General features: G+C 65.8%; 6 protein-coding genes across 6 annotated transcripts in view; 5 read left to right on the forward strand and 1 right to left on the reverse strand.

Moving 5' to 3' along the window:
• The first annotated feature begins 10,174 nt into the window (after window positions 1-10,174).
• Window positions 10,175-11,517, forward strand: NDUFA13 (NADH:ubiquinone oxidoreductase subunit A13). The gene is made up of 5 exons (XM_086477515.1): window positions 10,175-10,268; window positions 10,400-10,478; window positions 10,785-10,856; window positions 10,975-11,044; window positions 11,380-11,517. Exons 1-5 carry the CDS (start codon window positions 10,175-10,177, stop codon window positions 11,497-11,499), a joined length of 435 nt encoding a protein of 144 aa, XP_086333641.1. The 3' UTR covers window positions 11,500-11,517.
• Window positions 11,518-12,373: 856 nt separating this feature from the next.
• YJEFN3 (YjeF N-terminal domain containing 3) lies at window positions 12,374-18,782 on the forward strand. Its single transcript, XM_086477616.1, has 6 exons — window positions 12,374-12,420; window positions 15,099-15,207; window positions 16,885-16,995; window positions 17,092-17,205; window positions 17,709-17,859; window positions 18,568-18,782. The coding sequence occupies exons 1-6, from the start codon at window positions 12,374-12,376 to the stop codon at window positions 18,780-18,782; spliced, it is 747 nt and encodes a 248-aa protein (XP_086333742.1).
• Window positions 18,783-20,024: 1,242 nt separating this feature from the next.
• Window positions 20,025-26,396, forward strand: CILP2 (cartilage intermediate layer protein 2). Its single transcript, XM_086477445.1, has 9 exons — window positions 20,025-20,085; window positions 21,236-21,334; window positions 21,689-21,961; window positions 22,244-22,426; window positions 22,836-22,994; window positions 23,117-23,377; window positions 23,530-23,638; window positions 23,735-23,892; window positions 24,004-26,396. Exons 1-9 carry the CDS (start codon window positions 20,025-20,027, stop codon window positions 26,394-26,396), a joined length of 3,696 nt encoding a protein of 1,231 aa, XP_086333571.1.
• A 9,750-nt stretch (window positions 26,397-36,146) lies between these two features.
• CCDC194 (coiled-coil domain containing 194) lies at window positions 36,147-44,493 on the forward strand. The gene is made up of 5 exons (XM_086477710.1): window positions 36,147-36,476; window positions 37,513-37,609; window positions 37,834-37,966; window positions 38,163-38,237; window positions 44,391-44,493. Exons 1-5 carry the CDS (start codon window positions 36,147-36,149, stop codon window positions 44,491-44,493), a joined length of 738 nt encoding a protein of 245 aa, XP_086333836.1.
• A 102-nt stretch (window positions 44,494-44,595) lies between these two features.
• PLVAP (plasmalemma vesicle associated protein) lies at window positions 44,596-47,032 on the forward strand. Its single transcript, XM_086477446.1, has 5 exons — window positions 44,596-44,973; window positions 45,480-45,570; window positions 45,803-46,392; window positions 46,709-46,832; window positions 46,950-47,032. The coding sequence occupies exons 1-5, from the start codon at window positions 44,596-44,598 to the stop codon at window positions 47,030-47,032; spliced, it is 1,266 nt and encodes a 421-aa protein (XP_086333572.1).
• A 1,713-nt stretch (window positions 47,033-48,745) lies between these two features.
• GTPBP3 (GTP binding protein 3, mitochondrial) overlaps window positions 48,746-53,983 on the reverse strand; it is a 6,684-nt gene continuing 1,446 nt past the window's right edge. The window contains exons 2-10 of the mRNA XM_086477449.1: window positions 51,974-52,137; window positions 50,988-51,223; window positions 50,559-50,645; window positions 50,243-50,445; window positions 50,051-50,123; window positions 49,800-49,943; window positions 49,470-49,641; window positions 49,086-49,358; window positions 48,746-48,977 (exon numbers count right to left, since the gene is read on the reverse strand). Of these exons, the coding sequence (XP_086333575.1) occupies window positions 48,746-48,977; window positions 49,086-49,358; window positions 49,470-49,641; window positions 49,800-49,943; window positions 50,051-50,123; window positions 50,243-50,445; window positions 50,559-50,645; window positions 50,988-51,223; window positions 51,974-52,137 (1,584 nt within the window). The remainder of the gene's footprint in view (window positions 48,978-49,085; window positions 49,359-49,469; window positions 49,642-49,799; window positions 49,944-50,050; window positions 50,124-50,242; window positions 50,446-50,558; window positions 50,646-50,987; window positions 51,224-51,973; window positions 52,138-53,983) is intronic.

The raw sequence follows: 53,983 nt of genomic DNA on the forward strand, positions 1-53,983 counted from the left end.
TCCAGTTTTGGTTTGGTTTGGTTTTTTTTTTTTTTTTTTTCCTTCTCATCATCTTCCCTCCTTCTTCCCTGCGCTTCTCCCAAATTGAAGTTGAATTCAAGTGGCAGAAATACTTGCCTTACTACTTACGTTGCATATCAGTACTGGAAGTAGTGCTGATAAGAATTATTTGCAAAATTATATATATATATCTATATATCTATATATAAAAGAAAAGGGGGGAGGGGTTACTATTCAGTCTATGCTGAATCTATTTTCTTAGCAGTTGCTGTTAGATCTAACTTCAAACCAATAACTGTCTGGGGTTGTCCCCCTTCAGATCTAACCATTGCATAGTGAGAAAGAAAACTCGTTCATTTTAGCCCCTCTTCTGTTGTGTGAATATCAGTATTTAGATACTTTGAAAACTGTTCAGTAGTATAGAAAACCTAGTTTTGCAAAATGGTATTTGTTGCTGTATAAAGCCCTAGAATTTCAATTTGACTTTGTTTTTTGTTTGTTTTACAAATGTATATTAAGAGCTAAATGGGGATGAGAGGAATTGGTTTGAGTTTTTGATTTTTCTTTTCATTCCAAGATATTTTGGATTGGGAGATGTGGAGAGAGAAATTGAGTGCATTTTATTTTTGCACTTGGAAATATTATGAAAAAGTTTCAGTTCCTTACCTGTGTGGAGTTTTTTTGGGATTTTTTTTTTTTTTTTCCTCTGACAAATTGCCTGCGTTATCTCATCACTGATGCAAATGTCTAGCACTGTTGAATCACCTGGGAAGAGTGCATTTGTTTAGAAAGAACGAGCAAAACTTCTCGTACTAAAATCCAAATGCCTTTTTGGGGAAGCCTGGACAACTTCACAGTTTCTTTCCAGTGTGGGGCTGGCTTCAGCTTCGGCTGCTGCTGGAGGAAAGGGTAATGGAAAGAGGGGCAGAAGTGTGAAACTTGCCTGTTTTAAAAGCTATGTCAAAACCTTGTTGGGTACCGCCAGTTCGGCACAGCAGCTTGTAAATTTGAATTTCGAGGGAGACTTAAAATAAGCCTTAAAATAATTGAGAAGACTTATTTTAAGATTTGGAACTGAGGATAGAAACGAGTCTGCACATACTTGTCTTGCAAGCGTCGCTCCCTCAGCGATGCTAGACTGCAACCTGTTCTCGTTCGGTGTGGAACAAAACCCCACAGCTACTGTCGTACCCGTTGGGGTAGAATTGTGTCGAAGGTTTTGTAAGTGAACAGAAAATGCTACGTGGGTGTTAGGCTGTCGGGATTCCAACCAGTTTTGACATCGTTTTTAATCTGTGGTTCTTGGAGTGTTGCAGGTAACTTAGAGGATATATTTATTGCGTTATGTGTTTCTGCAAAGTTATAGGTAAAGGCACCAGGAAAAGCCTGAAGCGGTTCACACGTGTTAAATGCCGGAATTGCTTCTTCCTTTGTAGTCAAAACTGCGTTTTCAGTGGGGTAACACTGAACTGGGCCAGTTAAGGTACCGCGCTGGGTTTAGATGGTCCTTAAAACACTCGCTACGGTCTTTCCAAATCGCCTCCTCCCCATCTGTATGTTCCTGTTCCCCTTCTTGCAGAAAAAAAGAAACCTAAAAAACCAACAGAGAGAGAGAGAGAGAGAAAAGCTCAATTAGACGGAATATTCACATAACGATGTGACGCCCTAAAGGTTGACTTGTTTGGGCGTGGTGGAGGAGGGGGTTAGACACGCGTTTGAGGACAAAGCTTTGGTTTATTTCTCCCGCTGTCGTGTTTGGGGTTCCTGCCTCCGCAAGGGCTATTAGTTCTGCCGCAGAGCTGCCCGAAAGTCGCCTCATCGGCCCTCTCCTGGAAACAAACCCATTTCACGTAGAGCTCCCCTCGGCACAAGAGACTGGACGTGCTGCTCGGCGGCCTGGCCTGTCCATCGCCGTCGTTCAGCTGGAGCACCCGGCGCCGTGTCCCGTTTCCCCGACCCTCCACTGCTTCGCTGCAAACTGCTGCATGAGCTGGTTTGACATTGCTCAGATGCTGCTTGCTTCCCCCCTCTCCTGGGGAGAGGGTTAGAGCAGCGTTGGTTCTCGCAAGCCATATAACCTTTCTTTGAGACGTTGCGACTACAAGATTTTATAATACAGTAATAATGAAAATGACTATTGTACTTAGATTTTAGCAACTTGTGAAATAAACCCCGGATTTTCATTTGAAACCCGTGTTGCAATTTGGGAGCTGTGTGGTTTTTTGGTTTGTTGGGTTTTTTTTTTTAATTTTCCAGCTTTTTATAACCTAATTTATTACCCGTTTGATTTCCCAGCGTCGCCGAGGTCGCGGTGCTGCGCTCAGAAACGCGACAGTCGGCCTGGTTGAACCTTTCGGTTGTGTGGCGCAGTCGGCTTGGGCAGCGTTTCCAGTTCCTGTAAAGGGTGATTTTGCCCGGTTTTGTGCTCTGGGGGTTCCTGTACGTGGCATTCCAGCTGTAACAGTGAGGAAGACTCTTGGTTAATCTTAAATCTGAGATAGTTTGGGGTTGATTATTTCCCGTAGATGTTTTTCTTGTTGTTTTAGGGAACCGTTCATTTACCTCTGAATCCTCAGATGTAGTTGTCGCATTTTTTTGCTTACTAAGGGGGAAAAAAAAAAACAACCAAAATTAAAAAGAAAGAAAGTTTTACCAAAGTACAGTTCAGAATGGAAAAGGGGGGCCTGGGCTGCAGAAGTGAGCAGAGCAGAGCAGGCTTGGGCGGGCCTCGTCAGAAACCCTATTTGGCTCATTTCTCAATTTCTCCTTTTGGAAGGGGAGGGGGGCACAGAAGGCGCTTTTTTTTTTTTTTTTTTAAAAATATATAAAAATATATATATAGTGCAGAAAGACCTCAAGGAACCGCAGCAGTGTTTGGCTGCTTAAGGCAGAGTTACGCTGTTTATTGCATTTAATGAAATAACTTGCGTTGTGCTTTTTTTTTTTAAAAAAAAAAAAAGAAAAAAATTTATAATCCTCTAACAAAGGAGTGTAACAGAGGAACGTTACGCCAGCGCAGGGTCTGTTTTTGTCACTGGTATTTATTGTGACTCTAAATCTTTGATAATAAAACAAAAATTAAAAAAAAAAAAAAAATTCCCACTAAAACCTGATCGTCTCAAGGGCGGAAGAATCTGAAATCGGTAACTGTATCTTGTTTTGTGAGGGATTTTAAGTATTTGAATGACAATAAACCAATGGACAAACCCTTGGGTCTGCCTCTTCTTTCGAGTCTGGCGCTTTGGCGATCCACCTCGCTCAGCACCGCGCGCCTATCGGTGAGGTCGCTCGAGACGAGGTCGTGGTCCGCTCCTTTCCTCTGGCAAGGGCACCGTTTCTTCCCCGAAAAGCCACTGTGGTGAGCTCCCGGGAAAGGAAGGAGAAGACAAAACCGATGTGGAATTTCATGGATTGAAATGAAAAGCCACAAAGGGATTAAACGTCCCCACTGATGCCGGCTCTGGATGGGGATGGGGCACGTTCTCCCGGCAGAAACGAGACACAAACGCCTCTTCAGCCCTTCTCCTCGCCCTGGAATTGCTGCTCTGCCCCTCGTTACCCTTCGGCTTTATCCCTTGCTGCCGCAAGAACTTGACCTCCCAAATAACCTGGAGAAGACAAAACCAGCTGCTGCGTTCTGCCTGCGTCGCCCTGGGAGCTGGAGAGCTGCGGATGCGGTCGCTCTGCAGTTCCATCGCTAGAAATTCAAACCTCCTGAAATTCTTGAATACATTTGTAAGTTTATTTAAATACTCCAGGATGACCCAGGAAGCTGGTGGGTCGCTACCCTCTGGGAGGCGAAAGGGGAGATTTGGATCGCAAACTCGGAACAAGAACGTTGCCAGAGTATTTTTGGCCAAAATTCTGGATAAAAGCAGCCGTGGAGCATCGCTCGGCAGCCTGGGCAGTGCTGCAGACACGGCACGTAGCGAGTCCCTCCTCGAGCTGGTGGTTCCCCGAAGCTGTGCCCGGTCTTTTGGCTCACGGTGAGCTGCCACAAGGCGAAGAAACGCGGCTTTGCCAACAGCCACTGGTTTGGGAGGAGAGAGGGAAGAAGGGACGTGGTTCCTGCTCTCGAGTGAAGCTCAGCTTGAAGGGAGGGAAAAAAAAAATGTGTATTTTCAGCCCGGGTTTCCACGTGCGTGTGCGCGTTGTATCGCCAAGGGCGAGACCACAGCGGTAACTGGGGGTTCGTGCATGTGCCGGATCAAGCCCTGGGCGTTTGTCTGTCTGTGACGCTTACCTGCTCGTCCCTGGGCAAAGCTGGAAACCCCCCGACCCTCATCGAGCATCCCGGCCTCATCCTGCCTGGAACGCTCTGCTCGCCCTTGCCAGCCGGGGTCCCCTGCCGCGGGCTGAGCCGCTGCCTGATATCGCTGAGGAGGAGGAGCGGTTTGCTCTGGGTGAAGGCAGCAACAACTCCTTTTGGCGTCCTAAGACCCGGTTTCGGAGAGCTGAGGCGATGGGAGGAGCGTCCTACAGGTTGGAGCAGCGAGGAGGAGGTTGCAGCGAGGGGCAGAGCCCCTTCCCTGCGAGGGAAGCTTTGTTTTACGGGCAGAGCTCTGCTGGGTGCGACTGGGTCAGCTTTGCCCTGAACTCGGTGTTCACCGGTGGTTGAAACATTTGACCCTCCTCAGGAGCCAGGGGGATGGGGGTTTTTTTGGTTCCTTTACAAGCTGCTTTTGACCTTCTAGAATTGGAAAAATACCTAGATTTCTGAATATGCAAGTTCAGGAGCCGGTTTTATTCAAGCTGTTTCGTTCTCCTCAAAGCTGGTTAATTGCTGTGCTGCTGAAGGCTCTTATCGAGTCTTTTTATGCAGAACTGCTGAAGTGCAAGCTATTCGTGCTGGGCTATTTTGGTACCAAAACCGTCGAGCTACTGTGGATTAAAGTGGTAGAAGAGGGCGAGATCTGAGCCTGGTAGGTTCCGGGGGGCAGCTGGAACATTGAACGTTGCAGAGAGGTCCTGTGCCCCAGCCCGGCATCCCGAAAGGCCTGGAGAGACTTCTGTGGTGCTGATTTAGGTATCGCTGGCATCTGAAGGGTTAAACCCGCTACGCTCCACCCGGAAAAACTTCCACTTTAGGGGCTGCCAGTTAGGAAATGCAGCCCCTGGAAATCATATCTCTGCTGCTCCCAGCAGCCCGGGCAGGGGCTGAGCCCCTTGGGAGGAGGAGGAGGACGCCCTTCATCACCTCCAGAGCCGTAGCAGAGCCGGGAGGATTCGAGTTGCCCCCGATAACCGCCGCAGTCCTGCCCACAACCGATTTTATCCCCGTTTCCCATCAGCTACAGAAGAGCCAGCCCTCCTCGGGGCTGCCCCACGGCCTGACCCGCTCTGAACCCCCAGCTCTGCTCCCCGCCGAGGGGATCCCCTCGGGAGCAAAGAGCCTTCAAGGTTCCTTTTGATCTTACAAATACTTGGCCCGGCCCCAAAAGCGGTGGCGTGCTGCGGCGGCGGTGTAAGAGCGGGGCGGGATTGCATCAGCTCCTCCATGTGCCCCTCTTCGGAGCCGCTGCGGGGTCTCCCCTCGCCTGGGAATGTGGGAGCTGCTGCGTCGTGTCCTGCGCCTCCGTGTGCTCTCCTCAGCCAGGGAGAAGAGCAGAGCTTAGCCTGTCATCGAGCCAAAGGAGGGAAAGTTTGGCTCTTTAAATACCTTCTTTGCTGTTAAATTATAAATGATGAAGGAGGGAGCCCCTCTTCATCACCGCAGCCGCGGGAGGTTTAAGGTGTACCAGGGAGAGATGCGTAAAAACCCTTTTAAACACAGATAAAATATTAAAAAGCTGGTTTTCCTGTCGGTTCCCCGCTCCCCTCTCTGGATTTTGGCAGCGATGGGGAAATGAGGCGGCGGACGGGTGTTAGGCCGTCTGTCGCGGTCTGCCCCGCGGCCTCGTGGCGGTTCCTTCGCTGTGATCTCGAAGCGCGAAATGAAGGCGAACGGCGCCAAAGGGGTTCGCTTCAGTCAGGCGGTGAAGCTTCGTTGTTGGCCCGTAAAGCGGCGTGTGACGGGTAAAGAGGGTGAAAGGAAAGGGGAGATCAAGTGACAAGAGGACAGAGATCGATCGCTGCCACCGCGGGTCCAAGGTGTCCCTGTGGTCCCAGGTCCAGGCAGCGTCCCGCCGGTCCTAACGATCGTCGTGACCCTTGATGAGGAAAGCTTCCCAAGTTTGGGTGCTGAGGAGCCCCTTTTTATGCCCAGCAGCAGCCCTTGCTCCTCCTCTGTATCTCCACTTCTTCTTGGCTCCATCGGTGCCGATCGATCCTTCTGGATAACGTTTCCCAGGCTCATCCCTGGCACCGGAGAGCGACACGGCACTCCTTAGCCAGAACAGAGCCCTCTTGCCCCCGCAAGGCTCCCTCCTTCGGCTGTTCTCTCCCCTCTCAAGGTTTTCCAGAAGGGAGGAGCAGATACCAGCGCTCTCATCCTTCTGCTGTTCCCTGCCAGATGAACGAGTTGCTCAGCTCCGTCCTTGCTCCATCCGGGGCACAAGGACCTCGCAAGCCCGGCATTCCGTTCCCCGGATCAGCAACTGCTTCCAGGCAGGCCCCTGCAGACTCAACGCCAAGATGTTCCCCTCACTTTGGGGGCACCTCGCTGCCCTCATCCCTGGTGTCAAGGCTGAGACGATGCCGTTGTCGGACCGACTCTTACACCAGCCCAGACGGGACCGAACGGGCCCGTGCGGTTCAGGGCAGGGGGCGGGTGGGCGAGTGGATGCTGGAACCAGCCCAGCCGTCTCCCTCCAGGCGAATCGGACGGGAATATCGAGCTATTGCTTAGCAAAAGCATTATTAATTGCCTTAATAACAAGTATTCGAATAAGGATAAAGGTTATTTATCACAAAGGCAATTTGTCAGACAACCCAAGCTGTGAAGCAGCGACTTCTGAAACCCCAAACTTCTGTTTGTTTCCTTTCTGCAGCAATTCTGGCTTTTAGGAGCAGGAGAGCGCTCGGCACGTCAGCCCTCGGGTGCTCTTCCCCGTGTCCCTCGTCCTGCAGAGAAAGGACCGACTCCTCTCAGGGTCCGGCAAAGCCACCCGAGCCGCTCGGAGTGAAATGCAGAAGCGTGTTTTCGGAGGTGGAAGGGAGCTGGGGGCTTGGGGCTGCTCAGGGATGGGGGGGGGGGGTCTCTTTATAAATGAGCTGACCGATGATCTCTCCTGCTTTTCTTCTCCCTCCCCTCCCCGCACAGCCAGGCTGGATGGGGGACCGCGCGTAGGTGTCCTGCCAAAGTCACGCCGGCTTCGTTGGGATAATTTGCCAGCAGAAAAATCCCCAGGTAAGCACTGAGCGCTGCGAACCCAGAGACAAACCCCTGTCTGCTGGGAAACGAGGCTGAATTTCTTCCTCTTCCCTTTCCCCTCGTCTGGTGTCTTTAATTCACCTCCTGAATCATAAGCCCCGGCCTTTGGGGGTTTTCTCCAGCCTTTCCCTGGTGCGTGTGGTGGGGCTGGAGGATCCACAAGAGTCCAGAGCCGGTCCAAGCCGTGCCCTTGGTGATTTCCCACTCGCATGGCATCTTCCCCCGCCAAAAAAAAACAACCCTGTGCTGCCTCCCCACCCCCTCCACACCTTCATTTTCCTGGCTCATTAGCTCCGTGGGCTTAATCATGAGCCACCGGTGCCTTTCCAGCTTCTCAGAGCCGGTAAAACAAAGGGAGCGGGAGGTTTCCATCGGCCCAGGCATGGTGGGGAGCAGCCGCCGCAGGGGTGGCCCCCCCTGGGGGTGCAGCCTCTGCGTTGGAGCATCCTCAAAGGGAAAAACCTCAGAGTTCTGGGGGAGCCAGAGCTCGGTGCCCAACCACGGGGCCCATGGAGGCGAGGAAGGGACCCCACGGAAAGTGGAGAAACGGCTCCCGGCGTGGGAACGTGGTTGGGGAGCGGGAATCTCCCCCGCCCCGGGGAAGCTGCAGCTCGAACCGTGGCAGCAGAGGGGGGCTGAGGTTTGGCTGTGCCCTGGCTGGGCTCCGTGCTCCAAGAACCAACAGCAAGGGAACGAGCGGGTGGGTTTGGTTCCTCGATGGGCCAAGAAGCTGCTGGAGACCTGGGTTTGCTGCTGTGTCCGAAGGTTATTCCAGGGACATCCACCGGGAAAGCGCTTGGATGGGGAGAGAACACCCGTGTTCCCCCCCTCTGGATGCGCTTCCCTGGGGGATGCCGGTGAGAACCGGGGGGCACCGTCGGGTTTAACTCCTGGCTCTGCCAAAAGTGGGGGCGGGAGGATGAGGCCCAGAGCCAGCGAGTGGCTTGTGGGGTGGCAGCTCATCCCTCCCCCCCCAGCTTGGTTCTCCTGCAAATTTGGTGGCGATGGAATGATTTGGTACCGGGAAAGCTGAGTCTCCTGTAAAGGCTGGAGGAGCCACAGTGGCCGCGGAGGAAGCCCCCGGCTCGGCGCTAATGGACCCACGAGGTCGCTCAGGATGGGGCGAGGAGCAGGAACCTTTCCCTCTCCACCAGCGCATCCCAGGAGGACCACGGGCATCCCTGGGCTCGCCCTTCCCCGTGTCCTCCCCGTCCCCCTCGCCCTGCCAGACCCAGCACCGCAGCCCCCGGCCGCAGCATCCACGGGCAGGATTTGGGCCGGGAAGCAGCGATCCTGCCCCATCCCGTGGCTCCCACGGGTGTCCGGGGGCACAAAGGCGCTGGAGGAAGCAGGGAGGTGCTGCCCACAGGGCTTGGCCCAAGTGTGTCCCCCCTCCCCGGGGTGCCCTGTCCCCCCACCCAGCACCCCGGCGGGCGCCTGCCCGGCGGCCTTGGCCGCGCCATCTGCAAAGTTATTAAGTCCCCGCGACAGCCGAGGGATTACGGCCCCGATTAGAGCTTAAGACAAGAGTGACCTTGATCTGAGGCGTCCCCAGGGGCTTACGGGGCTGGTGGGCGCAGGGAAAAACCAGCCCGGGGGGTGCGGGGGGCTGTGGGGGTCCTCACCCTGCTCCTGCCCCGTGGTGCGGGGCCACAGCCGGGACCCCCGGGGCTGGGGTTGCCGGTGAAACGGTGGGTGCTGGCTGGGAGCTGCGGGGGCCTTTGGGCTGGGGGGGTGCGGAGCAGAGCTGGGGGTTGGGGTGCGAGGGGCTGGGGGTGGGGCGCTGCCCGGGGCCTGTTCACCGATGGGTGCACGCTCCAGCGTGAGCAGGATTTTGGGTGCACGCTTGCACGTTCTGTGCTGCACGCTGGCTGGTGGGTGCACACTCGTGGGTGCACACTTGCACATTCTGTGCTGCACGCTTGCTGGTGGGTGCACACTCGTGGGTGCATGCTTGCACGTCTGTGCTGCACCCTGGCTGGTGGGTGCACACTGGTGGGTGCACACTCATGGGTGCACACTCGTGGGTGCACTCTTGCACATTCTGTGCTGCACGCTTGCTGGTGGGTGCACACTGGTGGGTGCACACTGGTGGGTGCACGCTTGCACATTCTGTGCTGCACACTTGCTGGTGGGTGCACACTGGTGGGTGCACACTGGTGGGTGCACGCTTGCACATTCTGTGCTGCACACTTGCTGGTGCACGCTTCAGCGTGGCTGCGGTCTTGGTGCACACTTGCCCGTGGGTGCACGCTTTTTGGTGCACGTTTGCAAGCGGGTGCACGCTCGCTGGGGGGTGCACGCTCGCTGCTGGGTGCCTGCTTTGTGGTGCACGCACCTGCCAGCGGGTGCCCCCCACCCTTCGTCGCCCACCCACTCCCTCCCCGTAGCTCCTGCACCCGCAGCCGCCCCGCCCGGCCGAACCCGCCGGGGGTTTTGTCCCCGGGGGGGGGGGGTGTGTGGTGTGGGGTGTGCACCAGGACCGGGCGTGCACAGGGGGGTGCACGCACCGATGCGGGCGTGCACGGGGGGGTGTTCAGGAGCCCTACCCCGGTACCGGCCGTGCACGGAGGGGGCTGAGCACCCCCGGGTGCAGGATCCGTGCAGGGACCGCAGCGGGTACCCCCGCTCTCACCCCCTGCCCGGGTGCTCGGCGACACCCCGGGGCCGCAGCCGCCTCCCGGTCCTCCCACCGGGCTCCCCCCGCCCCCCCCCCCCCCCCCCCCGAGCCGTACCGGGACTGGCGGGGTGGGCCCCACCGCTTGCATTGCCCCTTTAAGGCGCGGCCGGGGGATGCCCCCCCGCCGCCGCGGAGCGCTTCCTGGGAGCGCGGCGGAAGTGACGTCGGGCGCGGCCGCCGGGATGGCGGCGCCGAAGGTGAAGCAGGACATGGCCCCGCCGGGCGGGTACGGGCCCATCGACTACAAGCGGCACCTCCCGCGCCGCGGCCTCTCAGGTGGGCGGCGGCCGGGGAGCGGGGCCGGGCCGGGCCCGGGCGGTTCCGTGGGGGAGGCCCGGCCCGGGCCGCCCCCGGTGCTCCGGTGCCTCCGGTGCCGCCCCTCACCCGCTCCGCGCCCCCCCCCGCAGGTTACAGCCTCTTCGCGCTCGGCGTCGGCAGCCTCTTGCTGGGCTACTACACCCTCATCAAGTGGAACCGGGAGCGCAGGTGCCGCCACCCCCGGGGCTCCCGCCGGTCCCTCCCCCGGGGCGCTCCGCCCGCCCCGCCCCCCCCCCCCCTCCCCGGTTCTCCCGTTTCACCCACCCGCGATCCGCTCCTTCCCCCCCCACCTCCTCCGCGTCCCCTCCCCGGGTACCCCCGCTCTCCCCCGCGCCGGTTCTGGCCCCCTCGTCCCCGGGTCTGCGCTCCGGTTCGCTGCCCGGGATTTGTTTCCCCCCCCCCCCCCCGCTCCCTCTCATCCCCGCTCCCCTCCCGGTGCCCCGCTGAGCTCTGCCCGCCCTTGTCCCCGCGCAGGCGGCTGCTCATCGAGGAGCTGGAGGCGCGGATCGCCCTGATGCCGCTGCTGCAGGCGGAGTCGGACCGCAGGTACTGGGGGGGGGGGGGGGGGGCGGCGGGATTCGAGGGGGCGGCCCCGCCGGGGGTCGTGGGGGGGGTGTGTGTGTGTGTCCCCCAGCTCCGGGCTCAGCCTTCCCCTCCCTCGCAGAACCCTCCGCTTGATGCGGCAGAACCTGGACGAGGAGGCCAAAATCATGAAGGACGTTCCCGGCTGGAAGGTTTGTGATGGGCCGGGGAGGGGGGGAGCGGGGACGGGGGGGGGAGCTGGGGCGGGGGTGGACACGACACTGGGCCGGGGGCTGCCCCTCGGTGATCCCCGCTGCAGGAACCAGCCCCGCCCCCCCCGCGCTGGGTTTGGGGCCGCGTCTCTTAGAAAGCTCAGAAACCCCCTGTCGAAGCCCCCCAGGAACCGGGGGGAGGGGGGCTGTGCTGAGGGGTAGAGCTCGTTCCTCCCCCCATTGGGGCTTCGGGGTGGGGGGCGACGGGACGCTGGCACCCCGAGGGGCTGCACCCGTGTGTCCCCCAGTCCCCCCAGCGCTTTTCTCTCCCCCAGGTGGGCGAGTCCGTGTTCCACACCAACCGCTGGGTCCCCCCGACGCCGGACGAGCTCTACTACCTGCGCCCCACCAGCGAGCTGGACAACCAGAAGTTCGGGCTGCAGTACTACGTCTGAGGCCCAGCCCGGCCCGGCACGGCGCTTCCCGGGCCTGGCCCGGTGCTTCCCGGGCCGCTGCCGCCCTCCCCGGGGGCTGCCGGGGGCCGCCCGTTCCCATGCCTGTCATTAAAACCTCACGGACCCGGACACGGTGTCGTGCGTGTTCCTGTATCCGTGTCCTCCAGGGGGGAACTCTGCTGCCGCCGGGGCGCCCGCGGCTCTTCCCTGCTCCTGGGGGTCCCGGATCGGGGCGGTGGGAGCGGGGGGTGGGCTGCGAGAGGCGGCCGGTTGCTGCGGGGCTGAGCTGGGCTGAGCTCCAGCTGCCGAAAAGTGCTCTGGAGGGAACGGATACCCCCACTGCCGGCCCTGGCTGTCCCCTGCAGCGGGGACTCGTCCCTCAGTGTCACGGTTGGGGTCTGGCAGGGGGGCGGGGGGCGGGGGGGGCGACCCTGCGGGCTCTCCGCTCGCCCTGCCCTCGCCGATGCTACAGACGCGGCTTCCGCGGGGGGGGGGGGGGGGGGGTCTGGAAAAAGGCTAGTTTTGGGTCTTTATCGTGTTCCCGTTACTCGGAGGAGGGCAGGTGCTGCCGGGGGTCGCTGCGGGGGGGGCGGGCAGCTGCCTGCGGGCCGGGGGAGGGGTCACAGGCGCGATTTCTGCCGCCCACTGGGCAGCGCCGCTCCGGGCGGGGGGTGGGGGGGTGGTGGTGCCGGGGCGATGCTCCCGACGGAGGGGCGAGCCCGGGGAGGAGGAGGAGGAGGAGGAGGAGGATGGGGGGAAGGGCGGGGGCAGCCAGAGCCGCCTCCCCCGGGCGGCACCGTGAAGCACTGGGGGGGTCCGCGCCGCCACCGCCGCTCCCGCAGGGCTCCGCCGCTGCCCCGTCCCGCCGCCCGCCATGAGCTCCGCGCCCGGCCCCGGCCGGCAGCCGCCCCGGTACCTCAGGTGAGCCCGGGACCACCCCCCCCCCACACACACACACACGTTGGGAGAAACCGGGTTCCCGGGGGAGGGGGGGTACTGGGGTCCCGCCGCGCCCGTGCGCCCGCACCCGCGGTTCGCCGCCGGGACACCCCCGCACCCACCCGCCGCCGCCCCCCGCCTCACCCTGCGCTGGTCCCCGCTGTCCGCCGGGACGTGGCCGCTGCTGGGTCCCCGCGGGACGTGGTGGGGACCCCGGGGGGCGTTGCTGAAGGCTCCCGCCGCCTCGGTGGTGGAGCGGGACCCTCCGCTGCCCCGGGACACACACCCCCCCCACCCCGTCGGGTGGGTTCCAGCCCCCTCTGATGCTCCCGGGCTCCTCCGGGCAGGGACAGGGCTGCCCCCGCGCTGTCGCCACGCGTGTCCCCCCCCCCGGGCTAGTCGGTCCCCCGGGGCAATCCCACGCCGGCTTCTCGCACCCCCGAGCCGTGGGGGCGGTGGGGGGGATGACACGGGGGGGGGGGGGGGGGGCTGGTACCCAAATAGCCTCGGTTGCCAGAGCAACTGCATCCCGGGTCTCCATGGCTGCGGCAGGGATGTCACCGGCAGACGCGTCCCCAGCGCAGGGAGCGGAGTGGGGGTGACCCGCTGGTGGGGGACGGGACGGGACGGGACACCCCGTCCTGGCCAGGGCTGGTGCCTCTGGTGTCCCCCCGCTTGCACCCCGGCGTGGGCGGAGGGGTGGGGGGGGGATCCCGCAGCTGAGCTGTGCCGGGGAGGGATGAGCAATGGGGATGGAGACGGGACGAAGGTGGGATGCGGAGTTGGGATACGGAGCAGGGATGCAGGGGACACACACACACACGGAGCCGGGATGGAGCCCGGGGTGCCCCTGGGGCTGGGAGGGGACACCAGGGGGATGCTCTAGAGCCCCTCGTCTGTTGGCTCCTCTCCCTCCTGCTCCCCGTAAGGTCTCTGCCCCATCCTGGCCATCCACCATCCCCTCTGGGAGGAACCAGTAACTGGGTTGAACTGGGTCCGACTGGGCTTTGCTGGGTCTCCCCTGGGCTCCGAGGGGTGTCTACCCCCGCGCAGGGGACAGGAGCAGCATTTCACACCCCCCCCGGCCACATCCCCCGGGCCCTCACAGCAAAGCCCGGGGCGAGCGGGGAGGGCTGGTAGGGAACGTGCACCCCAGAGCATTTGGGGGGGGGGGGATGCTGCTCCCCGGGTGGACAGCGAGCCAGGACCCAGGGAGGCCCATGACGTGTGTCCCCCCCTCCCTGGGGACAATGCCAGGCCAGCAGGAGCCAACCCCGGGCCGAGGCCCAGGTTTCCCTGCCAGCAGCGATGACGGGCGATGTTCTCCCCTGGAGCAGACGCGGGGAACTTTGTGAGAGCCGAAACGTGCCTTTTGTTGGGTGACCGACAACACAGCTGCGCTGGCACGGGAGGGGGCACTGGGGGCTGGATTTGGCCCCTTTTCCCCCTTATTTGCTCACTGGGACCCTGCTGTGGGGCTGGGGCCGGGCTGGGACTCACTAGAGGGCACCAAAGGATTGGGGACGGGATGGGATGAGAGGGGATGGGACGGGATGGGATGAGTGAGATGGGATAGGATGTGGTGCGATGGAATAGGATGAAGGAGATGGGGCAGGATTAGGTTTTTCTGGGGGTCTGACAGGATGGCCAGGGCACTGGGGGCCTGTGGGGTCTGCAGGGAGTGGGGTGGGGGGGTGTCTATGGGGTCAGCCAGACGATGTGGAGTCAACGGGATCTGTCGGCACTGCCAGGGGATGGGGTTCCGTAGGGTTTATGGGATCTGCCAGAGTGACCAGGGCATGGCAGGTCCATGGGGTTTGTCAGGACAGCCAGGGGATGGTGGGAGGGGGGGGCAGCTAGGATGGCTGGGGATCAGGGGGCTCTCTGGGGTCTGCCAGGCCACCAGGGGACATGGCTGGTCTGTGGGGTCAGCCTGGATGGTGTGGGGCCACCCCATAGCCAGGAACCCGGCAGGACTGCAGCCCCGTAACCCCTCCAGCTCCTGGGGCCAGTAGCACCGCACTGTTCCTGCACATCGCGGGGGGCCGGCGGGTCCCCTCCGTGTGGCTGGGACCGAGCAAGGTGTGAATGTGCACCCTCAAAACCAGAGCACGGCTGGAGCACCCCCCCCCAGTTTCCCCCATGGGGCTGCCGGGATCCCAACTCCAGCCTCTCCCGGGGGCCAGATTTCACCGTCCCCCCCCCTCCTTCCACAACCCGACACGCCGGATCCGGCACACGCTGTTCCCATCCGCGGCGCAGGTGAGCCAACAGATGTGAGCAATTATTGTCCAATTTGGAGGCTCCCCGGCTCTGCCAACTTCTGGGCTCGGCAGCGAAGGAACAACCGCAGCATTGTTCGCTTTTATATAACAGCCCCGATCCCCACGAGCCCGGGGATGCTGCCAGGGTCGTGCCTTGCACGAAATACAGCCCCCACCCCGCGCTGCTGGGCCTCCAAATGTGCTGCCCGTGCACGTCCCCAGCCCTGAGCCGCTGGCTGTGCCCACCCTGAGCCTTGCAAGCCCCCAGCCCGCTCGCCCGGTGCCCCTGAGCATCCCCTGCCCCGCACCCTGGGGACAGAGTGGGGTGCTGGGGGGCTCGGTGCTGACGGTGGGGAGGGCGTCATTGTCCTCACTGCTGTCTGCTCCCCCCCGCAGCAAGGCGGAGGCGGAGGCCATCGAGAAGGAGCTGCTGGAGGATTACCGGTTCGGGCGGCAGCAGCTGATCGAGATCTGGGGACACGCCTGTGCCATGGCTGTGACCAAGGTGAGGTGGCCAGCGGGGCCTGGGACACCTCGCTGGGGCTGGGGGCTTCACTGCCGGCTGCTTGCCCACCCTCCTCCTGCCCCCCTGCGTGGCCTTTCCCAGCCCCGGCTGTGGTCACGCTCCTGTCCCGGGCCGAGGCATGGGGACAGGGGACAGCCAGGGTTCATGGCAGACCCCCGTGGGCAGCAATGCTCTGGCCGTGCTGGGGCTGCAGCCTCTCCCTGGGTGGGTTCTTTTTGCCCCCCTTCATTGTCCCCCTTGGGGGGAACCGGGCTCACCCGGGGCTGTGGGTTACGGCGTCCTCGGGAGCGGGGATGCTCAGCCCAAGGGTGTTGGCCCTTGCCATGCACGGGGAGGAGGAGGAGGGTGCTGGGGGGATCCCAGGGGCTCCCCAGGCCCTGGCACTGCTCTGCTGGTGCTGGGAGCCCTCAGTGCTCGTGCTGGATGCGAGGAAGAGGAGGAGGCAGCAGCCGGGCCCTGGGCAGCGCGGGCGAGCGTCAAGGGCAGCTTTGTGAGCTCCGCGCCCGCCCGGCTCAGCTTTTCCGTCGGAGGTGCCTGGACCGTGCTCTGCCCCCCCCGCACCCCCCCTTCGCTGGGGGCAGAGCAGTTGCCTGAGGAGGGGAATGTTTGGCTGTTGGAGCCTCTCTGGATCCTGGGGTTACCTCGGGGCTGGTCCTGGTACCACGGCGTGGGGCTGCCCCCCGCCCTCCAGGGACCCCCGTGTCGCAGCATCCCTGGCTCCGCCGCCAGCTGGGGAGAGCGGGGCTGAGCATCCTCCTCACGGGGCTGAGCATCCTCCTCTTCATCGTGGCGCTGAGCCAGGGAGAGCATCCAAGGACCCCAGCTTGGGCATCCCCCCGCCCAACCAGGGTCCCCAGCATCGTCCCCTCCCAGCACGTCCCCGGGAGCCCCAGGGCAGTTGGCAGCGTGGCCGGCGCTGGGGCAGGGCCAGGGCCAGGCAAGCGCAGCGTTGTCCCGGTGGCTGCGAGCAGGCCGTGCCGCTCGGGTCTCCGGTGGTTGGACGGGACCAGGAGCCAGGTTCCGTGAGCAGGAAAAAATCTGTCAAGGGATAAACAGAGCCTCCCTCTGCAGGCGGCTGGTATGCGGAGCGCGCGGCCGCCTCCCTGCAGGCTGGCGGGGAGCCCTGTCCTGCTGCGGGCACCGTCCCTGTCCTGGGCACCGTCCTCATCCTCCCGTGGGCACCGTCCTCATCCCACCATGGGCACCGTCCTCATCCCACCGTGGGCATCGTTCTCATCCCCCCATGGGCACCGTTCTCATCCCACCATGGGCACCGTCCTCATCCCCCCATGGGCGCTGTCCTCATCCCACCATGGGCATCGTCCTCATCCCACCATGGGCATCACCCTCATCCCACCATGGGCACTGTCCTTATCCCACCGTGGGCACCATCTGCATCCCACCATGGGCATCATCCTCATCCCACTACGGGCCCCATCCTGCTGTGGGTGCCGGTCCCGTTCCACCTTGGCCATCGTCCCCATCCCACCACGCACCTTGCCGCCCACCCAGCAGCACATCCCCCCACCGCGGGTCCACCGGCCCCTCAAGCCCTGGTCCCCCTGCCACGTTCCCCGGCGCCGGGGGCCATCCCCAGGGCCATCCCGGGAGGACGGAGCTCGGTGGTGACGCGGCGTCCCCGTCTCCTCTCGGCAGGCCTTCCCGCTGCCGTCCCTGCCGCGGAAGCAGCCCACGGTGCTGGTGGTGTGCGGCCCGGCGCAGAACGGGGCCATCGGGCTGGTGTGCGCCCGGCACCTGCGGATCTTTGTAGGTATCTTCCTCCCCCCCCCTCCTCCTCCTCCTCCTCCTCCTCCTCCTCTTCTTCATCCCCAAGCGGTGCCATCCCCGCTCTCCACCGTGCAGGACTATGAGCCCACCATCTTCTACCCCAAACGCTCCCCGGACCCCCTGTATCGGGATTTCACGACGCAGTGCGAGAAGATGGACATCCCCTTCCTCTCCTACCTCCCCACCGAGGTGAGTCCCCCCCCCCGTAGCCACCACCGCCGCGCTCACCGGCTGACGTGGTTGGGTTTATTCCTCTTTTTTTTTTTCATTCCTTTCCTCCCCCTGCTGCTCCCCGCCCCCGACTCTGCTGGGAGCCCGGGGATGCCATGAAATCCAGCGGCGGCTGCGGCGGCCCCGCCAGCCACCAGCTCTGTTGTTGTTGGACGCGCCGGGCTCGGCGGGAGGAATGTGACCCGAAAGCGTTGCCTTGGCCGGGGCCGCGCGTCTCGGTGTGCCGGGCTCTGCCCCGCCATCACGCCCCTCGTTTCCCACTCCCCGCCTCGGCTCAGGGGGTGCAAGGTGGGGGGGGATTTCTTTGGGCTGTAGCTGTTGGGTGAGTCTATTCATGCAGAAAGACGGGATCCCCGCGTGGGGCTGGGTGCCTGTCCCATGGTGGGGGTGGCTGGGGGACCCCCTCACCCGCCGCCCACCCGCGTTGCGTGTCCCCCCCCCCCCCCCGCCCCCGTGCCCAGGTTCAGCTGATCAACGACGCCTACAACGCCGTGGTGGACGCCGTGCTGGGAGCCGAGGCGGAGGTGGGCGAGGGGAGGGAGCCCTGCGCCGCCATCCTGGCCACGCTGAAGCACATCCGCATCCCCATCGTCAGCCTGGACGTGCCCTCAGGTCCGGCACCGTGCTCAGCACCCGGGCAGGATGGGACATTCCCCCACCCCTCCACTACAGTGCGGTGCTCCCCACACCCCAGGCTTCTCACCCTGCCCATCACAGCATCACCTTGGGCGGCCCGGGAGGCCCCCCCCCCCGCTCGTCGTGGTGCCCTCCCAGGGTGGGGATATCCCTGGGGACACCCCCCCCATTCTCCCCCCCCCCCGCCACCGAGCCCAGGCTGGCAGCATCCCCGCCGGGAGCCAGCGCTGGCGGCCGCTCCCCGCAGATGCGTTCAGGGCATCCACGATAAATAACAAAACTCCCTGAACTGAGACATGATGTAATTTGAAAACACCCGGGTGTCTGGTGGCCAGGCCTGGAAATGCCATCACACCCACCCCCCCTCTGCGGCCGTGTGTGTCCCCCCCTCCGCCCCCGCTGCTGCAGGAGCAAACAGGAGCCCTTGGCACCGCCGCCGGTGAATCCCCACCAAGAAAAACCCAGCACCGTGCCAGGATGCGGCCGGAGCCGTGCAGGACGGCGATGCCGGCGAGGGGGACACACACACACCCCCCCCTCCATCCTCCCTGTGCCCTCCCCATCTCCACCACCCCAGAGCATCCTCCACCGGAGCTGCCAGCAGCATCGTGTCCCCTGGGGTCACCCCCTGAACCCTCCCCTCAGGTCTTTTTTGTCTTTTTTTAATTATTTTTGCCATCGCAGGGTGGGACGTGGAGGCCGGGAGCAGCGGCGGGATCAGCCCCGATGTCCTGGTGTCGCTGTCGGCACCCAAGCAGTGCGCCCGCCGCTTCCTGGGCCGCCAGCACTTCGTGGCCGGGCGGTTCCTCCCCTACGACGTCCAGAAGAAGTTTGAGCTCAACCCACCCGAGTACCCCGGCACCGAGTGCGTGGTGGCCCTGCGAGCCCCCCGGGAATAAAGCGCTGGGTGGCTCTTCCCCAGGGTCGGTGTCTGCCTGGGGACGGGGCTGCTGGGGACACGGGGCGAGGGGACGGTGGCCTCCCGGGAGAGTTTGCGCCAGGACTCAGCCCTCACACCCCAACCATATCGGGGGACTTGGCCCCACGCACAGTGCGACCCCCACCCCCCCGGGACCTGTCGCCAACTTGTCACCGACCTGCTTTTGGGGACAGACCCGGTGTGACCTCCTCTGTCACCCATCCCGCGGGGACGTGGGCAGCCACCAGGGTCCCGTGGGAGGCTGTGGGGTCCCCGATGCTGCCGCATCCCCCCCCTGTAGCCTGAAACCCTTGAACGCACCAGGCAAGGGTCCCCTTCCCTCCCCCCCACCCCCGGAGCAGCCCCCTCACTGGGGGGTGTTTAATTAACAGGGAGGGCAGTGATGAGCCCCCGCTGGGGCCTGTCCCCACCTGTCCCAGTGGAGAGGGTGTTCCTGACCCCGCCACCGTGCTGGGAGCTGCCTCCCCCCACCCTGGGGAGCTCGGTGCAGCCGGAGTTTCGGGGAATGCAGGGAATGCACCGGGATTTCTGCCCACCGGGCTGTGGGAAGGGGCTGCAGTCCCCAACCGCGGGTGGCTGCAGTTTGGGGGTGACCCTGGGGGGTGTCCCCACCCCACCATCACACGCCAGCCCCGCTGGGCACTTTGCATCCTGCAGCCCCCCGGGGGTGCAGTCGGGGCCATGGGTGCACCGAGCTCTGCGCGGCCTCAGCTCCAGCTCACCCTCGGGACGCGGGCGGCTCCGGGACACCCACGTGAGCCGGGTCACGGCGCGGGCATCCCCCAGCCCCACCAGCCCCCCTCCTGTGCTGCAGGTGCCAAGGGAGCGCTGGCACCCCCCCACCCCAACCGCAGGAGTGCCGAAACCGGCCTCGCTCGGCTTTGCTTTTTTTTTTTTTCCCCCCCTTCCCTCCCCTCCGCATTCCCCAGCGCATCCAATTTTAGCAGCTTTGCAAAAACAAACCCTCAAGTTTCCCGGGCTGGAGCGGCGAGCGGCAGCGTGCGGCCGGCTCGCCGGGGAGGGCTCCTTCCCGCTTCCCTCTTGACACCCATCCAGCGCCGGCAGAGCCGACGGCCGCGGGTGCCAGGACTGCTGCTGTCTGCCGGCGCGAGCGGGAAAGGCCTCGCTCATATATAGCCCCGCGGTGCCGCCGCGCTCCCAGTCGCTCCCAGTCGCCGGCGGGCCCGCCGCGTGGGCAGCCATGGGGGAGCTGGCGCTGGCCATCCTGGCTCTCGCCACCCTACACGGTGCCGGGGCATCAGGTAAGGCCTGGGCTGCCGTCTCACCGCGGCACGGGGACCCGCTCTGTGCCGCCAGCCGGTGGGCATCCCTGCCCTCCTGGGGTGGGGGGCTGGAGGTGGTGATGGGGGGTAGGGTGGGGATGGGGCTGGGGGTTTGCCAGAGGTGTGCCAGAGCCAGAGGTGTGCCAGGGCAGAGGTGTGCCGGAGCCAGACGTGTGCCAGGGTCAGAGGTGCTCCAGCGTGGCGGTCACGGCTGGGGATGGTCCCTCCGGTACCTGCCGGTGAGGGGACGCGTTGGCGAGGCTCAGGGCAGGTTTGGCCTCCCCGGGGTCATGTCACCAGAGGGACGAGGACGTGCCCAGCGCCGCGTCCCCGCCAGTCCTGCCTGCTCCGGTGCCGGCTGGCTGAGCACCTGTGGGACGCCCCGGCTGGCTCGGCCACCCCAGCTGCTCCTTGGGGGGCTTTTTGCCCCCCTCTCCCCGGTGCTGAGGGCAGAGTCCGTGCGAGGCTGAGCCAGGAATGTCCCTGGTGCGGGGGCAAAATCCATCCACCTGCAGAACAGGGGCTGCAACAGGTCCCTGCTGCCCCCCAGCTGCCCGCCACGTGGGGAGGGGGCAGGAGGTGGCAGGGCCGAGTCCCCCCTGCCGCGGCATTGCTGCCGGTGGAGGGATGGTGCCCATTGCACACCCGCGGGGCACCCCCATTGCACGCCCGTGGGGTACGCACGGTGGTCCGGGCTGCACAGGGGTGTGCTTTGGGTGTCTGGCCGCATCCTGCCCGGTGCCTGTGGGTGACAAGGGACCAGCTTGCCGGCTGTGGTTTCGCAGCCCAGTTTCCTGCTGCCTCCCAGTTTGGCTGCTGGGGCTCGGTGTGACGGCAGGATCGTGCCGTGGCCCTGGCACAGGGGGGGGGTGCGTGGGTGCCCTGGCTCGTCACCTTGTCCCACAGCACCCCTGGGGCTGAGCTCACCCCAGGGCAGCTGGGAGCTGGTGGGGGCTCAGGGTGGGGGGGGTGGGGGGGTCCCCATCCCTGCTGGGTCACGGCATGTCCCAGCGCTGGCTGCGCTTTGCTTTGGCGCCCACCGCTTGGCAAGGGACCAGCTGGGCACCGTGGGGTGCCCTGGGGAGAGGGTGCCCCGGTGCTGGGTGCTCTCACCCTGTGCTCCCCCCAGAGCCCCTGGAGAATGACTCGGAGCCGGGCAAGAGTGGGGCGGCGGGGAAGCCCTGGAAAGCAGCCCCCAGCCTGGCAGACCTCGACCTGGACACGGCAGGTACGGTTGTCCCCAACTCCCTCCCGCTGGACACCACCCCCCCTGGGGACCCGCAGCCGGGACACCCCAAAGGGGTTGCACAAGTCGCTGCCAACCTGGGAGGTGCCACCTCCCCCCACCCACGGTGGTGTCCCCGTGGGACCGTGGCGGCAGGGACGGGGGTGTCCACCCCGCGAGGTTCCCACGGGGCACCCCCGGTGCCCTCCATCCCCACGGGCTTTCCTCCACTCGTCCTTTGTCCGCTCAGCCCCCAATGTCCCCGAGGTGTCCCCAGCCGCGGTTGGCACCCCCCGGGGTGCTCGGGGCCGGCGGGGCTGCTCCACACCTGCACGCTCAGGGCTTGCTCCACCCCAGGCAGAGGAGCAGAGTGGACGTCGTGGTTCAACATCGACCACCCCGGCGGCGACGGGGACTACGAGAGCCTGGAGGCCATTCGCTTCTACTACCGCGGGCGCGTCTGCCAGCGCCCGGTGGCCATCCAGGCCCGCACCACCGAGTGGGAGCTGCCCGAGGAGGTGGGCGAGGTGGTGCACGTCAGCCCCAAGAAGGGGTTTCGCTGCGTCAACAAGGAGCAGCCGCAGGGCAAGACCTGCTCCAACTACCACATCCGCTTCCTCTGCCCGCTGGGTGAGCGCCCGTCCCCGCGGCATCCCGCCCCTCCGGACCCCGCTGGCATATTGGGGGGGGGGGGGGGTACGTCTCTACTCATTGCTGTGCTGTCCCCTTGCTTGTCACCCCTCCCTGCCCCCGCTGCTGGGTGCCACCAGAGCTGTAGCTGCACCCGAGCCCCCTCCCCGTCCTCCAGCTCGGGTGCCCAACGCTGGGCATCATCCCCGGGGGCGCCGCGCTCTCCGGGGAGCTGGGCGCGAGCTTCGGGTCCCCCGTTAACGCCTCTGCGTCTTCCCCCAGACCACATCTACTGGTCGCACTGGTCGTCCTGGAGCCCCTGCTCCCGCAGCGCCTGCGGCAGCAGCGGCACCCAAACCCGCGCCCGCCGGTGCGTCAGCGCCCGGCTGGCGGCCGCGCTCAAGGAGGTCAAGTGCAAGGGCAAAGCCGTGGAGCGCCGGCCGTGCAGCGCCGGCCCCTGCCCAGGTAGGGACCCCGGCACCCCCAGTGGCACCCACTTGCCCCCTGGCCACCGCTTGCCACCCGGTGCCGGCCCCCTCTGGCTCCTCTCCCGGCCCCCGCTGCCAGCGGCATGAGGGTCCCACGGGGCTGTTGGCGTGCGGTGGCTGCCCCTGCGCCGACGCGGCAGCTCCCCGGGCAAAGGTGCTGCTGCTTGGGCATCGTCAGCTTAATTGCAATAACGGAGGCCACGGTTAAAATAGCGGGGGGGGGGGGCAGGGGGGGTTGTGAGCCGGGGCTTGTTGGGCACGGGCGGCTGGATGGAGCCTCCTCGGTTGGGGACTCCCTGGTGTCCCCGCGGTGAGGGACCACCCTGGGTTGGGGGCTTGGGTGGGGGAGCACGGTGCCCGAAGCCTGCCCGGTGTCTCCCCCTCAGAGCCGGCGTGGATGGAGTGGGGCGCCTGGGGCCCCTGTTCCCGCAGCTGCGGCACCGCCGGGACCCGCGTGCGGCGTCGGAGCTGCAAGACCACCACGAAGGTGCCGTGTCCCGGCCGCCCCACCGAGGTGCAGAAATGTCCCCCCTCGCCCTGCCCAGGTACCAGCCCTCAGGGATGCGGGGACCCCCTCCCCGGTGCCCCCCCCCCCCCCCCCCCCACAACCGGCGTGGCCCCGCCACCGGCCGCAGCCACGGGGTCTGAGCGCCGTGCCGCCCCGCAGCCTGCCCTGGGCACACGCTGCAGGGCACCGTCGTCTCCGCCAGTGGCGCGGCACTGCCGGACGCCCGCGTCTACCTGGAGGGCCGCCCGCCGGTGCTGCTGGCCCGCAGCGATGCCCGCGGGCGCTTCGCCGCGGCGGGGCTGTGCGAGGGCACCGCGGCCAACGTCAGCGCCCACCGCGAGGGCTTCGCCCCGGGGCTGGCGCCCGTCGTCTCCAACGGCTCCGGCGTGGCGGTGGCGCACGTGACGCTGCGGAGGTTGGGTGAGCATCGCGGTGCGGGGCGGGAGCCGAGCCCTGCATCCCTCGAGAGACCCTTCCCGAAGGAGGATGCACGGTGCGGGGCGGGGGAACGATCCCGGGGGGGTGGGTAGCCGCAGCTCATTGCACCCTCTGCCCCCTTTCCTCCCCTGCAGAGAAGCCCTACATGGTGCTGCACCCCAAGGCGAAGGTGCGGGTGGCCGGGCAGGAGGTGACCTTCTGCTGCAAAGCCTCGGGCACCCCCGTGCCCAAGAAATACTACTGGTGAGCGGGGGCTGGGTGGTGGGAAGCTGGGACTGGGGACAATGGGGAAAGGCAGCCCTGGCCACGTCCCCACCGAGCCCGTCCCCGTCCCCGCAGGTACCACAACGGGACGCTGCTGGAGAGGAAGGTGCACCGGTACGGCAGCCGCCTGGTGCTGCGGGGGCTGGCGCCGGAGCAGGCTGGCACCTACCACTGCAAAGCCAGCACCGAGGCGGGCGCCATCAAATCGGCGCCGGCACAGCTCACGGTGCTGGGTGAGAACGGGACGGGCTTCGTTAGCCGCGGCATCGCGCCAGGGTGGGCGCGGTGCGGCGGGGAGCGTCCCCCTAACCCGCTGTGTGTCCCCCCCGCCCCGTCTCTCCCAGCCCAGGGCCAGCAGAGCTGCAAGCCGGAGCCTGAGCCGAGCCTCGTGGAGCTGCCCAGCGAGTGCCCGCAGGACGCCGCCGGCTCCCGCTCCTACGACGTGGGTCGCTGCCCGCCCGTCCCGTGCGCCGGCAGCCCCGCCGACCGGTCGGGGTGCGGGGCGGACGCGGGGCGCTGCTGCGGGGTGCGGAGGATGGAGACGCGGGAGATCCCCTGCGCCGGCTCCCGGCTGCCCATCAAGGTGGTGGCCGAGTGCGGTTGCGGACCCTGCGCCCAGCCCCGCGTCCTGGTGCAGGGGCGGGTGACGGCGGCCGACACCGGCGAGCCCCTGCGCTTCGGGCAGATCTTCCTGGGCGGGAGGAAGGTCGGCTTCACCGGCTACAAGGGCTCCTTCACCATCGAGGTGCCACCGGACACGCAGCGCTTGGTGGCTCGCTTCGTGGACCGGCAGCAGAGGTTTGTGGACGCCGTCAAGGTCCTGCCCTTCAACCACCGTGGCGGTGCCATCTACCAGGAGGTCAAGATGCTGCGGAAGAAGGAGCCGGTGGATCTGGACGGCAGCCGGAGCAACGCCATCCCGCTGGGGGAGGCGAGCGGCCGGGAGCCTGTCGGGGAGCTCGTCCTTCCCGCTGGCGCCTTCCTCCGTCCCTCCGGGGAGGTCTTCAAGGGCACAGTCAAAGCCAGTGTCACCTTCCTCGACCCCAGGGACATGACGACGGCCAGCGCCGCCTCCAGCGACCTCAGCTTCGCCAACGCCGAGGGGGAGATCGTCCCCCTGCGGACCTACGGCATGTTCGCCGTGGATTTTCGGGAAGGGGAGAGCGGCGCGGCGCTGCAGACGGGGCCGGTGGAGGTGCGGATGGACGCGGGGCAGGTCTGGATGCCCGAGCACCTGCAGAAGATGAAGTTGTGGTCCTTGAACCCCGAGACTGGCTTGTGGGAGGAGGAAGGGGTCCTCCGGCCAGTGGGGGGGAGCCGGGGGAAGAGGGAGGAGAGGACCTTCCTGGTGGGGAACCTGGAGATCCGGGAGCGGCGTCTCTTCAACCTGGACGTGCCGGAGGACCGCCGCTGCTTCGTCAAGGTCAGGGCTTACAGCAATGAGAAGTTCAACCCCTACGAGCAACTGGAAGGGGTGGTCATCAGCCTCATCAACCTGGAGCCCCAACCCGGCTATCCCGCCAACCCCCGGGCGTGGGGTCGCTTCGACAGCGTGGTGACGGGTCCCAACGGCGCCTGCCTCCCCGCTTTCTGCGACGGCCAGCGCCCCGACGCCTACTCGGCGTACGTCACGGCCACGCTGGGTGGGGAGGAGCTGGAAGCCGTGGCCTCCAGCCCCAAGCTCAACCCCAACGCCGTTGGGGTGTCCCAGCCCTACCTGGGCAAGCTGGGCTACCGCCGGTTGGACCACGACGACCCCAACTTGAAGAAGACGGCTTTCCAAATCAACGTGGCCAAGCCCGACCCCAACAACGTTGACGAGACCAACGGGCCCATCTACCCTTACCGCAGCCTCGAGGAGTGCGAGGAGGCGCCCGTCAGCGCCAACCACCTCCGCTTCTACCGCGTGGAGGTGGACAAGTACGAGTACAATGTGGTGCCCTTCAAGGAGAGCGACGTGACCTCTTGGACCGGCGACTACCTCTCGTGGTGGCCCAATCCGCAGGAGTTCAGGGCTTGTTTCATCAAGGTGCAGATCGAGGGGCCGCAGGAGTACATGGTGAGGTCCCGTAACGTCGGGGGCAGCCACCCCCGCACCCGGGGGCAGCTCTACGGGCTGCGCGACACCCGTAGCGTGCGGGACATGCTGCTGGAGAACACCTCGGGCGCCTGCGTGGAGTTCAAGTGCAGCGGGATGCTCTTCGACCAGAGCCTGGTGGATCGCACCTTGGTGTCCATCGTCCCCCAAGGCAGCTGCCGCCGCACGGCCGTCAACAGCCTCCTCCGGGAGTACCTGAGCCGTCACCCCCCCGTGGCAGAGAACAACCACACGGCCGCCTTCACCATGCTGGCACCGGTCGACCCGTTGGGTCACAACTACGGCATCTACACGGTGACGGACCAGAACCCGCGGCTGGCCAAGGAGATCGCCATCGGCCGCTGCTTCGACGGCACCTCCGACGGCTTCTCGCGGGAGATGAAGGCGGACGTGGGCACGGCCGTCACCTTCACCTGCCAGGAGCGGCCGGCGGGGCGGGAGAGCTTCTTCCAGCGCCTGCTGACGGCCCCGGCCGAGGCGCTGGCCGAGATCCGGCGGGAGATGGGAGCCGGCGAGATGCGCCGGGCTCCCCCCGAGGTGATGGACTTCGCCTCCGGCGCCCGAGCCCCGGGCCCCACGGCCACTCGCCGGACCCCCAGCAGCCGGCGGAGGACGGGCCAGATCCGGGGGCAGCCGTGAGCACCACGGCCCCCTCCCGGTGCCCCCTCCCTGGCTCAGCTCTGCCCTCCCTTTCCCCGGCGCTTTTACCCGCAGTCATTTATAACGACCGAGGGGGGGGACACACACACATGGCGTGGGACCCTCCTGCCGTGCCCCCCGGGGACAGCGGGGCAGGGGACCACTGGGACGTGAGGAGGGGGGTGACAGCGGGCAGCCCCCGCTGGCCTCACCAGTCCCCATCCCCCCCTCCCAGTGCCACCTCTGCCCTCGCCCCCAGCCCCGTGCGGGGCAGCTCTTGGTGCTGAGCCCCGGGGGACCGCGGTGCTGGTGGTGCCAGCAGCGGCGCCGTGGCCCCCCCGGGGGTTATTTAAATAAAAAAGAATAAAAGAGGGGGTGGAAGCGAATAGGGGAAGGGGCTGGGATGGGGAGGGGACCCCTGCCCGGTGCTTTGCCCCGTGCCCAGCGGCGGGGCTCCTGTGTGCCCCTGCTGGGGCCGGTGCTGGCCAAGGGTGCTGGGAGGACCCGCTGCATCCCTGCCCTGCACCCCACAAGGAATCGTGGGGGTTTCTTTTGGGGGAAAAAAAAAAACCCAAGGATGTGGATAAAAAGCCCTCCCTGTGCTCTCCGCCCTGGTACGGTACGGTGCGGTGCCAGCGATCCAGCCGCGGTGCCAGCGATCCGGCCGCGGTGCCAGCTCCCTGGCTGGGCACGGGGGTTTGGTGACACGTGGCGTGCCTGGGACACCGGGCTTGGTCCCCGTGACCTTCAGCCAAGCTCAGCACAGAGCCCGGCTGGGCCTGATCCTGCACCCATCCTGCTGCCGCCAACCCGGCTCTTTTGCCTTTGCTGGAGGGGGGGGGGTGTGGGGTGTGGGGGTTTTGCACCAAATACCTTTATCCCAGGCAAAAAAAAACCCACGCTAAAACATTTCTTAAAGCCCCTCCCCAGTGCAGGGACCTCCCCCATGCCCAGCTCCTGGGGTGCACCGGGGCTCGGGGAGCGAGGGAGCGGCGATGGCGCCGGCGTGTGCCGAGGGCGCGTGCGGATTTGTACATTATTTATTACAAAATATACGGTTGTGTGTACACCCGCCTGGCTGCTGGGCTTCTCCGGGGGGTGCCCAGACCCCCCAACTCCCACCCCGTCACCTCCCACCCCGCACGGTAGCACCGTCCCGGCGGCTGGTGTTTGCCTTGGGCCCGGTTCAGCCGCTGGCGGCGGCGCGGGGGGAACCGCGCCAGATCCCTGCGGCCGGGGGACGTGGCAGCCGGGGCGGGGGGCCCCCATCCAGCCCCATGGCCTCCCCCTCCCCACCGACACCGGAGCTCGGCACCCACTTGGTGATCCCGGCCGGGGCGAAGGGCAGCGGTTCCTTCTGTCCGTCTGACGGCCGTCCGTCCCCCCTGGTTCGTGGTACCGGGTGGGTTTCGCAGGCGTCCCCCCTCCTCCCACCCGCGGCTCCTGGCGGATGCTGTAATGGAACAGACTGGGTTGACGGGGCCAAATCCCCCCCCTCCTGCTCCCGGGACAACATTTCCCTTTGACAACACGGTTTGGCCGCGACGCGGCATTTTTTCGCCCTTATACTGGATGCGGCCGCTCGCGAGATCAAAGGGGACACGGGGCACCCAGGGGGGGAGATGGGGGGCGTGGAAGAAGGGGGTTGTTTGCCAAACCAGCGGCCAAATCCCAGCCCCTCTTTCCATCCCGCCTGGATGGGAACCCACCGTGGCCGAACGCCGGCACGTCGGGTGGGTGACGCAGCGGCACAGAGCGAGAGGAGGCACCCGAAACGCCGGGACTCCGTTTGCGGGGGCAGGAGGGTCTCACCCCCATATAAAACCCGGGTGCTGCTGGGCTCTGGGTGCTGGGAACCGGCCCAGCGGGAGCCGCGTCCCCCCCGGCACGGGGAAAAGCCGGCGGATGCTCCCCGGCTGGCGGCAGTGCCGGGGTGCCGGGGGGAGCGCCAACGGGCAGGGTTGTTTTCCACCATCTGGTTGGCTTGGTTGGAGGCAGCTGCGCGGGGAGGGCAGATGGAAGCAGCTCCTGCAGCTCCGCTGCTATTTATGGAGTCGGGAAGGAAAAAAACGGGGTGAAAAAAGGACAAAAAGCAGCCAGTCGGACGCCCCCGTTTGCAGCCCCCCGGGCTCACCGGCTGCGCCTCGCTCCATCTCTCCGGGTCCCATCCCAGCACCGGCTGGGATCTCCGGTGTTGTGCCATGGGGTGCTCCAGGCTTTGGGGGGCTGGGCGGGGGGGGGGGGGGGGGGAGGGGGAGGTGGGTGCAGGGGAGAGCCAAGGGGGTGACCAGGGGTTCCTCCCCAGTCCCAGGGACACCGGGAAGGAGCCGGGGCACACGCGGGGATGTTGCGGGAGGTCCGTGCTGGGTGTCCGGCCCAGCCCCACATTCCCAAGGGCTGGAAACCCGCCCGTGGTCAGGGGTTGGGCTGGGGGCTGCAGCCAAAATCCTCCTGCTGCTCCCCCCCCCCCCCCCCCCCTCACCCCGCCCTGGGTGTGGGACCCTCCACGTAGGAGCCGAACACACAGACCCCCATCCCGAGGGTTCCGCACCCTCCAGCCCCAGGGACAAGGAGCCCCTTGGTCCCAACCCCAGCCCCAACTGCCCCCCTGTGCTGGCCGGGGCTGGCCAGACCCACACCCCACCCATGTGCTGTGGAGCATCGTTGGGTACCAAAATAACCCCCCGGCCCCTCCCGGCTTCCAGGCGATGCTGAGCCCGGGGCTGATTGCACGGCTGAGCGTCCAGCGCTGCCAACTGGGACCTTTTGTCTCTAATTCTCGTAATCATCCGCAGAAACCGCTGGCACGTGGCTCTGCGTGACCCACGGCAGCTCCGGAGAGGGGTACCCAGGGCGGGGAGCCCCGCGGGGACCCACAGGGTGGAGAACCCAGAGGGGTTTTCTGCACCACAACAGCTTTGGGGTCAAAACCACTTTTTTTTATGGCTTTCTCAACCCCTTGGCACGGGCGATGCTCCTGGCTCAGCTCCGCAATGGGCAGGTGGGCGGCCGGGGCCGGAGCGAGGAGCCCCGAGGAGCCCCCATGGCTTTGGGCAAGCGATGGGGGTGCGGTGGGTTCTGGACGTGGGTGGGCAAGGTGTGGGGGCAACGCTGCCCCGCTCCCCGCTTGCACCCAGCGCTGGTGGGTCCAGCCAGCTCCGAGGATGCCCGGGAGGCAGAGATGGGGCTGGAAACATCCCGGGAGAGCTCCTGGATGGCAGGATCATGGGCTGCAGGCGAGGGGGCACGGCGAGGACCCGTCTCTGTGCAGGATGCACCTCCCCGTGCTGATGGGAAAGGCGGGTGGGGGTGGTCGGCGAGACCGAGCTCAGCTGCTTCTTGTTATCCCCCCCCCCCAGACCCCTGCCAAAAGGGACCAGCAACGCGAGGAAGGGAAAAAGGAGCCCGGGAGCCTCCAGCAGCTCCCATCCCGCCCCGCCAGCAATTAGGGATGGCCGGAGCCCAACGGCAATGAGCAGGATGGTGTGCCAGCCCATCAGCACGTCCTTCTGGGGGGGGGGGGGGGATAGGGCTGCTGTTTGCTCAGCCTGAGCCCCCCCCCATAGCATTCCTGCATTGAGGTGCATCCCCCAAACCCCCCCCCCCCCCCCCAGCAGGGAGGAGGGAGCCGGGGCACGGGCCGTGGGAAGGGGGTGCTGCCTCGCTGCACCCCACGAGCACGTCGCGGTGCTGGCTGGGAGCACAAGCTGCTCTGAGCAGCAGCCGGGAGCTGGAAAGCGCCTTGGGAAGCTGCTCGTTTTCTTTTTAAATAATGGAAAATATAATGAGAGTGCCTAAATTAAAATAATAAAAGAAAGCGGCCGAAAAGCCAACCCAAAATAGGAGAGAAACCCACGTTTCAGGCTGAAAGGGAACAGGCGCAGGCAAGGGATGAAAGGGAAAAGCAGAGGCACTGCGCCTGCCTGGGACCCTCCTCCCAGCACCCACCGAGGGGCTGAGGGGGGGGGTGGGGGGGAGCCACGCTGCCCCACCACCTTCCCCGGGCCAAGCCATGGGGTGAGGGCTGAACGGAGCGCGGGACATCGCTGCGGAGCTGCCGGCCCCGGCCCCCCCTCAAAATGTGCTCCCCACCCCCCACCCCCCCACCGCTGGCTTTGCCCCTTTGCACCAAACCCAGCGCTGCTGCTTCAGGGGCCGCATCCTGCCCAGGGCTCCAGCCTCACCGGGGGGGGTGCAGGGGTGTCTCCTCCATCCCCTGCCCTGAACTGGAGCATCCCCATGGGCCCCAAACTGGAGCATCCCCATGGATCCCAGACTGGAGCATCCTCAGAGACCCCAGATTGGAGCATCCCCAGGCATCTGGAGCATCCTCGGGCATCCAGAGCATCCCCAGGGACCCCGAACCGGAGCATCCCTGGGCATCCAGCCGCGGGGGGACACGGGAGGTGCCAGCTCCCCGTCTCTGCCGCGATGGCGGGGCCGGGCCAGCTCCAGCTGCCGAATTCCAGGTTGTCTGGCCAAGAGACACTGCTCCGCTCCCGGCACTCCCTCCGGATAACCTGCCGGCGGAGGAAAACAAACGGCCCTCAAATACAGACCAGCTGGAGGCGAAGAGACCCCCGAACCCCTCCCGACGTGGGGGCACCGGGGTGTATCGCTGTGTGTTCCCCAGCAAAGAGGCTGTTGGAAGGCAGGATTTGGGGGGAAAACAGTGGGAAGAGGGAGAGGAGTTGCTCGGAGCACTGACACTTGCTTTCCAAAGCGGGCCCAAGCCAGGATGCCACGGGGACGGCCGAGCTCCACCGCGCCGGGGCAGCTTCGGGGCATCCCTTGACGATGAACATTCCTCTCCCAGTTGCTTTTTAGATACATATTTTTTTGTTTGTTTTAAGACTTGCATCTCAATACCTCGCTGTTCAAAGTGCGCTGGTTCTGGAAAAAACATCCATTCCCATTTTTCAAGCTATTTTTGAAACCTTTGGCCTTCGTTCCTCTTCAGGCTCCAGACCATAAATAACAATAACAACATATTTAAAGCCTTTACGCTGACAGCTCGCCGAATCTGCCAGTGCCTTTTAATTCTCCAGATGTCGAAAATCCGACTCAAAAACTTCAAGTTTGGTAAATATTTTGTGTGTTTTTAATTTCACAGCCATTGCTTTTTCTATCACATGAAGCAGCAGAATAACAACAGTCGAAATGGAACAGTTATTTCGGGAGCTGGGGGGAGGAAAGGTGAGGCGGTGGCCGCTGTCTCTGCCGGAGCATCCCTGGGGTTGGGTTGTCCTTGCCAGGGCTCCGTGCCGGGGGCGGTCTGGGCTCCCCGGCGCTGGCGCCGTGGCAGGGATGGTGGCACCAGCAGCTGGCTGCGGAAATACAGTCACTGCAGGGGTCCCCCTCCCCCAGCTGCCTCGGACACCCCCCCGGCTCCGACCTGGCCTGGGCTGCTCCTGGTAGGTGCCACCTTGGCCGGGCTTGGATTTATGTGGGTGATCAGCTCTGGAGTGAGGCACAGTGACATCCCCAGCTGCAGAATGCCACCCCAGTCCCGCATCCCACAGCCCACAGCCCACATCCAGCATCCCACATTCCACAGCCCACATCCAGCATCCCACAGCCCACATCCAGCATTCCACAGCCCACATCCAGCATCCCGCATTCCGCAGCCCACATCCAGCATCCCACAGCCCATAGTCCATATCCCATATTCCTGCTTCCAGCATCCCACATCCCATATCACACACTCCGTATTTCCATATCCTGATTCCCATATCCCATACCTGGCCTCCCATATCCCACATCCCACATCCCATACCCTGCACCCTATACCTCACATCCTATAGCCTGCATCCCATATCCTGCATCCCACACCTTATTTCACGTATCCTACATCCAAACACCGCATCCCATTCCCCATATCCCGCATCCCGTGCCCCCCAACTCCTCCCAGCCCCACACGGTGGCAGGGAGGGGACCCAGGAAGGTGCCTCTCACCACCCCACCCAAGTGCTTTGGGGGCCCTGAAGGACCAGCCAGTGTTGCCTTTGCTCTGGGGACATTTTCCTGCTGAGAACTACCAGCAGGAAAAACATTAAAACCCCCAGGATTTTAGCAGAGCTCCTGGAAAAAGAGCGTTTCGAATTTCTCCCCAACAGAAGCAGAGCAGGCTCTGGCTCAGCCCCGCTCCCGGCCTCCCAAAAACCAGCCCATGCGGTGGCTGGACCACGATGCTGTTCCCCAAGGAGCTCGCAGCCCTTCCCCACCCTTTAACCCTCCTCCTCCTCCCCTCGCCAGCTCTTCCCCCACCCCAAAACCCCTTCTGAACCGCAGCCAAGGAGTGTTCTGGCCGGGGACGTCCCGTGAAAGCCTGGACCGGAGCAGACCTCACGGGGCCAAGCACTTGGCAGAAGCCAGGGCCAGATCCCAGCCCCGGCAGAGCCCCTTTGCCCAGCTGGAGCAGGGGCAGCTGCACTGGGCAGAACTGGGCTGGGAGGGGCTGCCCTGTAGAAGGGGTTGCAGACTGGTACCAACTATCCCAGCAACCCCACACCCAGGTACCCCATAACCTGGTTACCCCACGGTCCAGTTATGCCATATCCAAGGTCACCCCAAGCCCAGGCACCCCAAACCCCAGCTCCTTTATACCTTGGGTACCCCATAGCCTGGATACCCAATACCCCCATTTCTCTGTACCCCAGCTACCCCATACCCCAAGTACCCCATACCCCAAATTCTCCATACCCCAAGCACCCCATACCTCAAGTACCCTGTACCCTCAATTATCCATACCCCCAGTATCCCGTACCCCATACCCCAAGTACCCCATACCCCAAATTCTCCATACCCCAGTCACCCCATACTTCAAGTACCCTGTACACCCCAATTCTCCATACCCCCAGTACCCCATACAGAGTACCCCATACCCCCAACTCTCCATAGCCCCCGTACCCCATACCCTGATTACCCCGTACCCCTAATTCTCCATATCCCCACCACTCCATACTCTGATTACCTCGTACCCCTAACCCCCCATACTCCAGGCACCCCATACCCCATTGACATACCCCTCAGGCCCACCCCTGTTACACCTTCCCCCCCCCCCCCCCATTACCCCTTGCCCTGGGGGATGTTCTGTCCTGCCGTCCCATCCCTGTCCCCCACCTCCCACTGTGGTTACTGGCCCCACTGGCAGCTCCATGGGGCTGCACTCACTCCCACAGCCCCCCCCCAGCTCTGCCCCCCAACTCACTGGGACAAGGGGCTGGGATCACCCCTTGCAGTGGGGGGGTGGGTCCCCCCGCAGCACCTGCCCGAGCCCTGCCTGTACCAGCCCCGGGGCAGGCAGGGGTGCAGCGTCAGCCCTTTGAGGGTCCTTGGCAGCCCAGCAGCCACTCAACGTCCCCGGGTGCTGGGTGCTCACAAACCACATGATTTCCTGGAAATGCACGCTCCGAGAAACGAAACTGCTCGATTTTGGAGCAAACTTCACTCCCCCCCGCCCCCCTGCGTGTTTTTACCTGGCCAGGGCAGCGCAGCGGGATGGAGGGCTGCAGCCCACACCAGCCGTCCCCGGGCAAGGGACCTTGGAAGATGTGCGTGGCCATGGCCATGGCCTTCGGGGTGGCCACTGTGGCGCTGGCGGTAGCCCTCCCCACTCTGCTCTGCCAGCAGGCCCTGGGCTCCCAGATGGCAAGGAATGCCTCGGCGGGGCTGGCGCGGCTGGAGGAGGCACTGGCCGTCACCAACCGGTCACTTGCCGAAGCCCACGAGCAGTGGGACGACTGCAGGAGGCAGCTGGTAGGTGCTGGGGTGCTGCGGGGGGGTGGGGGAGCAGGACTCCGTTGGGAAACCTTGCAGGCCCCCCCCCCCCAGCCCAAACTGGGCACGTTTGGCTGGTGCAAGGGAGCCCCCGAGCCGGAGCCTCCAGCCCTTTCCCCCTGCCCGTGCTCAGGGTGTGCTGGAGGGGAAAGCCTCCGAGCTGGAGCAGGCGCTCGCCAGGGTCACCCAGCTGCAAGGTGAGTCCTGGGCAGGGTTGGGGGGGTGCAGGCACGGGCAACGGCCCCTGGGCTACCCTGATCCCCATCTCGTGGGTCACCTTGGTCCTCATCCTCTGAGACACCCTGGTGCCCATTCCGAGACATCCTGAGCCCCATCCCCTGGGACATCCTGATTGATCCCTATCCCCTGGGACACCCTGAGCCCCATCCCCTGGGACACCCTGATTCCTGTCCCCTGAGACACCCTGACCCCCATCCCACGGGACACCCTGAGCCTCATCCCCTGGGTCATCTTGATTGATCCCCATCCCCTGGGACACCCTGAGCCCCATCCCCTGGGACATCCTGAGCCTCATCCCCTGGGACACCCTGAGCCTCATCCCCTGGGACATCCTGAGCCCCATCCCCTGGGACACCCTGATCCCCATCCCCTGGGACATCCTGAGCCCCATCCCCTGGGACACCCTGATCCCCATCCCATGGGACACCCTGATTCCTGTCCCCTGAGACACCCTGATCCCTATCCCCTGGGACACCCTGAGCCCCATCCCCTGGGACACCCTGATCCCTATCCCCTGGGACATTCTGGTCCCCATCCCCTGAGACACCCTGATCCCTATCCCCTGGGACACCCTCCTCCCTGTCCCCTGGGATACCCCGATCCCCCCCCCGCCGCCATCACCTCCCCGCAGAGGAGAACGGGGCGCTCAGGGCAGAGGTGGCCCAGCAGCAGAAGCAGCTGGAGGACCTGCAGAGCAGCAGGTGAGCCCCGCACTCCCCACCTCCCCACCCCCAGCCCCGCACTCCATCACTGACTCTCCCTGTCCCCTCCCAGGGACCAGGTCCAGATGCAGAATCATCTCCTGGAGAAGCAGCTCCAGGACATGAGGCGCCAGCACTCGGGTGGGAACGGGCTCCCGGACGCGTCCCTCAGCCTCCTGGCTCTCCTCCTCCCTGGGGTGCTCCTCCTGTGAGGCCGAAGCAGCGGGAACGTGGGCCCCCCTGATTCCCCATTCCCGAGGTGGGGCGAGGAGGGACTGTCCCCATCCAGCCCAGGGGGGGGGCCTGGGGGGGGCGGTGGGCCCAGTGCCCGCTGCGGGAGCCTGGTGCCCGCTCAGCCCTGCCTCCCGACCCCCTCTGCTGTCCTCTACCGCCCTGCGTGCTCCGCTCGCCAGATTCACCCCAGTCACCGTGGGGACATCCCGAGGGGACGGTTTCCCTCCAGCCACCAAGGGCTGTGCCCAGGGTGAGTGAGGGGCGTGGGAGCACAGGCTGGAGGGGACAGTGACATGGCAGGGCTGCCCCGAGTCGAGCGGTCCACAGGCAGTCTACGGTTAAGTGATTTTTAACTAATTTCCAATAAAACCTCATGAAAATCCAGTGTTTTGTTGCTCCAGCACCTCCTGGGGACCTGGCGCCCTGTTCCCCGCTGCACGGCAGAGGCAAGGGGGTGCTGCAGAAACCCCTTGGGCAGACGGCAGCCTCAGCATCCCCGCCACCCACCGGACCCCCCCCTCCCCCCCCCCCCAGCTGCATCCCCGCTTGTCCCTGCAGCCGTGACCCACAGCTGGGTGCGGGGGGCAGAGCGTCCTCCCACCTCCAACACAAACAAAGTCTATTCTGGGCTGTGACCTGGGAGAAACCGCAGCCCAAAGCGGTGTTTGGTGAGGAAAAAAAAAACCCCACGCACGGCAATTACGGCAACCCAGGGAGTGACCTGTCCCGGGGACACTGGCACACCCCAGGCAGCAGCCGCCCGAGCGGGTGAGCGGTCCCCACGTCCCCCTCCGGCATGGACCCCGCGGTGCCCAAGGCCACCCTGAAAGTGCTGGGACTGTGCGCGGCGCTGCTGGTGCTGGTGGCGGCGGTGACGGTCTCGGTGGCGGTGATGGTGTGGCGCTCGGAGGCGGTGGGGAAGCTGCGAGGCTGCCGGGAACGGGCGGCCAACGAGAGCCGGGAGCTGGGGAACCGGGTGGCCGAGCTGGAGCGGGAGCGAGCCCGGCTGGAGCGAGCGGCGGCGGCGGGCGCTCGGGCGGAGGATGCTCTGCGGCGGGAGCTCGCCCAGGCCCGCGGTGACGGCAAGAAGCTCAATGCCAGCCTGGCGTCCTGCCGGGAGCGGGCGGTAGGTGCTGGTGGGGCTGGGGATGTGGGGGGGGGGGATGTCCTCGGCCACCCGGCTGCGTACGTGGGGTGAGCGACGCTTGGGCGGAGAAGGGGGGTTTCTGGGGGAGCTCTGTAGCCAAGACCGGGGCGATGCTTCATCCCTGGGTGGGCATTTCGACCTGGAAAACCCCGGCACTGGCAGGAAGGATCCTGCAGATGAGCAACCCCTGGGTGGTTGATGAGCCACCAGGAAGGGGGAGAGGCAGCTGCGGGATCGGGGGGGACTGGCAGCAGCCCAGGGGTGCGTGGTCACCTTCCTGCAGTCCAAGAGGGGAGCTCCAGCTGCTCCTGGTCCCTCGGTGCAACCCGGGTCCTGCCATCCCCCTGCCTGGGTGCCCGTGCCCAGCCGGGGGCACCTATTCTTAGCCGTGCCCGAGCTGCTCCACGCACGTATAATTACCCCTTCCCAAAGCAGCAGCGGAGGCCGGAGCCGGTGCGGAGCTGCCGTTTCTCTCCTCCCAGGTATTTTTAGCTGTGGCCTCGGCTGGGAAAGGGCCTGGCCCCAGCACCGCAGCCACAGCCTGGAGGAAGAGCCGGGTCCCGCCGCCCCTTTGGGCTCATCCGGCCAAACAATGGCCTGGAGAAGCTGGAAAAGTGCTCCGGCTTCCCGGGGCTGGCGCCGGGAGCAGGGTTGGGCTGTGCAGCCTCTTGGGGACCCAGCTGGAGGGGAGCCCCATCCCCACCCAGGCACTGGGGATGCCACCCACGGGGTGCTTGGGTGGCCTGGGGCTCCTACGACACCCCTGGGGCACCAGCATCCTCACCAAGCTCAGGCTGAACCAGCCCTCCAAGGAAGAAGCATTTTTTCCCCAAATCCATGTCCCTACCCCTTTGGGAAACACGACAGGGAGGACCTAAGGCCACCAGGAGCATAGGGGGCAGCGTGGGGCCGTGGGGCGGTGGTGAGGAGTGGCAGAGATCCAGCAGCAGGTGAAGAGACTGGAGGACATTGTCCACCCCTGTCCCCTCTGCCGCCGTGTCCCCTTCTGCCCCAGGCCAGGCTGGAGGCCAACGTGACGGCGCTGGGGGACGAGGTGCTGGCCCTGCGGCGCGAGCGAGCCGAGCTGGCCCGTGGCAAGGCGGCTCTGCAAGGTGAGCTCCATCCCCCCCGGGGAGCAGCGGCGTGGGGCGCAGGACCCCCCATCACCCCCTGCAAGGGAGCCCACGCGAGGGGGGGATCCCCCAGCCGCCCGCCGATTTGGGAGGGGGGGGCAATGCCCGTCAGGGTGGGCGATGCCCATCAGGGGTGGGCTCGGGTGTGGTGCGTCGGGGTTTGAGGTGCACGGGTGACCCCCGCTGTCCCCTTCGTCCCGCAGAGGAGCTGGCGCGGGGCGAGGAGCGGGCGCTGGGGCTGCAGCAGCGGCTGGAGGAGGCGGCGGAGCAGCAGCGGGCGCTGCGGGGGCGCAGGGAGCAGTGCGAGGCCCGGCAGAGAGAGCTGGAGGCCACCCTGTAAGGTCCTCGGTGGGGGACGTGGTCCTTGTCCCCCACCACGGGCTGGGCGCCGCAGAGCATCCACACCCCGCCCCAACACCACCCCAGCCTGACCCCAACCCCTCCACCATTCCTCCCTCGCCATGGGGACCCTCCGTCCCCCCCATCCTGGGGACAAAGACCCCCCCTTGACGTGTCGCCGCTCTCCCCGCAGGAGGGACTACGCGGCCGAGGTCAACGCGCTGCGGCGGCGGACGAGGGACCGAGCGACCGGGCGCAGGTGCCCCCCGTCCCGGTACTTTTTGGGGGTGCTGCCCTGCCCGCATGGCTGAGGCTGGCGGGGTGGGGGGGGACACCCCAGGCATTGGTCTGGGGAGGGGGGCTTCACCGGTGCAGCCAGCCCGGGTGCTCAGGGGCACGCTTCCCGGCGTGTGCCATCGCCACCGGTGTCCCCAGGGGAGCAGGACCTGGAGGCCATGGGGGGACTCACTCCCTGCCCTCCCCTCTTTTGCAGGAAGGGCTGAAGCCCCGCAGCACCCCGACACCCTCCCTGCCGGGGGCTGGGTGTCCCCCCCCCCCCGCCACCCTGAGCCCATCATTCCCAGTCCCACAGCGCCCCTTAGCACTGGGACCCAGCAGCAGCTCAGCCCCAACCATGTCTGACCAGAGCCAGCGGGTCCAGATGAACGATGCTGGTGGTTACCGGGTGCCTTCATCCCACCGGGCGCCTTCATCCCACCGTGCGTCCTGATCCCGCCGCCTGTCGTGATGCCGCCGCGTGTCCCGATGCCGCCGCGTGTCCCGGTGCCACCTCTGCAGCAGGACAGCAGGACGGGAGGGGTTTGGTCGCCCAGCTTTTGGGCAGAGTTTTAGCTCAACCAAGGGAGGGTTTCCCCACCCGCTGCTTGGAGCTGCTCTTTAACCAGCTCCGGGGCTTCACGCCATGTTCCCAGCACGCTCCAAAAACTGGGAAGACCGGGCAGGCGTTTGAGCAATAAAGGCTGCTCTGCTCACCGGGACCTTGTCCCCGTGCCACTGGCTCGGCCATCCCCCTGTTCCCCCTGAGCCCAGCCATCCCCCCCCCGAGCCCAGCCGTCCCCCCAGCCCCGCTCAGGCATCACCCCCTCCCCCAGGGCTTTAACCAGGCTCTGCCCAGCGGCTGCCAGGGCAGAACTGGGCTCTGCCAGGGACCCCACAGGCACCCCAGCGGGGTCCAGATAGGGATGGGGGGCCGAGGCGGGGATGGGGGGGGGGGGACACGGGGAACGGGGATCGGTAGCTGCTGCTGTTTTGCGGTCGCTTCCCAGCATCTTTGATCCGCTTTGAAGAAAGTTTCCAGGAAAGTTGCGGATTTTCCTGCCGCTGCCGCCGCAGCATCCTGTGCAGAGGGCAGGCAGGCTGCACGCAGGCATCCGGCCTCCTCCTGCCTGCACCCACACCCCCCTCACGGGACATCACCCCCCCCCTGTGCCCCCCGCTGCCCCCTGCCCAGCTCGGGGAAGGGGTCGGGGAAGGTGCTGGCAGGCGGCTTTGCAGGTGAAAGGGCTTCTGCGCGGTGACCCCTGGTTGCGTCGGGGCTCCCCGAGCTGCAAAGCGTGTGCTGGGGACGGGGGAACAGCCCCGTTCCTGCACCCCAAAGCCGGTGGTCCCAAAGTGGAGACCCCCAGCCCCGCAGCAGCTTGGCACAGGGGAGGGGAACCGGGCAGAGCCGTTCCCATGGCCCAGCCTCAAGGCAGCACCAGCCTTGGCCATGGGGAGGATTAATTATAGCCGGGTGGCTAATTGGGAGATGGGACAGAGGCAGGGTCTGCAGCACTGGGGGGGGATGCCGGGCACCCCGTTGGGATCCCCAGTGACCCCAGGAAGCTGCGGGGAGACCTTGGGGTTGGCTGCCGGAGGGAGCATCCGACCAGCCAAGCCACTGGCACGCCAGGGTCTCGGGGGTCAGGGGTCCGGCAAAGCGCCGGTGGCGTCCCCACAGTTGGACCGGGGGGGGGGGGTGTGGGGGGGTGTGTTGCTGGGGGGGGTGACTCACCATTATTTGCAGCTCAGGAAGGAAACGTCAGTAGCTGAGAATGGATTCAGGACCGACACCATCCCGACCATCGCAGACACTTCCCGGTCCCTGGGGACCCCGGCGCAGCCAGAAGGCAGGAAACACCGAGCGGCTCGGGGTCAGCGCCCGGCACAGCCCCACACCTCGGCCCCCCCGCCCCCAGCCAACCCCCCCCCCCCCCCCCATTGCAGACTGGGCATCCTGCAGAGCTGGGGGATGGCAGGGGGGGGGGGTCCCCGGGTGCAGCTGGCCCCTCCATAGGAGTCCAGGGCTCCCGCGGGATGGGGACAGCGTGGCGACGGCCGGGATCCAAACATGGTTGGGGTCAGCCCAGACCCGGGGGTGCCAGTCCCGCCGCCCAGACGCCCCGTCTGTGGTCACCGGTGCTGAGGGTCGGGTGGGCAGCATCCCCCCTCCCTCCAGCCCCTGCCGCGGTGCTGCCCGGACCCGATGCCACCCCTTTCCCCTGCACTGAAGAGCCCCCTCCATGTCCCCAGCCTGTCCCCAAGCCAGCCCTCACCCCCCAAGCTCCCACCTCAGCCCAGCATGGGACCCGGGGGACCCCAGACCCGGAGCAGGATGCGGGAGACTGTTGCCTATGCCTGGCTGGGCTGAGCCGCTGTGGCAGCGAGGGTGGCATGGGTGGCCGTCCTCACACAGGGCCAGGGCCACCCGTGTCCCACGTGCTCCATCGGGGCTCCCTCAGCAGCCTGGGGACCCAGGGGTGGCAGACGGAGAGGTCTGGATTTGCCCCTCGCTCCCCTCCACCAGCAGAGATGTCCCTGTCAGGGGACAGAGACCAGGAGCAGCTCCCCAGGCCCCACTGCAGGATGGTGGCTCTGTGGGGTGACAGCACCCACGGGAGCCGCAGCCACGGCTTCCCACCGCCGGCTTCATCCCACAGCCCCACGTCACCCACCCCAGCCCGCTGCCACCCCACCGACAAACCAGGGCCCGGCCACGTCCTTCCCCTGCCCGCGAGCTGCCCGCAAGGCGCAGGAGAAGAGACGCGGAGCACCAGTCCCCTGCGTGCCACCGACCTGCCGAGAGCGGCGGGGTCCAGCGTGCCACCGTCCCACCGCGAGGACGTGGTGCCAGGATCGCCCCGGGGCACCCGCTGCGGGTGGGATCCTCCTCCATCACCCCACCGGCGAGCAGGGGCTGTCGCGTTGGGAGTATGGATTTGGCAGAGCCCCCCCCAGGGGCTTTCAGCGGGGGGAAAAGGTGCAAATAGCGGTGATTTATTACGGCAACAGGTACAGCGGGTGTGGAATTGCCATCGATAAACGCACTCGCTGCACCCGCACTAAGGTGCTGGAATAACTCTGGCCAAGTTGTCCTGGGAATCCTTCACCAGGGGCGAAGGCGCAAGTTCTCACCGAGGCGGCGTCCCTCTCCGGGGTGGAGGAAGGGCAGCACAGCCTGTCGACTCTTTCCCCCATGTCTTCAGTCCCTTTCTCCCCATTTTTACCCTTTACTCTCCTCTTTTTAGTCTCTGATTCTTTGTTTCCCCTCCCAGGGGTTACATACAGCATGATTTAGGCGGAGAGTTGAGTAACAGAGTCATGTACGTAGAGCCCGATCTCTACAATTCTCATTAACACTTGCAGGCGTGTTAATTGCCATACTAATTTTCTAGATAATTACGTAAAGGTTTCACTCGGGGCATCGTGGCGTTCAAAGTTTTGTGCTGAAACTGGTTTTCTGCCCGGTTTCTCGCTCTTTAGCCGAAACGGAGCCGCTTTGTCACCGCAAGGCTTTCTCTTTCGGCGGTTATCTCCCCTCGCAAGGTCTGAGGAAGGGAGAAGCAGACACCGGCGCTCTCAACCTTCTGCCGCTTTTGCCAGACGAGCAAGTCGCTCGGCTCTCGTCCTTGCTCTGTCCAGGGCACGAGAAACACGTCGCTTTACGTTGCTTATAGTCGAACCTTACAGGCCTGGCGTTTCTCCCCGTCATCCACCCCGTGACTACGGTCGCTCCTGGTGGAGCCCACATCATGCTTGTAAAAAGTCAACCTTGGGAGCCCCCCGTTGGCATAGACCTTTTCCTCCTGGCACCTGGTCCAACCAGATACCGGAGGAATCCACCCCTGGGATAACACAGACCTAACACAAGGCAACAACAAAGCCACCACAGCCATCACGATGATTACCACCAGGATAAATCGTAACAGACTTTGCAGCCCTCCCGTTAAGGAAACCCCTAAACCACGCAAAGCGTGTTCAGCCACTCGTTCTCCACACCGTCTCGAAGGTCTTTGCCTGCTTTCGCCCCCCGCTCCACACAGTCTAACTGCTCCCTGCGGTCTCTAGTCACATGCGGCGCGTGGAGGTCACGAGTGCCACTGCCCCGACTCAAATATCCACACACCCCCCGGCTTGGACGCAATAGCAAGCCCAGCGTTGGCCTGTTCTGTGTGGCCGCGTCTGCGAGGCTGCCGGTAACTGGGCGTTTAACCCCTTCAGCCCCACACGAGACGCATTAGCCGCTGCTTCGATCCGTCCACCGAGGTCGCAGAGCATCTTTTGACCTCGGAACGCCGACAATTGGGGTGTAAAAATGGATTCCAGAGCCCGTCCTACCGCGGCTCCCGTAGTCGGGTGTTGCCACGGGTCTTCCGAGTCCGTTTTGAGACACCCCCACGGGGTGGGTACGAGCGTTGTTTCCTCCAGAGAGGGCAAAACGTCAACAGCCCCAGTGCGTGTTGGTGCCAGGAACTTCCCCTTGGTAAGTCACAGCCCGGGTTCCATCACTGCCGGCCCACACGGCGTGTCCCAAGGAGGGCTGCCTGACTTCTGACCAAACCACGTTAAACCGGGCGCCGTCGTCGGTTAAACAAGACCGAGCGGCCTTGCTTGGGTAGAGCTGCGACAGACACAACCCGCCGGAGGGCTCGGGCTGTCGGCCCCGATCGCTGAAGTTCACCTTCACGGCTACAATCCCCGTTGGGGTGTTCGGGGCTGTCTGAGCGGGAGACGTTCAAGCCCGCGTCCTGGGGACCGACCTGTACGGCACCATCCGGCAACCCCCCAGCCCCATCCCAGCCAGTGGTTGGCACGGAGTGCCCGCCACCATGTCGGGGCGTTCCCCACACCCTTGGTGTCTGTATTCCCCGTGGTGCGTCGCTGCAGTGGTCCCTGGAAGGACGACAGATCATCTCCTCGCTTTTACCATCACCCTTAAACCTCAGCGGTGGTTTAGCGACACCGCAAGTCTTTTGTGGCTTCATTCCTACCGGCCACTCCAGGACTTCTTGTCCTTCCTCCGCGTGCCACAGTGGGCTGGTGCGGTTTTGCCACGCAGCCTCCCAAGTTTGGTTCTCAAACCTACGGTTAATATCGCCCAAGTTACCGGCGAACTGGCAGACCGGGGAAGGGGCAGACAGGCTGTAATTCAGCCGATGTCGTGAGTTCGTCCAAAAGCTTGGACCGACCGCGATACGAGGTTGGCAGCAAGGCTTGAACCCCTCCTGAGGGACAGTAAAATAAACAACGTTTTATCCACATCATTGACATTTCGGCTTCCAAATTGCCATTAATATCGCAAACGCGGCGACTCCTGCTATAAAGATTAACAATCCCTGGGGACGCTCCAGCTCAGTGTAGGATAATCCGTCGTTCCAAGTGCAATTTTCTGGCATCTGGAGCTCCTGTAAGTATAAAAGACAACAGAAGGTGCTCGGTTGATGCTCAACTGGCTACCCTTGGGTTAAAAAGAAGGTACTACCCATCCAGTACTAATTCGGTGGAGTTTCCCGGAGCTCTCTTTTTCTTCCCAGGCATAAAGACTGTTCGGGGTCACTGGGACCAGAGCAACTGTCCCAGTTTGAGGCATCTTAACTAGGACGGGCCGCCCTACGTAAAAACCCGTAGGATATTCTCCCGGTTTTACATCTGCCTTTGGCACCAAAGTTGTGGCAGGAGCGCAGAGGTTGCGCTCGGGGCATCGTGGCCTTCAAAGTCTCGTGCTGAAACTGGTTTTCCGCCTGGTTCCTCCCTCTTCAGCCAAAACGGAGCCCTCTTGTCCACTTTCTCCCTCAGCTGGTGCCTCCCCATGGACGGGAGAAGCAGAAACCAGCGTTCCCAACCTTCTGCTGGTTTTGCTGGACCAGCAAGTCGCTCAGCTCTTGCCCTCGCTCTATCCAGGGCGTGAGAAACACGTCGCTTTGCTTCGCTCAAGTCGAACCTTACAAGCCTGGCGCTTCCCCACCCCAGCACCCACAGCCCGCCCTGCCCGCCCCCTGGGACTCCCTCCTCGGGCATCCCCGGCGCCCACCATGCCGAGGGCTATTTCGGGGTGTAGAGCCGGTCCCGGCGGAGCGCTGGGCCCCGAGACCAGGGAGGGGGAGAGCAGGGTCCCAGGCTTCGCCCCCCGTCCGTTCGCAAGCGGGAACAATAGCCCTCCTGCGAACAGAAGCTGCGTCGTGATAACCCGGCGGGTCGGAGGCATCCGGAGAGGCAGGAAGGAGCCCAGCAGAAGGAAATATTAACCAGAGCAATATAAACACGGCGGCGGGAGCGAGCTCCGCCCCGGCGCGGCCCCGTTGAAAAGCGCCGCGACGGGGTGCGGGGCGCGCAGAGCGTCGGGCGGGATGGAGAAGAGCAGCTACGCCATGGCCAAGTTCGGTCTGGAAGCCAAGGAGGCGATGCCCAAGCGGGACTGTGGTTTTTACGTGAAGTACATCTTCCTCTTCACCTCCCTCATCCAGTTCCTCATCATCCTGGGGCTGGTGCTGTTCATGGTGTACGGCAACGCGCAGGCGGGCACCGACACGCACCTCCGGCTGCTGGAGGCGCAGCTGCAGGATCGCTACGCCAAGATCATCACCCTCGGCGGGAGGAACATCAACCTGACGCGCACCCTCAACGCCACCCTCAAGGAGAAGCAGGCGCTGCAGGTCCTCGCCCAGAAGGTGCAACGGGACCTGGATAAGTGCAACAGCACCCAAGGAACCAACCCCATCCCCAAGGTGAGCCCTTACCCCCCCTCAAGGAAGGATGGCAAAGCCCCCCGCTGGGTACGGGGGGGCAGCAACGCACAGCACCCAGGGACCCAACCCCATGCCCAAGGTGAGCTCTTCCCCCTTCAAGGAGGGATGGCAAAGCCCCCCGCTGGGTACGGGGGGCAGCAACGCACCCCTGGGTGCTGGGGGCTGCCAGGAGCCGGGACCTCGCTTCAGCTCCGCGAGCTTCAGCGGGGATGGATGAGGGGGTGCGTGGGGGGGCAGAGCCTGGTGGCAATGCTGAAGTGCCCCCCAGCCCCGGGCAGGGGTCTCAGCCCTGGCATCCCCGAGGCAGCCGCTGGCCAAGGGTGTTCCAATCTCACAGCCCCGCCATCCTCATCCTCCCCAGCGCCCCGCCAGCCCCCCGGCTCTCTCACCACCACCCTGGGGGGAGTGAGGTGACGGCGATGGCGGGGGGGGGTCCTTGCAGGATGCTCTGACCCCCCCTTCCTCTTTCTCCCCCCCCACCTCAGCTGCAGGAGATGGTGACGATCATCTCCTACCAGAAGACGAAGCTGGACGAGTGCCACATGACCATCAGCCTCATCAACGCCAGCTGCAGCGGTAAGGGGACACCCCCCCCCCCATCCCCAACTGCCCCCCACCCTGGGCACCCCCCTCCCAGCCCTCTGCAGACCCCCAGCACCCCTTGGGTGGCCTGTGCAGGGCGTCTGCGCCCCCTTCCTTGGGCCAGGCAGCGGTGTGCGTCCCCCCAAAATGTGGGGTGGGATTTGGGGAGGGACACACACATACACACACACACGAAGCACCCCAACGCCGCGCCCCTTCCCTGCAGCCGACAAGGCGCTGCTGCGGAGCCAGCTGGACCAGACAGCCCTGGCCAAGAAGGAGCTGGAGGAAAACTGCCGCAAAGCGGCCGCCACGCTGACCAAAGCCACCCAGGAGCAGGAGAGCTGCCAGCGGGACCTGCTCACCACCAAGACCGTCTGCGAGTCCACCAAAACCAACCTGGAGCTGCTGAAGCACGAGTGCGGCTCCTTGAGGTCCGACATCAGCTACTCCTTCCAGCGCATCAAGGACATGCTCACCCCCTACGGCTGCAACGGCGTCCACGAGCAGCTCAGCTGGTTGACGCAGCGGACGGAGGGGCTGTTCCTCTGGCAGCAGGAACGGGAGACCAAATACGTGGGGAAAAGCGTCTGCGACATGAACCTGGCCCAGTGTCGCATCAACTGCTCCAGGGAGAAGCAGGAGTTGGAGAAGCGGCTGCAGGACGTCGAGAAACAGGTCAAGGGCGGCCAGGAGGAGAGGAAGAAGCTGGTGGCGGAGAAGGAGCAGCTCAGCAAGGAGCTGGAGGAGAAGAGCAAAGCCGCCGCGCAGGCTGGGTACATCAAGGAGCAGCTCAACATCTGCATGGGCTCCAAGGTGAGGGAGCTGCCGGGGCACGGGGCGGGGGGCGTCCCCGGGCACCCTCCGCGGCCACGCACGAGGCTGAGCACGTACATCTTTATTTTGCACACGCAAAACTGCGTGTGCACCTTTATTTTTGCACGCGTGGCAGACGCGTTTTCTTTTGCACGTGCACCTTCCTCTGGCAAACGCGCTTCTGCGCGCCCACGGCCGCACCCCGGGGGAAGGCACAAGCCCCTGCAGCCCCCTCAAGCCCCTCTTTGCCCAGAGGTGCTGTGCCAAGCGGGGCAGCAGCGCTGCTCCCCGCCTCCTCACCCGCTCTCCTCCGCAGATGGACGCCTTCTTCGACATCACGGGCTCACGGGTGCCGGTGAGCGCCGGGCGGCCGGGTCCCTTTGCCAACACGGGCTCCTACGTGGATGCTCTGAGGAACCAGGGCATCTTCGGGAATATGGGTGAGTCCTGGGCCGGGGTGCTCGCGGTGGGACCCGTGCCCTGGCACGCTGGGGGCCACCGTTATTCCCCCTCCCGGCGCCCAGCCCGGCTCAGGCCCCGCTGCTCCATCCCACCAGGCAAAATCAACACGGAGGAGATCCAGCGGACGGTGCAGAAGATCATGGAGCAGTACACGTCCACCCTGAAGAACCCCAGGTGAGGGGGGGGCCGGGGGGGGGCAGAGGGGGCTGGGGGGTGAGCGGTGCCGGCGGCGGGGGGCAGGGAAGGCGCGGGGGGCAGGGGCCTGATCCTGCCCTCTCCGCAGCAGCTAACGGCCGAGCGGCGCACGGGGAAAACGGCGGCGAGGGGCTCGAGGCCAAGCCCAGGAGGTGCTTCCCGCGGCACGGATGGCAAACCCCAACCGGGAGCGAGCGGCTGGCACCACCGCCGTCCTCCCTTCCCCTATCCGGGAAGCGGTGGGAGCCAGGGCCACCCTCCCCCTGTCCCCCTTCCCCGAGCTTGTCCCCTCCCGCACGCTCGCCTGCCCCCCACGCATGTACCCGTACGCTTGGAGACGGGGCAGTTGGCAGCTGGAAATACAGCCGGCCCTGAGCACCGACACAGCTCGCCGCACGTGTGTCTGGACGCCTACGGGGGCGGGGGGGTGGGATGCAGAGGCCAGGGCCGGGATGAGGAGCGGGAACATCCCGTCCCAGCTTCACGAGTCCCTTCGGGACGGGAAGAGCGCGAGGCCGAGCGAGCGGGAAGGCCTTGGCCGCCGAGCCCTGGCAGCCCCATCCTGCCACCGAAGCCCCCCGGCACGCCGGGGCGTGGGGCCGGGGCGCAGCGGGCGGGTGCAGGACGCGGCGAGCGCGGTGATTAATCGCCGGCTGCCGCCCGCTGATTTACGGCCCCGCTTCCCTCGCCTTCCTGTCGAAAGAGCCTTTCCTGCCCGCACGCCATCCCCCTGCCAGCGCCACCGCGCTGGCACGCAGCGCTCCCGGCCTGTCTCCAGCCCCAGCCAGCACCCCCAGGTCCCATTCGGGTCCCCCAAGTCCCATTCGGGTCCCCCAACCCTCCCAGGACAGAGGCAGCCAAACGCTCCCACCACCCTCCGCTGCCCAAGGATGGGGATGCCACGCTGTCCCCCCCGCCGAGCCCTGCCCAGCCCCTGGAAGAGCACGGGGCTGGGGTGGGATTGGGGTGATGGAGGGGGTCCCCCGCTGTCCCAGGTGCCCCTGCACAGCCCAGCTGGGGGGGACTGGGGGGACCCGCTCGCTGCCAGAGGATTTCCTGGAGCTCCACTATAAATAACCTTGGAGCACCAGGCGCTTTCGGAGCCTGGGACTCCTGCCTGAGGGGGGTGCTGAGAGAGTGGGGGGGACCCTGAGAGCACCCACCTTTGGGGTTGCAGAGCCCCAAGCTGCCAAGTGGGTGCAAGAGCTGGAGGGACCCCACGGCTCCCTGGGCTGGGGCTGTGCCCCGAGGGTCCCAAGACCCCCACGCTACATCCCCGGGGCTGGGGGTGCACTTAGGGCGCCAGGATGGACCCGCCGGGATGCCGAGCCCCGCAACCCCCATGCCACAGCGAGGCGGGGGATGCCCCAGGGAGGAAACCCGGGGTGGCTTTTCCCTTCCAGCCACTCCAGCTCCTTGTTTGTCCTCCTGGCCAGGAAACGGGGCCTCTCCCAGTGGTTTTTTTTCCACGCCTGGGGCTCGGGACACGCTCCCCCCCCAGCCAGGAAAACACCACGACCCAGCATGGGGATGCCGAGCCCCGCGGCACCAGGCACCAGGGAGGGGGAAGGACGCCAAAGCCACCGAAGGCACCACGGTTTAATACCAAGAGCTCCCCCGGCCCGCAGTCCTCAACGCCGGTGGCACCGCAGCCAGGGGGGACCCCCCCCCTGCCCTGCCCCCGCCGCTGTACCCCTCACTTGCCGACGCAGAAGTCCCTGAAGATGATGTCGAGGACGTCCTCGGCGCCGACGTGGCCGGTGATCCGACCCAGATGCCGTCGCGCCAACCGCAGCTGCTCGGCCGCCAGCCCCAGGTCCCGCCGGCGTTCCCGGTCGTACCGTGCCAGCGCCGCGGTGCAGTCGCCCAGGTGGAGGCTGTGCCGGCTCTGGGTCAGGCTGGGCGAGCCGGCCAGGGGGTCTCCGCAACTGGGAAGGAGGAGGAGAGAAACCAGTCTGGAGAACCCTGCGGAGCTGGGAACGGGGCGGCCGGTGTGCGTCCCCCACCCCGTGTCGTGTCCCCCCGCCCCGACTCACAGCCGTGCCAGCTGCCGCGCCAGCAGCTCCAGGAGGTGGTCGAGCCCCTCGCCCGTCTTGCAGGAGAGGAGGGTGGCGGGGGGCAGGGGGTCCCCCTGGGCGCAGGCGTCGCGCAGGACCCCCCCGCCCTCCTGCAGCAGGTCGGCCTTGTTGAGCACCAGGATGCAGGGGGGAGCAGTGGGGGGCAGCAGGGACCCCAGGGCAGCCCCCAGCCCGGCCGGCTGGGTGGGCACTGCCGCAGCGTCCAGCACGGCCAGCACCAGATCTGCTTGCCTCAGCCTGGGCGGGGGGGTGGCAGAGTAGGGCAAGGGGCCGCATCCTGCCACCTCCCAGCCATCCCAGCCCCTGGCGTAGGGGGTACCCCCCCGTCCGGTCTCCCCCAGCCTCACCGGTCCCCGCGCGCGGCTGACCCCCTCCCGCTCCACGGGGTCGGTGGCGTCGCGGAGCCCGGCCGTGTCGCTCAGCACCAGGGGGTAACCGCCGACGTTCAGCGTCACCTCCACCACGTCCCGCGTCGTCCCCGCCACCGGTGACACGATGGCTGCCGGGCGCTGGCCTGGAGCAGGGGGAGGCGGGGGGACACACGACATGACACGGGGCTCTGGGGACGATGCCAGGGACCTCTTGGCGTGGTGGACGGCGGCTGCCGTCCCCCCCGGGGAGGGGGAACCTCGCCCGGGCTGCGTGTAGCCCCCAGCCCCGCGCCCCACTCACACAGCAGGTTGAGGAGGCTGCTCTTGCCCACGTTGGGGGGGCCGGCGATGACGGCGTGGACCCCCTCGCGGAGCAGCTCCCCGCGGCGCCCGTCCTGCAGGTGGGCGCCGATCTCCTGCTCCAGCGCCCGCACGGTGGCATCCACTGCGGGGAGGGGAGGGGGGGGAACATGGCAGGGTGAGGGGACACAGCAGAGACACCCCCCCCCACACACACACACCCCCCTCCACCGCCACGCTGCCAGCCCTCACCTTGGGACAAGACCTCTTCCTCCACGTTGTCATCCTCGCTGAAGTCAATGTAGGCTTCGAGGTGGGCGAGAGCCTGGGGGACAGGGAGGGGGCAGCGGGGACAGCCCAGCCCCGTGTCCCCAAGCCACCACGCACCAGCAGGTAGCCGGATCTGAGCCCGTGCCCCCCACCCCCCGCCCCCGCCGCCCTTACCTGGGTGAGGGTCTCGCTCCAGCGCTGGTAGAGCCGGCCCAGCTCGCCCTCCATCTGCCGCAGCGCCTGGCGCCGCTGGGCCTCCGTCTCGGCCCGGATCAGGTCCCCCAGCCCCTCGACCGCCGTCAGGTCCAGCTTCCCGCGGCGGAAAGCTCGGCGCGTGAACTCCCCGGGCTCGGCGGGACGTAGCCCGGGCAAGCGCCCTGCCAGCCCTGGGGTGAGCCCCCCCTTCCCCGAGCTGGGGGTACCATCCGGCAGCACCCCAAGAGGCAGGACCAGAGGGGATCGGGGGGAGGAGGGATGGGGGGAACCTCACCCAGCGCCCGCAGCACCCCGCTCACCACCGCCGGCCCACCGTGCACGTGCAGTTCGGCGCAGTCCTCCCCGGTGAAGCTCCGGGGACCTGCCGAGACGCGACGCGGGACGTGGGTGGCCCCCCAGCCGGATCCAGCACACCCCATCCCTTCCCCTCCCATGCATGCCTCTGACCCCCGGGGGCTTTTGGGGGGCTCAGGACAGACCCCCCCCGCTAGCAGCTGTGCTGCAGCCATAGAGGATCGGTGCAAAGGGGCCAGCGTTGACCCAGACCATCCCCACTGGCACCAGTGCTCAGCCGGCTTCGTGGCGCTGGGGAAGCCGTGAGGGGCTGTGCCAGGCACCAAGACACCCCCTGGGCACTGAAAACCCCCTGACCGGCCACCGAGACCCTCGCAGCGGCCACCGAGACCCGTGACGCCAACCTCACCTGCGAACCAGACGACGAGGCCGCGGTCCAGGGGCTCGGCGGTGGCGGGGTCACGGATGCGTCGCAGGGCCAGGACGCGGGGTGGGGGCAGCTCGGGGTGCCCGGTGAGGCTCTGCAGGGCCCCGCGGCTGCCCGGCCCGCTGGTACGGATGACGGCCACCCCGCACCGCCCGTGGCCCGAGGAGACGGCGAAGATGGTGTCCCCCCACGCCGCGGAGCAGAGGCGCTGCGCCCACCTGCGACGGGGGGCAGGCAGCACGGAGAAGGGGTGCAGGGGTGTGTGGGGGGGTCCCTATCCACACACACCCCCCCCCCCCCCAGCGGGGGATGCACAAACCCCCCCCCCTTTCTCACCCCCCCCCCGAGAACCCTCCCCTTTCACCCCCCCCAGTGGGGGATGCACAACCCCCCCCCCCTTTCACCCCCCCCCGAGAACCCTCCCTGTGCACCCCCCCAGATCCAAGCGGGCTCGCTCCCCCTGGGCCCTGGGGTGCAGGCCCCCCCCCCCCTAGCCCCCTAAAAACCAGGGGTGCATCCCCTGCTTCTGCAGCCCCCCCCCCCCCGGGTTGGACCGCTCCCCGTGCACCCTGCCAAGCCCGGAGCAAGCAGGCAGGGTGCAGGGGTGCACCCTCCTCCTCCTCCGCCCCCCGCAGCCCCCCCGAAGGTGCAGCCCCCCACCCCGGCTCTGTGTACTCACCCTCCTCATGCGCACCCCACCCCCTTTGGGGTGCACCCCCACCCCATACACCCCCAAAGGCACCAGGGCGGCACCCCTCCCTTTCCCTGTGCACCCTCCCCACGAGGGTGCACCCCCTCTCCGCGCACCCCCCACCTCCAGGTGCGCCCCCTCCCCCGCGCACCGCCGCTACACCAGGGTACCTGCGCCCCCAGGCCGCACCCGCTCCCGTGCACCCCCTCCCCAGGGTCGTGTCCCCCCCCTCAGGGTGCCCCCCACCCCGGGAACCCCCACCCCGGGGTGCCCCCACCTGCGTCCCGCCGCGCTCAAGCGTCCTCCGCAAGCGCCATGAGCGCCCGGCGTCCGCACCGCCCGCCCTCCTGCCCCACGCGGCGGCCTCAGCGCAGGCGCCTCGCCCCGCCCATCCGCGAGGGGCCGATTGGCCAGCGTGCCAGAGAGGGGCGGGCTTCGTGCCTGCTATCACGTTTTTGATTGGTCAGCGTGCCAGTCATGGCGCCGCGCCGGCTGAAGCTGTGCAGGAGCTGGTCGCTTCCGCCCGGCGCGGGGCGCGGCGCTGCCCGGGGAGGCCAGGGGGGGTCCCCGCCCGTCCCCACGGGGGTCCCTGCCCGCCCCCCCCGGGCTCCCCGCCTGTCCCCGCCGGGTAGGGCTGCAGCCCCCCCACCCCTGAGGCGCTGAGGGCCCTCTCGCTCCCTCCCCAGGTGCTGCCCCCGCGGGGTGCAGGGTATGGGGGTGCCACAGGGCCCCCCACCCCCCGGGGGTCCCGCAGGTATCGCGGTGCCACCCCACGGGTGTGGGGCCGGGCGGGAGCCGGACACCCACTACCCCTGGTTGCACCCTAAAAATACCCCCCCCTCCAGTGCTACAGGACCCTGAGCTGGGGGGGGGTCCCCGTGTGCGGAGCCGGGGGGGCAGCACCCACGTTCCCCCCATGGCAGAGCCCACCCCTGCCCCATCCCTGTCCTCCCGTCTCTTCTGGACCCACTGGCGTCCCCCTCCCTCGGGGATGGGGGTTCCCTTGCCCCCCACCCTTGATGACTGTCCAGGAGCACTTGAGCTTTTCGGGGACCCCTCCTCACCCTGGGAGGAAGAGGTGGGGGGGGAAGTCCTTGCGCTGGACACCCCCACACCCCGAGGCTGCTGACCCTTGGCTTCGCACCCAGCCAAGCTGGAGCTCTTCTCCCCCCGGGGAACCCCCACCACATCCCGGGGCGGGGGGGGTCTCACCTCCCGCAGCGGGGGGCCGGGGCTGACCCCTGGGCTGCGCGGTGGGGGGTTCCCACAAGCCGCCCGCCCCCCCGTGTGCACCGGGAGGGGCCGCAGCCGCCCGCGGCCCTGCTGCTCCGTGAACCATAGAAATTTTCCCCACGCAGCATCACGCCGCGGTACCCCCTCCCCATCCCTGCCCGGAGCTGGGGGGTCCCCATCCCTGTCCCCATCCCACCCCCTCCTACTCAGGGCCCAAATCTTGGGGGGGGGGGGGGGGGGGCGAGGGCGCGCGGGGGGGCCAAACCAGCCTGGTGCACAGGGGTCGGAGTGCAGGCAGCCAGGAGGATGGAGTGTCCCCCCCCCTTGCTCTGGGGTGGGTCTCCCCCCCCAAATCTCAGCTCGTTTGCAGCGGTTTTGGGGTCGCGAGGGATGCGGGCCGCTGCGGTGGCCCGGGGGGGGGGGGAGGGTGGGCACAGACACAGAAGGGGGGGCGGCCATGCAGACAAAGGCGCTGGAGCAGGGAGGGGCGAGCAGCAGCATGGCTGGGATGCAGGCAGGGATACAGGCAGGGATGCAGGCAGGGATGCTGGAATCCCCGGGATGCCAGAGACCCGACAATGTCACCTCCTGCGCTAAATCCCCGTGGACACCCCCAGACCCACCCCCCCACCCCACCCCCATCCCATGGGGATCTCTGTGGGCTGGGGGTGAGGGATGGGGAACCCAGAGGAGGAGCCGCAGCAGCAGCAATGGGGCTGGGGGGTCTCCCGGGGGGGCTTTGGGGTCCTTGGGTGCATGCACCCCCCCCACACACAGCCCTGCACACTGCCCCTTGGGGTGACCAAGCCAGACTGGACCCCCCTCCCCACCCCAGGAGGGGGGTAACCCCACATACACACATATTGCCCCCCAATTCTGAGAGCCTCAGCCTTCCCCCTCCCACCCGGCAGCCGGCCCACGGGGGTCCCAGGAGGGTCCAATGGGGGTTCAGGCTCTGCGAGACCCTCTAGGGGATGGGGGGGGGGGGGCACCCCATGCCCGGCCACAACCGGGACAGTGGCCAGGCCTGGCCTGGGAGACGCGCCAGCCTGTA

This window comes from Leptosomus discolor, chromosome 24 (genome assembly GCF_034619465.1).
Source record: "Leptosomus discolor isolate bLepDis1 chromosome 24, bLepDis1.hap2, whole genome shotgun sequence".
Classification (NCBI taxonomy): domain Eukaryota; kingdom Metazoa; phylum Chordata; class Aves; order Leptosomiformes; family Leptosomidae; genus Leptosomus; species Leptosomus discolor.

Coding starts and splice junctions, on each gene's coding strand:
- NDUFA13 (XM_086477515.1), top strand. CDS start 10,175: ATGGCGGCGCCGAAGGTGAAGCAGGACATGGCCCCGCCGGGCGGGTAC. Junction 10,479..10,784: donor AAGTGGAACCGGGAGCGCAG/GTGCCGCCACCC, acceptor GTCCCCGCGCAG/GCGGCTGCTCATCGAGGAGC. Junction 11,045..11,379: donor AGGACGTTCCCGGCTGGAAG/GTTTGTGATGGG, acceptor TCTCTCCCCCAG/GTGGGCGAGTCCGTGTTCCA.
- PLVAP (XM_086477446.1), top strand. CDS start 44,596: ATGGAGAAGAGCAGCTACGCCATGGCCAAGTTCGGTCTGGAAGCCAAG. Junction 46,393..46,708: donor ACATCTGCATGGGCTCCAAG/GTGAGGGAGCTG, acceptor TCTCCTCCGCAG/ATGGACGCCTTCTTCGACAT. Junction 46,833..46,949: donor GGGCATCTTCGGGAATATGG/GTGAGTCCTGGG, acceptor CCATCCCACCAG/GCAAAATCAACACGGAGGAG.
- CCDC194 (XM_086477710.1), top strand. CDS start 36,147: ATGGACCCCGCGGTGCCCAAGGCCACCCTGAAAGTGCTGGGACTGTGC. Junction 37,610..37,833: donor TGGCAAGGCGGCTCTGCAAG/GTGAGCTCCATC, acceptor TTCGTCCCGCAG/AGGAGCTGGCGCGGGGCGAG. Junction 37,967..38,162: donor AGAGAGCTGGAGGCCACCCT/GTAAGGTCCTCG, acceptor CTCTCCCCGCAG/GAGGGACTACGCGGCCGAGG.
- CILP2 (XM_086477445.1), top strand. CDS start 20,025: ATGGGGGAGCTGGCGCTGGCCATCCTGGCTCTCGCCACCCTACACGGT. Junction 20,086..21,235: donor ACACGGTGCCGGGGCATCAG/GTAAGGCCTGGG, acceptor TGCTCCCCCCAG/AGCCCCTGGAGAATGACTCG. Junction 21,962..22,243: donor CCGCTTCCTCTGCCCGCTGG/GTGAGCGCCCGT, acceptor GTCTTCCCCCAG/ACCACATCTACTGGTCGCAC.
- YJEFN3 (XM_086477616.1), top strand. CDS start 12,374: ATGAGCTCCGCGCCCGGCCCCGGCCGGCAGCCGCCCCGGTACCTCAG. Junction 15,208..16,884: donor GTGCCATGGCTGTGACCAAG/GTGAGGTGGCCA, acceptor TCCTCTCGGCAG/GCCTTCCCGCTGCCGTCCCT. Junction 16,996..17,091: donor CCCGGCACCTGCGGATCTTT/GTAGGTATCTTC, acceptor TCCACCGTGCAG/GACTATGAGCCCACCATCTT.